General features: G+C 41.0%; 2 protein-coding genes across 2 annotated transcripts in view; both read right to left on the bottom strand.

Moving 5' to 3' along the window:
- Positions 1–3,374, bottom strand: part of gpr146 (G protein-coupled receptor 146) — a 7,741-nt gene extending 4,367 nt beyond the window's left edge. Inside the window, exon 1 of the mRNA XM_023413744.2 lies at positions 3,060–3,374. The gene's annotated coding sequence lies outside the window, so the exon portion shown is untranslated. The remainder of the gene's footprint in view (positions 1–3,059) is intronic.
- A 28,006-nt stretch (positions 3,375–31,380) lies between these two features.
- Positions 31,381–70,440, bottom strand: baiap3 (BAI1 associated protein 3). The gene is made up of 34 exons (XM_023413737.2): positions 70,246–70,440; positions 59,506–59,648; positions 52,126–52,213; positions 50,860–50,943; positions 50,551–50,658; positions 49,909–49,968; positions 48,147–48,213; positions 47,135–47,348; positions 46,950–46,994; positions 46,319–46,396; positions 45,160–45,265; positions 44,877–44,984; positions 44,703–44,795; positions 43,718–43,821; positions 43,511–43,628; positions 43,214–43,338; positions 41,906–41,996; positions 40,702–40,758; positions 40,497–40,594; positions 40,309–40,360; positions 40,030–40,181; positions 39,769–39,892; positions 39,090–39,230; positions 38,840–38,935; positions 38,361–38,576; positions 37,854–37,922; positions 37,677–37,756; positions 36,858–36,966; positions 36,258–36,329; positions 36,056–36,139; positions 35,640–35,760; positions 35,443–35,566; positions 35,151–35,356; positions 31,381–34,955 (listed from the first exon to the last, which is right to left on the bottom strand). The coding sequence occupies exons 2-34, from the start codon at positions 59,637–59,639 to the stop codon at positions 34,852–34,854; spliced, it is 3,528 nt and encodes a 1,175-aa protein (XP_023269505.1). The 5' UTR covers positions 59,640–59,648; positions 70,246–70,440; the 3' UTR covers positions 31,381–34,851.
- Positions 70,441–72,089: the final 1,649 nt, after the last annotated feature.

The following is a 72,089-nucleotide window of genomic DNA, read 5'->3' as shown; positions in this document are numbered from 1 at the left end:
ATCTCTAGTTTTCCACTCAGCTGAGGGAAAAACAGGGGAAGTGAAAGAAAACGTCTACTCCTGACTTACTGTAGAGGCGCCACACACACACACACACTACGGTACAGTATGAGCTAGGCTCTGTTTTCATTCAAGGTAATGGAGACCATTTCATTTTAAAAATCCATTTCAGATTCTGCCAAGACAACAGATGGTTGTTCGGGTTGAGTGAGGGTCAAAGATATTTTCAGTTGTTACTGTCTGATAAATACATAGTTGAGGTAGCTGTCTCTCTTTTTAAGCACAGAAATTAGTTTTTTTATTTTGTCAGTAATAATAATTATTTGCTGTAATAACTACATTAGTCAGTTACTCAAATTATAATCTATAATAATTTAGCAATAATGACAATCATCAGTATTTGCAGCCCCAGCAGCTACTTATAACATATTTGGTGATAAACTGAGAATGTACTGATACTATATTAGGTATCATTATTTTTCTCTTGTTGGATTGTTTTTGGTCGCGTTGCCCAGTTCTGTTACTCTTCATTAATTATGCACATACCTATAACCACAAGACAGATTGCTACTTCCATTATTGTGTCTTTTATACAGAATTTACACAATTCTTGTTGTTATTGAGCATATGTGACGATAAAACCAGGAGAAAGATGATGGCTGCTTCTCCTCCTCCAGCTAGGTGCTTCCCATAAAGGTGCCATACATTCAACTAAACTGCTGTAGTGAGTGAGTACAACCTCAGCTCTTGTCAACAACACGAGGAAGAACCTGTTGTATTCTTCTTGCCCGTGACTTTCACTGCAGTCGTAGACGAGGTTAAGCCCCATCTGAACTTTTTGCACCACTTCACGTCAGAAGTTGTTAAGTTAAATATTCCCAGAGGGAGGGGGAGGAGGAGGAAAGGGATGGGAGGGGGGCAGGCGGGCTGCTTCAGCATGCTTCAGCCCCACCAACCGTGATCTTGTAAGAGTGACGCCCACGTGCTTGACGTCTTAGTGTTTTGAAGCCAGATCTCACGGGCTGATGGGAGTAGTGTGACATAGTGGGCCCACACCCCTCATATATCCTTACTGGAATTTACAGGCCCTTCTCAGAAAGTAAAGTGATGTCACATGATTCGCTGCTCGTGTCTGCAGCAGTGTGCAGTGGAGCAGCAGGAAGAAAGGTACTACGGAGAGAAAATAATATAACAATAACTCACATTTACACATGCTGCGACTCTTTCGCAGTATCAAGTGGGAGAAAGTGACATTTGATGGATAGAATAAACTAAGATCATAATTCAGTGCAACTGCCTACAAAACTACCAAACTCTTTACAGCAGGAGAGGCCATTAATATGGAAACGATTAATTTAAAGAGGACTCTAAATCTCTCCTGGTTTTAGTGATCTTCTCATCTGCCTATTATTCTTGGAAAGCAGCCCACTATCTGAGAGTATTAATGAGGGATCTGGATTCAGGTGTATGCTAATGCTGCATAACATTTTGCAAATTAAAATGACTGAGCTCTTAGAGGTTATTAAAATACTTTGCCGCGACTCCATTCCTGTGTGGGAAGTTTTATATAATTCAGAATGTTTGCCACAAATCGTCCCAACAGGATTGAGACAAAGTGCTGGAGTTTGTTTGTGAGCTTGTTTTTGAATGGATTCCTTGCTACTGTTGAACTACTACACATAGATCAAACAATCTCGACGGACTAAAGACAGCAAAACCAAAACAAAAACAAAAAAAAGAAAAGAAAAAAAAAGTCTAAAATATCAATGATTTAATTCACTCACTGCTGCATAGAGATTGTGGAATAATGACGCATTTGCTTTGGAAAAAAATAGCATTTCCTCATATCAAGTTCTGTAGAACAAGACTGTGGTCAAGCACAAGTCACGTCCTCAGCTTCTTTTCCGGCAACACGTTTAACTGTCACCGGCATCAACAAAGTCAGAGTTCAATGGTCAGCACAAAGCAGGCTTACTGTCATTAAGCACACACACCCTTGTCCCCTATGGTCACATGGATGAAGTTAACAACAGCAAGTGCAAAGCCCAACTCAAGAAGCATTTAGTTCAGTCAGTGTTAAGACTCATCTCAGCTCTTATATAGCACACATTCAGCTCTCTGGTTAATGTGTAATAATATGGCCAGGTGGCTGTCATATATGAAGTATCACTAGCATATTAGCATCATCATCTTTATAAGCCAGAACGTGACTAATATCATTAGTACATGAATAGAATCTAAAAACATCTATCAAAATAAGGATGTCTGGTAGAATAAAAAGAAAACTGAACAAATCAGTTATTCATGTGCCTTTGAAGAATAAGAATCTAATGTTATGCTTTGAGCAGTTATGAGCTTATAGTTCATGAATGATTTATCATCACAAGAGTGTATGTAAAAAAAAACAGTACTTACTAATGACTTATTGATGGCCTGGCAGTTTACTAATGCAGTAAATCAGGCTGTCTTCATCTTGCAGCCTACCAGTTGTAAACATTACATATGGTTAAATAAACAAACTCACTGTGAAATCCCATTAGTTGTGGGTTTCAGTGGAAGATGAAATGGGCAAAAATAAAGACCAGCCTGCCACAACTTTAAACGTTCTTTTTTTTTTTTTATTTCTTTCTTTTTTTTGTTTGTTTTGTTTTTTTTTCTAACTTCAGAGGCCTCTGATTAAACTGATCCCAGCCCTAGAGAAAACTGATCCCGTGAGAAACATCTTCAGGTGTCGTTTCCCAAAATATAAAAAGCGTCGTTAAAGGGAACAGAGCAGCTTATCTGCAGCTCTGGTTGTTGTTACTGCGGACACTGGCTCTCTCCATCACACTTGACTGCGCAGATCAAAGCGTGGATAGCTGTCACGGCTTTACCATTATTCTGCCGTTTCTGCGACTATTGTTGGCACAACTGGAGCCGCTCACTCTTCGCATGGGCAAATCCTCAAGCCGGGGGGGGGGGGGGGGGTGGTTCACTTTTCTAAACACTGCAAGATGAAAATTCAGCGCAACACATCGCATGTGTGGATACAAACAGTAGAAAAGAGAGCACCAACTCACCAGAAACGTATAGCTTTGGCTCGGTGACAAACCTACGGAGGCATTAGGTTTGGATGTAGCATTTCGACTGGCATTTCTCACTCGCTTCATTAAATAAACACACATCCTAAAAATGCGCGCTCCGGCTCCCCTCGCGCTCCTGACGACTTAAAAAACTGCCAAAAGTCACCGTTTCACTGCATTTCGCTTCACTCGCTCTTCATCTATCAACTTTCCGGACGAGGCTCGTTCTGAAAAGGGGCCGTCCGTAGCAGACTTTACTACTGCTGGAGTGCTGCTGAGCCCTACACTGTGTACACACGTGACCCTCCCCCACAGTCTCCTCGCTCCGCTCTTTGCTGCCGCTGCTCCACGGTCGCGAGGCCCGAATGGCCGGTTCTCTGCTCTGATTGGACAGAGGGCAGGGAGGTGGGGACCGAGGGGGGAGAACGCTAGAACACAAACACACACACAGACACACGCACTCGAACCCTGCCTTCTTTAGAAATGGATGTTCCCAATAAACTGCTCATATGCAACAATTCATCAGAACAGTGCTTCTTCAGTTGTTACAAAGATATCACTATCATAGACAAATCCTCTCTTTGTTTTTGTATGCACCGCCCAGTATTGGATAAAATGTAATAATAATCTTATCATGCAAACAAAGACATAGCTGACTATTTTGGAAACCCTCTCCCCACACACCTTTCTGACGTGATATTAAGTTATGTCTTATGGTTTCTAAAAAAGTGCTGCAGGGATGATGTATTTTTGTAGGCTAACCTGGATGTTAGCATCACCCTGGTTCCCTCGACAAAAAGCCAACAGGATTTTTTCCATTGGCTTTTGAGTCATGCGGAAAATAAGATCTGTGACAAAGTTTATGATAGTGATTTCTTCAGCACGATAATCTTCACAAATGAGCACTACTTTTATGAGTTTTGAAGCCTAAAGAAGCTAAGTAAATTTCCAACTTGTAATTTAATTTAGCTTACCTCTTCTACATAAGACTTGCCTGTTACAAAGTTAGTAATAGTTTGCAGGTTTAGGACAAGGGAACTGAATGTGCTAAAATGCTGACTTATTTCACTATCCCTGTTTTTAAATGATGTCGAAACTCTCCCCTCCCTATGATGACTGGTGAATCAGGTATGGACACTTTTGATTCCCATCTTGGTCGGGTAACATGAACTCCTTCTTTTCTAGTGTACTCTGACCTTTAGGTGTTGAGATCAACTTTAGGCCTGCATTGAAAAAAAGCAGCCCTCTAGCTGCAGTGGCCAATGAAATACATGCAAGTGCACATTCCTGATGGATTACTTTGTAACACAGATGCTATAGTGCAACTTTTTAATTCAACTGTTAGAATGAAAGACAAAATAACTACCAGCATTTATGTCTCATGCAGAGGGCAGCATGTTGATGTCTGATATAACTTCAAACTCATGGATCTATTACTCAAACTGCCCTCCGCCCACCTAGGCTGTATTTCATTATCTCACCAGTACCTGAAACAACACACCACCCCCAGCAAAGCAAACCCGTTGTTTTAATACAGGGCTGTTTGGTCTGAACGCCTGCTGATCATTACCTAACCAAAGACTTTTCCCAAACCACAGAAGGGAGGGCTATAGGAAACACATTTGAAAACACATGGAAAAAGACCAACACAGGTACAAAATCACTTTGTCAGGGTGCAAGTCACTTGTTTTACATTTTCACCATGACAAACAAATGGGCTAGGGACAGAATAGCCATAGTGCAGATCTGAGTTTGTGCTCATGTAGATCAGGTGTGCAAATGCAACTCCACCCATTTTCAAGTTTAGTTGTAAGCGCTGCAATGAAATATTGTACATTAGAAAGCTGAAATGCCTTTGTGTTGTTCTGTTGAATGGAGGCGTTAATAAAGCAGCTGAAGTTTGCTAAGAAGATTAAGGATTATGATGTAAATTCTTCATAGTTTATGACACGTATCATAATCCTGACATAGAGAAGAGTGTGGTGCAGCACATGTTTCAAAGCCTCTTGTTTGAACAGAAGCCAATTTCACCATGGACCACTCGGATACGAGATAATGAGCCAAGTTAGTTCATAACTCAACTGGTTTTTATCACTGTGCCCAAAGGGCATCGTGCAAAGGCTGTGATCATATTGCATTTTAACAACCCAGATAAATCATAATAATTTTGGGGTCTCACAGCAATATATAATCCTTACCGTTCAGTATTACCATGTTTCAGTACGCAGCTTTATAGGTGCTGATGAGTCATACAGATATAGCGAGTAAATGTCACATTCAGTTTTATTTCAGTTGTCACTGGCAACCAATAAAACCTTATGTGATCATTGCTAAGCTTTATCCACGCGCCGGAGATAAGCGCTGCACATGCAGCATGGTAACATCAGGTCTTAATCAGTGCTTCACTGTGTACAGATCCGTCCCTTCATTTTCCTGCTCAGCACCTGATGGCGAAGGAGGGATGGAGCAACAAAGCCCTGAAGTGAAACCCTGAAGGTTCCACTGTGTTAAAAGAAACCTGGAGGCAGATATTTCATCAAACTCTCAAGAATTGTCTCCGTGCCACTTCAGCTCTCCATGCAAATAATGGATTAGTTCTAGGCCAGCAATAAAAATGAAAAACAGTACTGAAAGATTGTTGGAATGTGCAGTTTCAAAACAAAGTGGCTCGCCATGACTCAGTGAGCGCACTGGGGCTTTATAGTGAGTGCATAGGAGTGAAGAACATAAGTCACTTATGCCACTTTTGAAAGAAGTGAAGTAGAAATACTAGAATGGAATAATTCAAGGGCAGAATATTTCACTGATCTTAGTCTAATAGACCCTGCTGTTAGCATCTTCCTCAGTCAGAGATATCTGTAAACAGCAAACAGACACTGTTGAGAAAGTGCTTCTTGGTTGCAGCTATCGTTGAATCTAAAGAGGCAGCGTTGAGACATACACTCTTTCCTTTTGCACGTGCTATAGCCATCACTTATGCAAGAAGGAGTGTGTCTGCAGTAAGCCATAAATGTCAAGCGCAACACTACAGCTGCATCAGAAGCAAGCAATGGTTAATGAATAGTATTTGAGTATGTTGATGATGGTGAAGACATCTTTTACAATGCATGGGTGATGCATGATGGCACATGGTGTTTTAAATAAAACCTTTTAGTGACTAATAATCTGAGAAACCATCCAAGGCCAGTATGACAGGTTTGAGAGCATCAGATCTATGAGTCTGGTCAGCACACAATAAGAGGTTTAGAGATTACACTGTGGTCAGTGTGTAGCAGTTTAGCATTTGCTTGGCTCTAGTATTGTAGCTTTAATGCAAGATAAAAGCCAGAGAGCAGAGGAGGCAAGTCACACAAAATGGCAGCAATAGCAGTTTGATGACCAGATGGAAAATCACCGCAGAGTAAAATGAAGTGTCTCTTTGAGTCCCCATAAAATGAAGATTGTTCCTTGTTCATGGCCAGCTAGCCTTGATCTCTGTCTTTTATATCTCTTTTTCAGCTAATTGAGGCGCAGCAGCGGAACAGAGCACTCAGGTCTCTGCTCCTTATGGAAGCATCACCCTGGAGACCGAGATTAAAATTGCTCCTGTAATTTCATTGTTGACTGTGTTTACTTATCAGATAAGACATTTTAAATCCACCACCATTCAGAACTTGTCATGTGATGGTAGAATACAAAGTGCTTATTTATGCATAATGTGAGTCACTTCTGCCTGCTTTCGAAAATTAAAGTAATCGATTTTTTTAAAAATAAATCATTTCCGGTATTATAGCCATGTTGTCTTGTTTTTGTTATGAAACTACAGTATATGGTGCGTGACATATGTTTTCTTTTGACGTTAAAAAATCTTGCTTTTGTTTCATATTGGGAAAAAAAGTGAAGATGGTCTGAAATAAACACCCAAGCAAACAGCAAACGCTTAATCACTCAGTCTGAGTCACTTGTGTGCGAAGGCTGGGTGTTAATGCAATAATCCCTCGCATACAATCTTCAGAGTTCCACAACATTAGTCCGATTAATGCTGCATATGCTTAGGCATAGCTGAACGTTTCCTTCATCTTGTGTAACATGTACAAGCTTGTTTGCTGTTCTGCCTGAAGCTGCCTCCTCTTGGTGACACATTATATGAATCAAAGATAATATCAACATGAAATCCAGAAATATGTTCAGGTAGCCCCTGTGTGCAGTGGTATATTGTGTGGAGGCTTTGTTTAGAGTATATTTTGTTTGTAAGTGATAGATTGTTGTATGTCATATGATTTTAATTCATAATAGCATGTTTAAACAGGAATCAAGTGTTTATTAAGGCTGCAGTGCCTGTGAGGTGATTATTTACTGCAGCGGGGGAGAAAGCGAGTGAAGTGTCAGGGGCTGAGTGGACCATGGGTCTGAGGACTAAATCACAGTTTATCCCCAATCAAGCTCTGAAATCTGTTCCTATTCTTGGAAGCCTCAGCACCACTGTAAAGCTCTGGTCTGCATTTACTTTCCCCTACAGACTTTAGGGTGCATGACGACATATGGCTTGTTTACAAATGAAAGTCTATGCTCGGCCTCAGCCGGCCCCGGATGCATGTCAGCTGTTTGCACAGTCACTTTGGCACCAGATGGTCACACACACGTAATGTGAGTCTAATGATAATGATTAAACCAAAGTGTCTGTGGGCACACTGAAACTCTGAAATATTTCATCTGACTGCGACAGTTGTCACCATAACGTAAGATGATGTCAGAAAGTTATGACCAAACGCAGTAGCAGACACACCTCGGGTGCTTGTGTGTTTTTATTTGGAGAATTTACATGCACACACTCACACAGAGGCAGACACAGCAGTGAAGTGAATGCTGGTGCACATGCCTTTAAGCCCAGAGGCCTGGGAGTGCACATTAAGCTCATTAAGTCTGTGGTGGAGATTATAGTGTGTTGCAGACCAGGCACCAGCATCCAGTGGCTGGGACGTCTCCTCGTTTTCAGATGGCAGGGAAGAGGTGGATAGATGAGGGTGAAAGAGCTCATCTTATTCACTAGCAAAATGTATCCAAGTCAGACAAATGACTGACTCTTGCATGCCTCATTAATATTCTAATTTAAAACACAGACATGTTTTAGTGATGTGAAAGGCCACTTAAGAACAATGTATAATGCAATCGCACACACCAACGCGACTAAAAACGTGCACAGATATGTGTGAGGCTGATATGTACAGCAGGAGAGCAGTGCTCAGACACAGCGAGCTCCCATGGTAATCCATAACAAGTTCATAATATAAACATCAGTGCAAACCCTGCAGCTTGTTTTTGTTTTGCCGCTGACTCGGCACCACACTGAGGTCTGTCATCCTGTCAGACGCCTTCCTGGTTAAAGGCTTCCCATGTGGCAAAATGTGTTTGTGTCACCAGGCCTGGCGGGGGAGGCATTGTGTGTGTCTGTGTGTATGTGTGCGCTGGTTGTGTGTGTGTCATTCAGTAATCTAATATAAATGTGAACATAAGTAAATAAAAGTTGTTAAAATGTTTGAAAGGTGGACTGGGTAGGTGAATATATATAAATGATGGTGTTGCTGCAGAGAAGAATGGAATAGCAGTGGAGCCTGGATTATTATAACGCTACATAAGCCTAAGCTGGTGTCTGTGTGTGTTTCCCTGCTGGGACAAATGATGCTTTGGAAAGATTTTTGATGATGAATTTTGATATTCCCCTCCCATCTGTCTGTCTCCTACCATTTCCCCCCAGAGATTCATTAACCTTTGGGCTTTGCAAACCGAATAATGTCATGAGCAGTAGTGATTTTTTTGTTCTGGCCAAAAGCCCTCCTCTTTGTTTATGCTGAAATGAGCAGTATGACTTGGCAGAGGATGGCAAAGAGCACATCTGCTAAACTGGAGTAACTCCTTATAGTCTAGCTGGTGCTGAAAGAGAACTATAAAGGATAAATCTGGGAAACTTCCAAAACTCATACTGCTACTATGATTCATATAGAACCTGTTAAGTGCCTTGATGAAAGTAAGTGCATGCACACACACACACATGCACACACACACACACACACACACACACACACACACACACACACACACACAAATTATGTCAAAGTCCAAAAAAGGAATATATTGGCTTTAAGCATGTAGAATATATGTTGCACATAAATCAGAAATGCAGAAAATGCTTAATAATGCTCTTCTTCTCTGGGGCGAGCCTCAGGGTTCCATTCTGGGCCCCATTCATTCTGTCTTGGTCATACCTCCCCTAGAAAACATCATATCTATATCTATATCTACTTTGATTACTGCTGTGCAGATGATGTCAGTCCACACATTCAATATAGTTTTACTCATGAGAGTTTCCTGCAGCTTAATTCAGGTAACCTGAGGTCTCTACTTGTGCCACAAAGGCAAGTACATGCATTTATATGATGCTTTTATCTGAGGTGTTTTTACAATTTGCCCATTCATACACTGATGGCAGCAAGTTACCAATCCTGTTCTGGACTAACAATTGGGAACAGTTTAGGTGACTTTCCCAAGGACACTTCAGCACGTGGGCAGGAGGAGCTGGGGATGTTTACCAAAAAGTGCTATGTGAACAAACACAATTTTACTATGTTACTTTCTAACTCAGTGTGTTTTCTTTGGTGAGCCTCCCACAAACACAAGGTAACCCAAGTCTTATTATTGCGTAAATCAGGAGTGACCCTGACCCTGTACACACCAACATGCAGATAAAATGATATCCTGCAGGACATAGCTGCATAGCTTAGTAACATTCCTGGAGTAAGTGAAGAGGACAGGTAATGTTTTGGTAGTGGGTGAGTTTAAAAAGGGGTTGTAGGCTAACTGAGGAGGTGCTCAAGTGCAGGGAGAAAAAAACATGCAGACAGGTTTCCACCCAATTCTCTGCTATTAGCTTGTCCCTGGCAAAAGAATGAGCACTGACCTCAGGTCAACCTTGTAATGTATCTTTTTCAATAACATCCACCTCAGCCCTATGCTTAAACAGTAGTTTTATGGCACGTTCCCTGGATTTTCTTTGTATCTCAAGGGAAATTTATTCGTTGCCTTTTGTTACAGAATAGGAGTCCAAATCAGGTCAGCTTGAAGCATGAAGCTTTTAGTGTAAACACAATCCAGAACATTGGGGTGACCTCCATTAGGAATGTGAGTGATTTAGCCTCCAAATCATGTGCTCTGTCTCTCACTGGCAAATTGATGATTACTGTGATTTGGTGCATCATCTAGATGCACCCAGAAGCTTTGTCATCATCATTATTTGGAGTGTTGTGCACCTCACAGTTTCGGGTTGCTTGAACCCACTGGTTACAGGTAACTAAACATCTCTCTGACATTTCTTTTTTTTGTGTCCCTGTGAAAGGCTCATTTACAGAATTGCAGAGGTGTAACCTATTTGTTCAACTTGCAGGAAGGTTATACTGAGGAAACAAAAAAGAATGGATAAACATACAATAAGAGCTGTGTTTAATAGACATATCACTGTTTAACAGCACATATCACTGTTTGCACATAGCACAACAAAATCCAATGGATTATATCTTTTAAGAACATTTTCAAAACCTTTAACCTAAAGCACATTCCTCAAGAATACAATAATACAATGATTTCATTACTGTATGGATATAAACACAATCACACTGCCTAGTACATTTGGGTTAAGTCACATTAAACTCTGTAGTCCCTTTCAGCTGTATGCTTTTATTAGAGCTGCTGAGTCTGGGGAGACCATGCAAATCCTCTTGCACCTAATCTAGTTAAGAATTTATTGAGGAGTTTAAACACTTTTATTGTACAACAGCCCCGTTGTTGTTGTTGGTTTTTTTTTTTTTACATTCGAGAAAAAAAGTCCTCATGACATCTTTCCTTTAATTCATTGTTTTTTCGGGCAGCAGGGGATCCGGTGAGGGCCCCCCATTACTCCCACCTCATGGGCCCCCTGCTCCATTCTGCAGTGGCCGTAAGCCAAGATTATTCTGCTGTTTGGTTCTACCAGATGCAGCAGCGCCACTGGATGGGCACTGTCTGGCCCTGATGAGCAGATCTAAGGGGGATTAGTGGGCTGTTGTGGTGGATCGGCAAGAACAGTGGGAGGCTGTCCACACACAGCTGTGTGTTTGTGTGTTTCATAATGCTCTGGCCTCTGGCCTGTCTCTGGCTTTGGCTCCAACCCTGAACCACCTTTCCCTCCCACTGACCTCACAGTTCAGGGAGCTCTCGGACTGCAGACAGCAGGAACTCGGAAATTTCTGGAACGGCATGAAAGCTTTCAAAGAAACATGAGTCTCCCTGAAGGGCTGTGGGAGAGAAGTGCTCAGACAGACGCTGCATCATCTGAAAGTGTTTTTTAGTGTTTTTTTTTTTCAGTGGCCACAATTGTTTGGGATTTATACAGCAAACATTTCAAGCAGGTACAGATTCAGCCACTGTTGTATTAATACTATAATACAAGATATGTTTGCTGAACAACGGCTGAGTGTAATTTGTGGCTGTGATTAAATAATCCTTTCATACAGAGAGAAAATACTTGTGTGGGCCTGAGAAACTGCTTCTTGATGTGCTGGTACCCCTGCTGGCACAGACAATTGCTTCTGTGTAGGTGATGCTGCCAAGTTGTGTTTATGTCCTTTCAGTGACCAGTGTGGTCATATTTCAAGTCCCCATAGCAGCCATTGTTAAACTGGTGACAGTTTCTATTTACAGAAAACAATCCCCATGGACAAAGAGTTGGTCGAAAATGTCAGATGATAAATGTCTCATGGATAGAAATGTCTCAACATACCAGCATTTACAAAAAAAAAATAAATCAAAAATACAGCCCTGGAGAGATAAATAAAACACAGCGCTACGTTTATCATAAGATTTGCAAGTGTTGGAAACCAGCGTGCTACAAATAAGTCATGTCATCATAGAAAAGAAGTGAAAAGGTTTTTCATTTTTGTTGATAAAAACAGTGTTCTCACATTTGTGGTATGTGAAATGGATATATTTCTGTGGATTTTGTTGAGCAGACTCAACCTGACCTTAACTTTGAAACTTGACCAAATAAGGTTACTTTCTAAATAAAAAAATTAATTAAGGTCAGAATCTCTGTAGCTCTAATCAGAGCACTGCAAAAAGCTGGTTACCTACTGCTCCAGTATGTTTGATTTCACTCACTTGTTATCATGAGACTTGCACCAAGATAGGAGCGTTGATTAAAAAAACAAACAAACTGCAGAAACAGTTCAAACTTGTCTGATCCCTTCTCTTTGTTGACCCAGATTTTTGTTTTTGGCGTGGGCCGCGTTGTTTTCTTCACCCTTTCCTCTCAAAAACATTTTTCCTCAAAGGCTTTTCACAATAAATCGGAGAGCGGAGCGGTCAGGAGAAATTGCTGTCCTCCCAAACCTTTTTTTCTAGAAGGCCTTTAACACACAACATCGCTAACAACTGTTTGGATTCAGTGTCTCTTTCCTCTCACTCTCTGTGTGTGTCTGTGTGTTTGATGTCGTGGTTTGGCTGTCCTCTAAAGCATTCATTTCAGAGTGGTTACTTTGGGCCTCATTTTGACTCACTGGCTGTCTGCCTACACTCTGTGGTCTACCATCCACTACAACAACTGCCTGTGTGTGCATGTGTGTGTGTATGTGTGTGCATGTACAGTATTTCTTTTTGTGCACAAGTACTGTACATTCCATGATAAACTGTCTCTGCTATATACTGTATGTTGTTCTATCTGCAATATAGACTTATTTAGTCTGGAAAGGTGGAACCATGAAGAAGAGCTCCTGGCTGACAGCCAGTGCAACAACCAACCTCCAGTCAGCTGATGTTTTTCAGCTCCACTCATCATCCTCGCGCGTACAGTATATTGCAGTCATCTCGTAAGCCTATTAATGGGAGGATGAGGAGCGTACACAAAACATGCTCATTACTTTTTAATGGATTCCATCATCTTTAATCACAGTCAGAGTTGCATTCTGTGCAGACTGCTCGTTTAAGAGCAACGCTTATCTTGTTAAAATTGTCCTCGATTCACTCTGTCAGATAAAGTAACTTCTGCTGCACTTCCTCCATGCCTTCCAGGAACAGATAAACCTTCATTGTATCTGCAAAAGGAAAGCCTTGATACACAGGGTGAGAAATAATGACAGGAAAAAAAACTGTCAGTACTATACAGAACTTTACAGCTGTGGAGAAAATCTTACAAAAAATAGTTTGTAATGTTAATTTGCAAGTGCAGCAAATCCATCATCTTCTGTCCCTCATTTGATGTTTCACATCTGTATTCTATGCCATCTCTCAGATAGCATTTAACTATAGGCTTAGCTTAGAACAGTGAGGACTTTATCAGCATGCTATCATGATGCCAAATGATGTGATTCAAAAAACATACAACTATAGAAAAGATGGAGAACAGTTTTGGTTTGAAATGGTGCCATTATTTAACATGCATATGTTCGTCACAGAGGATTCTTCCAAGAAACATCAGAGACATGCATTGTTTAAAAAACTGTAGTGCTTTTATGTATTGTGCATGTGCAATGCCTGAGGGGAGCTCAGGCCTGTTGCCTCTGAAGCCATTTTTAGAACAACTGAACCAGAGACAGACAGGAACTGCACAGGGAATAATTGGAAAAGAGAAAGGAAGAGAACAAGTGTTAGGAGCTCTTTGAATCGAGGAAAAAAGCAGCCCAGGACTTTGGTGTTTATAACTCTTGGTCTGCACATGGAGTCTGTCTGAGATGTAAAGCTGTTTGAGCGACTCGCTGCGAATCAGGCCAGGCTCTCTGAATGTGGAGAACTGAATCGGTGTGGATGTTTGTACAAGGGAATGGAAGACAGCAGGGGAGGAAATGCTAATGATCTTTATGGGCAATAAACAGGACATATATCTTCAGGTTGATAGATGCACATGACCTTTGGGGTGATTTAGTTACACTTAAGAATCAGAGTGAGTGTCTGGGGAAGCCTGACATCAAAAGGTCCTTTGGAGTTCTAATGATGCAGAGATGAGAAAACACAGAAGTAGAAAAGCCCTTCCTCAGGATACACTATCTAGTCTTGATCTGTTCTTTTCTTCCAGGAACCAAAATGTCTCCGCTTCACCTCAGTCTAAAACCCCATGGCACAAAACGGAGTCTTAACTTCCACCTTCATTCAAGCTCAGTGACTTATATTTCCTAGTCAGCACACATCCAGGTCTCTGTGTCATTTGTTGTAATGTTATTGATCTTTCTGGAATATCCCGGTCATTGACCTGTGGGTATCTGTGTGTGTTGAAACATTTAAAGCTGTCTGTGTTCTACATTCTGATCAAAGAAGAGTCTTAAGGCGTGGGACGGTTAGTGGCACCTTCACGGTGGATATATGTACTTCCTGCTGCAGTTCTTAATTCAATGGAGCAGAACACCCCCACCTTTCTCGTTTTACTCCTTCACCTCGCATAAGTCCTCTCTTGCCTTTATGAAGCCTGAGGAGATGGGGCCCCTTCATCAGATAACACTGCGACTGATAAGGCTTGTCTCCTACGACTACTCTGATGGGGGCCTTTCTTCTATGGTAATGGATAACAAGTATTTATGTACACACACTAAAAAAGCTGTAGGTGTAAGTGAGGGACAACATATTTTGCCTCATACTTTGTCTTAAAGGAATCGTTTCAGATTTTTGAAAATGACACCGCTCTCATGTTAGCTTAGTTTATCACAAAAACCAGAAAGAGTAGGAAAACTAGCCTGGCTCTGTTCAAAGGTAACAAATCCACCTACATCACTTCTAAGACCCTCTGCTTAACACATCACATCTAGTTTGTTTAATCCCTACGAAAACCAAAATGTAAAAACAACTCGTGGTTTTATGAGGGATAATGTGCCAGGCTGCTTCTTGGTTGGGCCCAGTCACCTGGCAACTTGATACCCGTTTACCCCTGTTTCCAGTCTTTGTGCTAAGCTAAGCTAACTGGCTTTAGTTTCGTATTTACATCTTTTTCCTAACTGTTCAAAAACAACTTTACCCTTTGACTTATTTCATGAAGCTGGCAGAAAAAGATTTTCCACATGTTTTCCATGTTAGAAAATAGAGAATATATCTAAAGTGATCCTGTCTTTTCAGCCGCTGCGACAGAAATGTTTCTGACACCGGCTGATGTCAGTTTGTGTTAAAGTACAGCAGACTCCTCCCCTTTAATCACCAAGTGTGGATTTCTGAAAGCCAACGTTTTCTGCATTGTTGTACTGCATATGAGGACCACATGTATTGTAATCAAAAATGCTCTTTACCTTCTTGTTGTGGTTATGGCTTGCGTTGTAGCTTCACCACCAGATCAGGCAAGAGATTTATCTTTCAACAAACTTGTGGTGTACCAAATGGCAGCTAGCGGGGGGATCTAACACCAACCAGCCATTTGTAGGAAATAAAGCCGCAGAATAGGACCACATGTTTTACAGTCACGTGACCTATATGTTGGCTTGAAAGTGTTTGTACAGCGACAGCTCAAGTCATGATGTCTAGATGGGTGAAATATACTGTATTATATAAAACACATCAAAGAGACTTCCTCTCTGTTGGCAGGCACAAACGAGGGCTGAAATGACGTATTTATGTCACCTCGTTCCCTTCATCAACTTCTGCCAGCACCTGCAGGCATAAAACCTGTCAGATGAAAACACACCCATACTAATGTACTGTATACTATGCCATGCCCACAGTGTTAGCTCAGTACTTTTGCAGCTGCAACAGGTGAAACGTGTTGAGGGGGGGTCTTTGTAAGTTTCCTCTGCTGTGGTGGTGAAGAGCTTCAGCCATTGTTGCATTTACAAGACAAGAGGTTATAATATGCCCTCTGAGCAGTGTTATGTCTTCAGGGCAGACTAGAGGCTACAGTGAGTTGCTATTGGAAAGTGACAAGGTGAGAGATGCTAGCTGGTTGGCGTGCTAACTTCGGGAGAAGAAAAGAAAGGTGTTTCTTTCGACCACTGGTGATAGTTCTTGGTAGGTAAATGAGTGAAGTTTGATACTGAACTTGCAATATTTCTTCTAAACTGGTAAGTAAACAGCTGTGCGATGCTAACACTGGTTATAGCAAAACTCAAAATAGCTCCTTTAAATGTCAAGCAAAACATGATGGCTTCCTTTGGACATAGCTTCTCTTTTTGTCCTTGTATAAGTTGTAAAGGTATCACATGATGTGTCACAATATACTATATCAGATCACTTACCTTTACATGTGCGCTGTCCTTTTGCACAGAATAAAAGCAATACAATAACACAAAACACCTGATTGCATATTTAGTGTTTGTGGTAGGTGCTGCTTTTAATTTTGAATTTTCTTGAACTACTTTTCAAAGAACACCAAGCTCTCTCTAGCCAGACACCATACAGCACAGTGGCCCCTTTTTTTTTTATATAACCAGCTTCAAAGAGAGCCATCTCTCTCTTTGGGATTACCCTATGTATTACTGCAGAGCTCAGAGAATATGAAACTAGACCATTGATCTCGCTCTGATGCAAATTATATGGTCGACTGGCCACATGAAATCTCTCTGTGCAGTGGGAAGATGAAAGGCTGTATTAGTCCACAAAGAACACGCAAATTAAAACATCTGCTTGATGTGCATGATGTGTTGCTGGTGGCGGCACCTGTTCCAGCTTGTGACACACAACAGTGAAAGATGAGGGTACAGATTTCTGAGCATTGAAAAATGTATATAATTATTTCTGTGTTTTTCTGAACTTAGTCTTTTTCAACCAGGGAGTTGCGCTTTAAAAAGAGAAATATGGCAGCTTCAATTGAAGAGGGAAGACAAATAGTTGTGAAATGATATGAACAATAACAACTATACTATATTCATTAGAGACTAGGTGGGTTTCTGCTTAAATGGTTCCAGCAAGATTAATCACAAGTACACAATGCTGTTCTGACTCATGAGGATGAAAAAAGAAGGAAAAACAATATCAGCATCTCTGGCATAGTGAGATGTGCTACTAAATCAACATCTTGGCCACAGGGAAATCTTTGGTTACGCCTCCAGCAACAATGATGGAGGTCTAAACAAAGTTAGACACCCTAGCCGGGAGGAAATGGGCATTGATGCTGTGGGCTATTGTCATTATTCAAAGCTGTCACATTTCTCTATTGTGTGGTAACAAACATTTTACCATAGTTGAACAGAATTGGTGTCAAAATGCAAACAACACCAGATGACAAATGGCTCTAACTGTGTTGTTTTTGGTGCACATGCCAGAATCCGGTCTTAAACAAACCACAATCAGAGAGATTTGAAATGTGTTCTGGACCAGTTTTTGTTTGTTCCTCCATTCCTATCAGCTGTTATTTCAGATCTCACAGACAAACCTTTGATAAAACTTGAGGGAATCAGGCAGCTCATTGCTTTATTGTTGCAATACCAGAGGGCTCAGGGGAACACTATTAGGATGCAGCCAGTGCAAGTGTTCCTCCACAAATGAGCCGGACCAGCCTTTAAAACTGACTGTTCACTGAAAACAAGCTTGCTTCATTTTATGCGACCTCTTTTATTCTACTGAAGTAAGCATGCAAACCAGTTAGGTATCACTTTCAGATACCGAGTCACTGTAACATTCAGGCTGCCCTGAGAAAGTAATGCTGCTCAGATGGGGTTGAAACTCTCAGCAGGACTGGTAAGTAAACAGCTGTTAATTCTAATGCTAGCTACGTAGCAATGGCAAAACGTACAAATAGCTCCTTTAAACTAGAACATATGTTGTATGATACCTGAGTTTACAGTACGACTTTGGATGCTTCACTTGAACAAATGATGGACAAAAGGCAAATAGTGTCAGAATGTGATAATATCCATAATCCTTTTCTATTTTTCTGCAAATCCAGGTATGTTTCTACTCTCAATATTTAGGGAAAAGAGGGCTGCATTTTCAAGACCCGTTGGGAGGATACTTTAAAATTGGGTGTAGTTTACTTGTTATGACATATTCATTCTACACAAAGTGGTCCCAGCCCCTGACTGGGAACACAGCTACAGAAGAGCCCCTTGATACATGATGAAATTCTGGATGTGGCTCAAGCAAGACGTGTATGTATATGTCTGGGTGGTGCTCTGTGTAGTTTCTGTCTGATGGATCCAGAGATCCGGAGAACACACCGCCAACTGACGAAGCTGACATTTTTTTAAAGTTGATTTTATTAAATACTCCATAGGCATTAACCTCCCAAAAAGCAGTTTCTATCTTTTTTAAAATCTTTTTGATAGTAGCATTTCTAGGTTTCAGTGTTAGAATATGTCTGAATGAGAAAACATATCAGCTGATTGGTGAACTGGTGAAAGATGATGGCAAAACACATTTTGCTGTGCTTTTTTTCAGAGCGGTGCTGTCAGCATGGTGCTGTGTGCCTCCCTCTCTCTCTGTTCTGCTTCACTGTGGGCCTTTCAGCTGCCCCTCTCTGGGCCCCCTTCCTCTCCATAAGGCCTCCTACTCTCTATTGTTCTTCTGTTTGGTGCTTTGTTTGAGGCCTTCTCTTATCAGCTGTGCAGGCTCCAACTCTCCTATTTATAAACATCTCAAATATCTCCCTCTCTGACTTTCACTGCCCTGCTCCCTCAAAAACCAAACACGTAATATCAAATGTAACATTAAACAGAACTAATTGGCTGATAAATCCTGTCTGTCTATCACCATCCTCTCACTACTCCCTGAACACTCCCCACTCTTTGCCTGCTAGCAGCACCCGTTTATTGGCCTTTTTAATGCATTGTGGGAGGTTTGTGTGGAGGTAGGGCTGAGGTGGGCGCCCTTGTCTGGAAGGCTTGTTTTATGGGAGGTCTACATTCACCGCAAAGGATTTTCTAGAGAAATGCAGACTTTAACAGAGGACACTGTTGGACATGCCCGCCTCCACTTCCCTACATAGACCTGGAATCAAAACAGTGTTGGAACATAATCCATTGTCCTTATGTTCTTCATGTGCACATTATTTATGTATTTAAGGTGGTAGAGAGATGTGTCGTGAGAGCGTAGTGAGGTCATGTAGAGGTGGGACTCTATGTTTATAGCCAACACATGGAGGACCTTGGGTAGGATCAGTGAACCACAAGGGTGTCATTACACAGTTTTCCTTACATCAGCCACATTTCCTTCACACCCAAAAACACATGACTGCAGTGCAAACAAAGAGCATGCCTCAGCTCTGTCCAGTAACACAAAGACAGATTGAATGCTTGAAAACCCTCACCACAAAGTTCCCTAAACTCCTGGGACTGTCTGGATGACATTTTGAACTCAAGTCACTCTGTAGCAGCTGCGCAGGAGAACCAGACTTCAGGCTTAACCAGCTTGTATAAGAGTGAGCCTGAATGAAAACACGGGCCTCCCTGTGCTTTCAGTCAGATAAGAGTAAGTCCAGGGAGCAGGCATGGACTTCCCTGAGCATTCCTCTGACGCTACACACAAGACAGCTTTTATCGGCTATCCATTTTTTTTCCTGTGGCCCCCATTCCAGTGGCAGGGCATGATGCGTGTTGTTTCTTAGATATACCTGTGGAAGCCTTCAATCAGTTAGTACCTAACTGGATCACACAGATAGATGATGCGATTAGAGTCTACATTTACTGCACATAATGGGCCACCCAGCTAGCTTAAATGGCATGGAGACAGCAGAGTCAGCCACTACCTCTGCATATTAAAAAGGTAAATACCGAAAGTTTTGTTAACTTAATGTTTATCTTGTACATTACCTCACAATACATTTTGAGTTGTTGAGACATCACAACAGATCGTTCAACTGGAGCTTTAAAGGGTTAATCCTCTCCACTGGGGCACGGAGGAAGAAAGGATATCATTATATTTAAAACCCTCTGGGCGCATTCCTGAATTTCTACATCTAGATACATTAAATTCAAAGCATCTAAAAGCGCTAACAGAAAAAAAAGATTTACTTTGTAATAGATAGAAATCACCACTGATGCATCCAAAGAGCTAAACAGATACACCGTGGTATATGCCTTTCAAGTATAAACCAAAGGAAGAAATATGAGCTGGATCATATCACTGTGGTTAATGTCTCACATTATGAATAAGGATTTGAAAAATGACTTTAATTAATAAATAATTGGGTCAACCCTCTAACAAGTAGTGGCCTGCTAGTGTACAAATTCATGCTGTGCAGCCAAACATGGTTCCAACAAAACTTTATTTTACATTGAACTAGAGATCCCAAGGATATTGAAAATCAAAATGGACAAGCTGTATGTCAAAGGGTTAAATGTGTGAAATAATGGAACCATAGTAATACAAATAGGAGAAGTGTTTTGTGCTTTGAACATATGGATCGTGTGCAGCAACAGAGTCGCTCTCTCTCTCACTTCAGGAAGTAAACACCTTCTTCCTGCCTTTCAGTCAGAATGCAAATCAATTAACAGCATACATACTTGAAAGTAACAAAAATAGGCCATTGCTTTGTTCTAAACTGTCTAGTGGTAACTGCTTGCAGACACAAGGCACTCTCAGCTGATTTCCGTATGTTGGACCCAAACTTGCAAACCTTTCGTTTACTTTTCAAACTAAAAGTCACACATTTGTTGTTGTTTTTAAACACAAATGGCTTTAAACTAGTTCTCTTTATGTTGTTGCTCTTCTGGGATTTGGCTGATGGATTAAATTGTCACGAAAAGTGTTTCCATCCCATTAATATCTGATGTCATTATGTTGGCATTTCTTTTTTCCAGAATTAGACCTACCATAAATAATACTTCATTATGTCTAATGGCTTGTTTACTGGTTTTGGCTCGATGCAGAGTTTGATGTATGGCTGTCTTAACTGAACACACTACACTGTAATTCAGCCACTGCACCACATGGGCGGAGATTTATGATACAGATTATTTTATTAATAATATGTGATGCAAATACAAACCAAAAGAGCTGGTTGACCTTTGTAAAAGGTTTTCTTTATAGACTGTAACCAAGTGTTACTTGTGGCGTATATAAATGTTGAATCACTAAATACACTGATAACTGGGTGATCTATCCATCTGTGCATAAAACCAGAAAATATATTAAGCGGTGACATCTGGAGCGGGGTTGAATTAACCTCAGACATTTGTTATATTTATAACTGCAATGAAAACAATTACAAGATATAAGGAGAGGGGTTTTGGATTGATAGAAAGATGGAGGAAGATGGACGAACAGACGGACAGCTTGGTTTTACAGCAGGGGTTCTTCCCCAGATCCAATGAACCCATCACTCCTCACTTCAAAGAGAGCAGTGCATTCTGGGGCAAACTGCAGGATTTTGCTGTTGTGTAACAACCAAGGGGTGTTTCTAGGATTTGAGGCTATGTGTGCGTGTGTGTGTGTGTGTGTGTGTGTGGGTGGGTGAATGCACTTCATCTGATAAAGTACTCTGTCTGTTCGTGCACTGATTATCTGCGTTTGGGTGATATGCATGCAAACCATGATTGGTCAACGTCATTCTACATTACACGTCACATTGTGTTTTAGCACTGGAGCAGAGTGGAGCGATAGGTGGGCTCCTTATCTTCTTTACCGTCTAGCTGAGTTCCTGTAGAATCTGGAGGTTGTGGAAGTTGAAATACCAAAATTTCAAAGCATGAATTAATTAATTTAAGTTTAGCTAAAGGCAGAACACAGGCCTTAGGATTTTTAAACTTTTACTGACTGACATTATTTTGAAAGTACAGTATTTACACTACATATTAATGAGATATCCCTTTAGAACTCGGGCCTGATCTCTCGCAGCTCTATCTGTTTGTAGAGCCAACAGGAATCATGTTGAGGAAAGACTGTCAGATCATTTCAATGAACTTCAACATGACAACCCGCGCTGCTGCCATCACAAGAATCAGCCATGTTGTTAGTGGGAGCCAGTCACTGGGAGACAGTGCTGGTGTTGCCAAATAGCAGGCATCTGGATTGAGTTTCACTCTGCTCGGGCCGTATCCTCAGCAGATGGTCCTCGCCAAACAAGCAACACAACGCTGATTAGAACCATAGGGGCAGTCCTCGCGTTTACTGTACGTGCACTCATTTCATGCATGCTTGTCAAAAGGCCAGTTTTAATAACATGTACCTCAGGGAGAAAAGCACTTCCACACTGCTTTGTGGTTTGGGCCAGAGAAGCTTCATTTACTGTAAAAGCGAGTGACGACTGATCAGCAGTGTTTCTTTCTGTTTCTGTTAACTTCATGGAGAAACTGCAAGTGATTAGTAAAGCTTAATATTTAATTTAGGTTTTAATTCATTTCATTGTGGGTAGCATTTTTTGCTCAGAACAGAGGTGACCAATTTGTTTGCATGTGAGCAAATGGAATTTGGGGCATTTGGTGTTGTGTTTCAGTGGATCCAGCTTTGCAGTAAAACATCTTCATCAAGCTCGTCAGTGAGGACAAACAAGCAAAGGGAGACATAAGAGTGAGACGTCACCTCGTCGGTGCACGCTGGCACGCTGCCTCACAATATTCCCATTCTTTTCATCACGAATGAGTGTACCCTCGAATTACCGAGTATTAGCTCCTGGACCCATTGCAGGGGGAGGTGGGGGCACACTGAGCTACTGTTCGGCTGGAATACAGGATGGCAGGTTCTTTTGAAAAGCTCACCACATGATGCCCACATGATACAAAAACACACTGCAGCGCTAACCCACAATGGCCACAGAGTTTACTAGCTGTGTGGGAGCTGATGAGAGCAGACTGTGAGTGTTGGCAGCTGCCATGGTGGTCCTGGGGACTATACGACGACATCCATCATGCTTTGAGGAGACTACAGAGGCTGAATGTGGGATTTTGGCTAAAGCCTGGCTAGGTGTAGAGGATTTTGGCATGTTGGGGCCATATGGTTTGCTTTGTAGTAGATTGTCACCTTCAATTTGTTTGTCTGTCCCTGCAGTGGCATCTTTGTTCTTCTGACACACTTGGGTACAACAGAATTAAAGGCAAGGTCCACAACTCCAGAAACATTTACAACACTGAAAATGGATTCATTTTTATTTTAAATTTCTTACTATATTGAAGTGGCTAATTGGTCATGTGATCATGTTTAGCCGAGGTTATGTGTTTATACGCAAATGGCATAGCTGAAGGAATGTGCTGGAAACAACAGGACTATTTAAAGGACTACTTTGATGGCTCTCGATTTTCTTTTGGCTCATGTGGAATCAATTGTATATTTTAAAACGATTAATAAAAGTGGCCATCACAATGCAAAATGAACAAGAAAAGAATTCAAAATATGGCTTGGTCTATGCTTTTACATTTATTTGCTAAATTATGTTCACATACAAGCATATGTTTAGTATATTACAGTCTTCTTGTGTCCCAACCTTAGCAAGATCTAAATAGGTTGTCAGTGGTGAGGAAGAACTGTATGCAGAGACTCAGTTCACACCCGCTCTGATAATGTGTCATGTTCATTTCTGAAAGGGTAAATGGGCTCTCAAAGTTAGAGTCAAGATCACAGGCGACAGTGAAACAAAACATGGGACAGCTGACCCAGTTGTGAAACACTGTGTGCTTGGACAGAATGGTGGGATAACATTTTAACAGCTGCTCCTGTCCTGAAAAAACACAACTTGAAAGTGCCAGTACCCCTATCACCGACCCCACTCCACTATCGGTGTGTGCTGTGCACAGCACTGTTGGAGGACGGAGGGGTGGGGTGGGGGTGGGTTTTTGGCTTGGTCAGGGGAGAGACGAGGTGACTCATGTAGAGGTCTGGGGGCATGAGAGAGAGGCCGACATTATACACTGTTCCTCCGAATCACATACTGTACCCACAGGCCCTGTGACCACAGAGGCTGTCTTTAGACTTGCGTTGATCACTTATTCCCCTTTGGGAGGATTCCTTCAGTTCATTCCCACAGCCTCCCTGTGAGGGTCCGGTTAGGAGAAAGACGGAGACCGCTCCATATGGCTGCACCTCCCAACCAGTGAACTTTGACTGTGAGAGACCGTATGGCATTTTCAACTTTTCAGTGCTTTCACACATTTATCCGGTACACATGAATAAAAGTGTAATGTGTTATCCCATTTGAGTTCGTACTGAAGAAATGTAAATTTTCCTCTGCTTACTTTACACATGTTTAACTGTATCCTGTATGGGATCCTTCGTGTAAACTGTGTTTGGGACCAAACAAGGGAACCACAGTTGGTGTGCTTGCTGAACTGAGTGGATAAACAGAGGATTCATGTGGACAAAGTTTTATCTACCGCTGAAAGAGGTTTCATGCAGTGATGGTTGCTTGCCAAGAGCTTCAGCCATAGTTGCATTTACAACACAAGAGGTTATAATACCCCCTCTGAGCAGCTCTTCTTCTGCAGGGTTTCCTAGATGCTGCAGTGACTTGGTATCAGAAAGTGACAATACAGTCTGAGCGGACTGGGGCTAGCTGATAAGCGTGCTAACTTCAGTGGAAGAAAAGACTTGATAGAAATGATAGCAAAACAAAAGTGAACATTGGCGTTACTTTCCACCAATGAGACGGCTCTTGGCGAGTAAATTGATGCTGAACTCGCAACATTTCTTCTAGACTAGAAATTAAACAGCTGTTAATGCTAATTTTGGCTATGTAGCAATGGCAAAAACATACATAACTAACAAGTCCCAAAATGAACCTTCTTTGACATCAAACTATGGACAAAATGTCTTGCTGTCTTGGAGAGCAAACATTGATGAAACAATCAATAGTTTCAAATGGAATCGTGGAACATGCTCTGGGCTGTTGTTGGACATAAGGATATCAGCTGCTGTTCATGTGATAATCTCTTGGGTTATCATATGTCCATAAAGCTCTTATTGTTCTTCATTTGTCAGGGCGTACTATGTCTTGCTGTACTTAATCTAATTTGTACAACTGTCATAACTACTAATATAGAGCTCTTCACAGCTCACAGCACAATTACTGTGTGGACACCCTGAAGACATCTGAACAAGAGCATGGACATAAAGATGAAAAGAAGGATGGAAGCCAACATTTGCAAGAGCACCAGCAGGGGAGGAGTCTGCTTGATTAGTTTGTTCGTGAAACTCACTCCAACTGTCTCCAAGGAAGAAAGAGGAAAAAGTCAAATTATCGCAGTTTCCAAGAGCCATTTCATGTGATTCAACCTCGGACGTAGAACAAGACGACATAGAAAGGGGAGAGAAGAATTGTGTTTGATGGTGGGTGAATTTCTAGTTCACTCAACCATCCAATTAATGCATGGAATGTAAGGGGGCATGAGATCCTTCATATGAACTGGAAATCTTCCAAGGAAGCTGAATAGTTCGTGCTGAAAGGCTCTTTACAGCACTCACATACATGTTATGAAATATTTTCCAGCCAGTAGAAACACATAGAAAGAGCAAGAGAGGAAGCACATTGTGTTCAAGTCGGCTTCAGGGCCAGTGTTTCCTGTTTGAATCATAACAGGGGCTTGCTGCTGTGGTCTGCTACAGAATGGATGTGAAAAGTGTAAAAAGTTTGCTGACCTTGAAATGAACCAGGGAGATTTTTATCAGCAGCAACTGCTCACATTCTCCCTCTTTCACCACTGGTGGCCATGGATACAGTCGTCTTTGTTAGTTAGTGGCCATCAAAGACTTCAAAGACAGAGCTGTGAACACTTTGGCTTTGCGACTGACCACTTGACCCTCGGACGCCCCGCTTGTGGAGAGCTGTAATAGGAAATGAACTAAAGATTACTCTGACCACAATCAGTCAGGGAATAAAAAAAGGGCTTCACACCAGAGGATATTAGCCTTTTCAGCGCGAAGAGAGAAGAATACACGGGCCATTCAGAGATAAATGCTAGGGTGGTGGTCCTTCAGATTCAATTAATACTGACTTTGGGTGGCATGGCCGCTATACTTTGAAGGATTCAGACTTTGGTTGCGCCATTTCTTGCCTTTGAAAAGGGCAGCGGTGACACAGAATAAATAACAAGAGGACTAAACAGCTCTGGTCAAAATGTCATCTTTAATGTCACCCCCATCATTGATGCAATGGTGAGCATGCTTTGACTAGAAGTGGATACAAGTCTTTCCCCTCTGCAACAATCCTCACCTTTTGTGACCTTCAGACCTTCATACCCCGGGTGTAACTAGAGAGGGTTAGGATTTAAAAAGTTTTATTCGATCTATCACTGCAGTCAACATGTGCAGAAATCAGAGAAAGTTTACGTTTACTTGCGTACTAGTAGTGAAAATGTGTCACAATATATGACTGATAGACACAGTGCTGAGGGAAGATTATTCTGTTTTATCAGGGCAGATTACCGGCATGATCCCGAAGTCTCGTTTTCCTCAAAGTCTGCCATTTTTCCTTTCACAGTGTGTATAAAAGTAGAGGAACACAACACAAAAGATTAAGTAATACTCATATTTTACAGTGTTGAAATAGTGGTATTATTTCACTCAGACTATTTGTATTTTAAATTTGGAAAACAACAAAAAGTCCTCAGGATGAGATAAATCTTATTAACTTTAAATCATCTTGTATTCCAATGAAATGAGCAATTACAGTAGCTTTTTTTTTTCTGGCAGTTTCATGACCCACACTGAAGTTTGCTGCACACTGTAGTTATGTCATGCCGAGTTCCTCTTTCTTAATCTCACTCTTTCAGGGAAAGCTATTTAGAGTTTCACAGCTTCTACTTGGACCAAGTGTTGCCTGCTGCACATTAAATTTAAGTGACAACCTCCTGTTTTGCCCGAGGAAATCTTCAGCTTCAGAAACCATTGCATGTAAAGTAGACTGTCGCCATGTGGCAGCTGATTGTGTTTGGCCCCATGTTTTGTAAAGTTAGGAACAGCTAGTGTCGCCTTGCACACATTAAACAAACTGCCAAGAGGAAATAAAATCTGAAGGTGCATATGCTGTCGTTAGAACTAAAAGAAAGCAAAGTCTTGAATTTTTTCTCTTCATTGTGATTTGTGGGTGAGCTTTGAGTGAGAACGTACAGCTAAGGAGGTATAGAAGTAATTTGTGCTGTTGCAGAAATAACCGGGAATGGATGTGCGTGTTTGATACCAACCAAGGGAACCACAGAGGGTGTGCTCGCCGAACTGAGCGGATAAACAGAGGATTCATGTGGACATGCCGTGCCACGATAATGACTTCTTCACAGAGCCCTCTGTGAGGAAAGAAAATGGTTCTGTTTTCATTTAAGTCTCGAAATGAACGTCCTTCTCTGACATCAAACTATGGTGTTGGGTAGCCTCCCCTTTTCGCTCGTCTCTACTTTTCAGGCTCTGCTTTTGTAGAACCATCCTCTTTGTGATGACTCAGACATTTATCTACCAGGAGGAGAGTACATTCACAAACAAGATGTCCAGTTAGTCTTCAGGAGCTGACAATGACGAAATGGAATTGTAGAACCTCCTCTGGGCTGTTGTTGGACATGAAGGTCGGAGGGAAATCAGATGCTGTTCATGTGATAATCTCTTGGGTTTTCATATGTCCATAAAGTTCTTATTGTTCTTCATTTGTCGAGGCGTACTATGTCTTGCTGTATATACTCTGCTTTGTACAACTGTCATAACTACTTATAGAGAGCTCTTCACAGCTCACAGCACAATTACTGTGTGGACACCCTGAAGACATCTGAACAAGAGCATGGACATAAAGATGGAGTAAAGGCCGAGGGCCGAGTGCACTTGGTTAGTTTGTTCATGAAAGTAGCTTCATCCATCCATCCATCCATCCATCCAATTTATGTGACGCAACTGTGGATGAAGTACAAGACAACATGAAAAGAGAAGTAGAAAAAGGAGACGAAAACTGTGTTGGGTGGTGGGTGAGCTTTCTGTTTATGTGCATCAATTTCCATTGGATTGAGCTGCAACAAGCAGCATTCCTAAACTTGATATGTACAGTATGAAGCAGCAGGGTTGTACTAGTGACTCATTTTACATTATATGTCATTCAATCTGTTGTTTTTCTTTTTATTTCCCACATTTCTGCTATTCCTAAAACAGAGACAGTAGAGAATGACAGGAAATGAAGGGGAGAGAGAGGGGAATTCACACAGCGAAGGGCGCGGGTTGGATTCAAACCCAGGCCACAAAGGTAAGGACTCGCCCCCGGACGTCCCCTAACAAATATCGGTCAGAGCAGCTTTCATAGACTTTCCTCTCGGTGCCGGGATCTACAGGGTATTTGAAGGACTGACTGAAATGTCATTGCTAAATATAAATCTTTCATATTCGCCATGGTGGTTGTCACTTGTCACCCTTTCACCTAAGCGCTCAACTGTCAGACCTGCAAGCACAAGGTAATGTAAAGCAGCTCAAAATACCGTATGAGGCTCAGGACAACACTTTGTAGTGATCGATGCAAAAGCATTTCTGTGGTCAGTAATGTGAGGCTCATACTTTATATGTAGTTAAATACGAATGTTTGTTATTCAGCATATTATCAAAATCATGTTGTTGTTGGCTCAAATCATATGAAAACATTTGGAAATTGTTATTGTTGGAAGAACAAGTACTGTATGTGCAATGATTGCCAGTGAGCTAAGCACATGCAGGTCTAAACTTGTTCGTGCCAAATCTTTTCAGCGGGGGTCTCCCTTGTCATTCCATTCAATATTCTAACCATGCTATGAATTATGAGTAAACTTTTCACAAGGTCTGCAGGAGCTCAAAGTCTGCTAGAAAGCCCTGAAACACCTACTGATTTTCCATTGTGACAGAGCTTTGCCTATGTGGACTAATCAGAACATGCGAGGAAGTCTATGATTGTGGACACTGGGATTGGACTACTCACTCACTCACTCAGTCACTCAGTCACTCACTTACTGTATTGACATCAGTTGACGCAGCTCTGTGTGAAGCTGAAGGGATTGATTCTGTGATGGGTTCTGTTAAAAGGCTCAGCGGAGTCGCTGGCTTTAGCCCAAGCACATTTGCATTCCTGAGGGGCAAGCCGTCCAGTATTATCTCTGCTCGCTCCAACAGAGGCCCCTGAAACCACAAAGGACTTGCTGTGTTGGCCTCTCCTCACCCTGGCCCCCCATCATATTTGCTGGAGAGGAAAGGCGGACTTCAGAAGTGGCTAATTATGCTGACGCCACAAGCTAAGGATGCACCTGCAGACAACAGGTGTTTATCTCCTCAGCCTGTGAGGTATCGTCCTTTATTCTAAAAGGAAACATCTCAGGCTTTGGCAGCAGCAGACATTTATTATGTGCCACGTCTGATTGAATCATATTTCACTTTAGGTCATAAAGAATGACATTTCTCTGGAAGTGCTTCAGATGTATTCATTTCTTCCACTTCTGTAACTTCTTTGAAGACATATAATATAACTTAATGCATGTGTATGTACATACGTGCAGTGGCTTGGTTGGATTAAATGAATGATCTCCCCCTGGTCCTTGGAAATGTATCAGGTGAAGTGTCACGAGTAAAACTGTGGTGTCAGTCTTCAGCGGAAAGCCAAAGGAGTGCCACGTCAGGGAATCTGCAGGTGTGTAATCTAAAATCTTAGAAAAAAAAGAAAAGTGTCTGTGTGGGGGCTGCTACAGTGGGAGGGGACGGGCTGCACGGTGTAACATTTCTGTGTGGAGGATTAGGGTTGTTTGAGGGGAGATAAGACACCGCGGGATCACAGCGCTGTTAAATGCATCTGCCAGAGCCAGTGAGGGAGCAGCAGCAATGCAGAGACTCTGCCAACATTCCTGCGGATCAACACCAGCTGAAGGCTCCCACCTCTCTCCCTGACCTCTGCTGCAAAAACTAGAGAGAACACCTGATAAGGAAAGCTCACTGTAGCCTCTCACACTAAACCATCTACAAATTCACTTCTTTTTATTTAACGCAACTGCACTTATGTACAAATATGAGGTACTTGTACATTCCTAGAGTATTTCCATTGTATGCAACTTTACAGTTACTTCTATGTACCTTTTTTTAGAGATAGATAGATAGATAGATAGATAGATAGATAGATAGATGCTTTATTTATCCCCAAGGGGAAATTCATGTGTCCATTAGCTCATTGATGATAATAACAATAATAATAATAATAACAGTTGATAATAAATAAACAATAATAATTAGATTAGTCCACTTCCTTTGGCTGAGATGTTGTACAGTCTGATGGCAATGGAAACAAAGGATCTCCTGAACTCAAAGTGCACTATTGCAGTTTGTTCATGACAAGATCTCTGTGAGGGCTGAACTATTGTTCCACAATATGTTGTATCATCTTGATGACAGCTAAACAAATACAGTTACACATATATATTATTTCATTCACTAAAAGGTTTGGGAATGTTCTGCAGTAACTGATATGTCCGTTTGTCATTAGAGACCATCTCAACACAATCTGAACATGTGACTACTTCAATATCTCTAAAATCACAAAAAGGCACACCTGTGATGGAGGAGGATCATGAGCCTTAAGAAGCTTTCAGGTAAACAAGAGTCTTGTTTTCCTGCTCTGTGCTGCCATGAGTAGGTGAGGACTACATGCACCGGCCTGCAGGACTCAAGGAAACTTAAGAAAGGATTTGTAAAATTACGAGGACATCTAGTGGTTCAAATAGGTAATCCCAATTGAAAATTGTCTGTTGATCCTCTCCCTCTGACATATAAGCATTTAATCTGACCTGCACAAGCTTGTATTTTACAGAGCAGATGAGAAACACCATTAACTCATATATGAGGCTCCCAGCTGCACAGAGACATTATTGTATAGTGAGCTGTCAGATGGATGTAGTGTGTGCAGGCGCTGACTAGAGGGCATGATGTCCGCATTAGATGACAAGGTCCTCTCCACACCTGAGCCAGCACACAATTCAGTAACCTTCAGTCATCACTGGACTTGTAATTTAAAATGTATTGACTAGCATTCAGTAGAGTACAAGCACTCACAGACCCTCCATGTCCTCCAGCTGTCAGAAACCCTTGTCTAATCTACCATCAAAGAAACTCTTTGAGAAACATGGACAGTAAAGTGATTGTGTCAAGGTGAGTCCTCTGATCTTACACTGGACATAATGAACACTTCTGTTTCACAATGTTTGTGCATGGTTTTTCTCCAGGGCTGATGTGGTGTTACAGGATGTGTTTGATCGCCAGGTAGCTGCTGCAAAGGGTCGGAAACATATTAAAGGTCGAGGAAAGACGGAGAGACAGGACTGAGGGGAGATTGATCGTGAGGATGATGACATTGTGGGGAAGATAAAGTGTAGGCAAACAGCTCGGCGTCAGCCTGCGGCATTTCTTTACACTACATACCCCTGCTGAGTTTAAACAGCAGGTGCAGTTATCGCTTCACTTGTTCATTCTGTAATGTTTCAGCTACGCTCATGTTAGTGAAGGAACCAAGTTCAAATTTACATACAATCTTTATTCAAGGTCATAGACATCTCCCAAAGTTATAATCCAATAAACAGCAACACGGGCATTTACAATTCAAGGACAAATAATTCACTTTTACAATAACAAATTGAAGATGTTTGCCTCTTGAAGATACATTTCAACAGCTGTTGTGTTTAAATTTGGCCGGCAGACCACAAACCAAATACTCAGTTAACAATACTTCTATATTCATAAAACATGTCCATGTCAGCACAGACATTCATGAAACTAAGTTTTGATGATATTCTTTTAATTCACAGTCTGATGTCTTTTGCCACGTTTTCCAAACTAGATATTAAGACCTTTACCTTTTTTCATTATAGCCATTTTATGAAATGCATTTTGTAGGACATGGATACTACGATAATACAATTCACTGAACATTTGAAGACTGAAATACTTTCTTTGAATTTGAAAAATCACAAAAATAAATGAATTTACTCAACTAATACTGACCAGATTGCCTGTCTGTGTGCAACATAAGCACATCTAGAATACTGTGAGTGAACACATACAATCGCATTTAATGGGTGTGCTTTCCTTACATACAGAATCTGGAAAGTGACATTTAAAAGTGTCCCTGTTAAATATTATCTAACTCCCCACGCAGTTAGAAAGATGTAAATTACTTCCGTATTGTGACCTATTATAGATTGTATTACATAATGAGCTTTATCTGACTATATAATGATTGTTAACACTCAAAGTGAGGTTGCATTTTTCTTTGTAAACATCTGGCCAGAACATCTGGTTTTAAAATAATCTCAACACTGAAAATGAAGAAGAAGAAGTTCTGTCTTTCTATATGATAACTCGTATTATGTTGTTAACATAAAAAGGATGGAGGGTGATTTGTCAGTAACAATACTAACAAACAAATTCTGCCTTCAATATCTTAAAAACAATACTAAACATAAAGGCGGCTCAGATGGACTGAGAGGATTCCTCGCTCCTGTCTAGGTAAGGCAGGCTTCTCGAACACCTGAACAATCCCTGTAATGCAGCACACTCTCCAGGCATAGATATGGTTTTTTGCGTGGTTCACCCTCACAACTCCACAGGGTATAACGACAAAGCACTACACAAGCAGCTACTGTAAAGATACATCACTATCAAAATGCTGTCGGTGCGAAGATTTTGGTGCTAAGTTTTCAATACTTGCTACAGTGTTTTATCTCTATTGTTATCTCTACACATCTTTTACTACTTTGTGATCCTGTGTCTTTTAAAATAAATAAAACTGCCATTCTTCTTTTTTTTTTTTTTTTGTGAATGCTAGCAGAAACTCAAAAACTGACTGCACGTTTACCAATTGTAAACTTTAAGCTACATTTTCGACAGAAAGGGCCAGTTTCCTAGATAGGATTTAAGACTTATGTGGCATTTTAAACCAGGCTGCTGGCTCTCACAGACATGGTTTGGAATAATCCTGCATTTAACTCAGTCTATTAAGTGAACTGATTCCCTGAAGGAAGATTAAAGTTCCTCCAGGACTAAAGGGACTAAAACTTAAATCAAACCTCTTGCTTGGCAGGTCAGGTTAATGGTCAGTCAGTGTAGACACAAGAAAATGTGGGGGGTTTATATTATGGGAGTGTTGAGCTCCAACAACTAAGACAGGTGTTTGATATTAACCTCGTTATTGAGAGCTGTGTGCTGCTCACTGGAGGACTGACACAGGTGATTGAAATTCAGCTCGTTAGTCCGAGATTTCAAAATGTAAAATTGTTTCAAAAAGTCTTGTTTTTTAAACATAATACCTATTCTGGATTTAAGCCTCCTAGTTTAATTCAAACTCTCACTAGGAAACATGACCTATAGACTTGCTACAACAATATTAGCTTGCTAAGTTACTGCTACTATAAGATTTAAATATGGGGAACTCCATTAGACAGAATTTGTACTTTTTTGAGTTTTCATTTTTGTGTCCTCAACAAGATTCCCAGTTGTGTTTTTGTATTTAACACTAAAATCTTAACCTTTCAGTCACAGACACATAGCTTCAGAGGACTGGTGAGAGCCGGTATTGTGCCTGCAAGGCCAATGAGTGCTTCTGCAGGCAGGCTGATCTTGCCTGTCCCCGTGAGTATAATTATTCCACTGCACAGGTTCATTACACTTCCTTTCTCTTTACCTCAAGAGATTAAACCCCACACTGAGACACAATCTCAAATTTTTGCCTGCGATGAGCCTGCATCGATTTAAAATTGTATTAACAAAGGCTTTTGCCATCTTGGATGGCTGTTTCCAGAACTCTCTGAACGCTACATGAGCTCATTAGCTGCAATTAGCTGGGTTTCTCCGAATAAATGTTTTTGAAGCTCTACCATCTGGACGTGAGCCACAGTGCCACACACTGTGTTATCTTTTGGAGATGTCATGGTGTATTTTCTCCCTTTTAATTATCAGGCATCAGTGTCTCCTGGTGTATCCTCATAACCATTAAAATATAAATCATTTTTAATATTATGTTACCAGCAGAGTAGAAGCAAGAAACAAAATTAGTCATTTAACAAATTCAGTATTACTTAATCTTTATAAATAATCAATTTGTCAAATCAAAATTTCAAATCTGTTAATCCTCTTTAGTTTGGCTGTTGTTTAAAATATCATATTCAGCATATATATTATTAAAAAAATTATAATATATAGTAAGATTAAAACAAAAGAGCTAAATAGCTTTGCTGGCTACTTTTTAGAATAGTTTCAAATCAAAATAATTTTATTGTGTTGCTGCAACACAGGCTTCCCTGCTGCTGATCGGTCTGACTGGCCTTAAAACACCAAGTCTCAGAAAAGTGCAATTCCCCAAAGCTATGTGTTGTTTCTTCATGATTCCCTTACTTTTATTCCTAGCTGTTCATTGGTAAGCGACTACATGATTTGGAAAATCAACGTGAGCTCATGCTTTCACATCCTAAATAAGCTTTCATGCATCTCATCTCCACAATGTCGGTGAAGAATGTGAAAGTCTCGATACTAGTTAAACCCCCCCCCTGCAACTAATGAGCATATCTGAGGTATAGATTTAGACTTTGACTGAATACTACTGGATATGTAAGCTACTTCCACAAAATAGTTCTAAAATGTTAAATCTATCATATTAAAGATCATACAACAAAGATAACATTACCTCATTACAAAAAATATAGACTAGTAACATTTAGGATCAACTATCCATTAAGTTCTAAAATATAGTTTAACTGAGACAGCATAGGGTTGCACAGTGACAGGATGTTCATTTCCCAGTTGGAAAACAGTAATACGCTCTGCTTTTCCTTTTTTTTTTTTTCTTTTCATTTTGGTGTAATTACTGAACAATCATTAACATTGAAAAAAAAAAAAGAAAATTCAAATATTTGTAAACATCGTACCAGTACAAAAGCACATGTTGCGAGACGTGGTCAGAAAACACCGATACAGGCAGCGCTGACAGCTTTTACTCCTCCTCCATCGACTTCTCAATCTCCTTCAGCCTGCGGACAAACTCCTGAGCCTCCCTGTCTCCGATGCGAGCGTCCAGCATCCTCATGATTGGCTTCTCTGGAGGGGAGAGCAAACAGATGAGAGCAGTTCCCACACCTGACACAAATATCACTAGATTGAATGGCTTTTCATGTTCTATTGGAAAAGTAATTGGAAACCCAGGCCTACACCGTCTGCTCTCCAAAGAAGCCAATATTATGTTTGTGTAAAAAAAAAAAAAAAAACACTGATACAGCCTGGAGCTATATGTACCACTGGGTTTACTGCGAGACAGGTGCAGAATGACTGGCTGGACACTCTTGCCGGCCGCTGAGGCGTTCGGTCTCCCTGGCCAGCAGAAGTCGCTGAGAGGAGCTATGGCTTCACCGGCGAAGTCGTTGGTGGAAAGCCAGTCGTAGTCCATCACAGTGAAGGTCAAACAGGCAAACCTGTGTCTGTACTGTTCAGGGCTCACGTGGCTGGAAGAAACAGGAACCAGACAAATCCGGCTTAGGTTACCTACGTGTGAAACAGGAAGAGGACGACAGGGGAAAATCCTACTCACAAGTAAAAGAGTTCATCAAATACTGGGTGCAGGGTCTTAAGCTTCACTTGTGTGCGTTGGCTCTTGGCCATAGGGAAGAGGTGATGAGGACAGAGCTCTACTATGACAAATGGGTCACTGAGACCTGAAGAAGACCAGAAAAGTGAGTGAAAACATCAAAGCTCAAAACAACAACCTGCATTTAATTCAGGTTTTACCATTGGCATCCAGTGCAATGATATCTGCGGCGTGCAGAATCTCCACCGTCAGTCTCTGCTCTGGAGCGTCGTAGTAGCACTTCACGCTGATCCGACCGTAACGGGTGTGTTTGAGTGTTTTCTGCAACGTTGAGCACATGTTGTAATATGATGTGAAAGCACCACTCATTTCGATTTTTTAATCACTCCTCTGACATAAACATATTCATCACATTCATCACTACATGTTGCATCACTTGAAAGCATCCTGTTTTTCCACGGGTCCGGGATGAGACAGATTTTTAAACCGGAGGTGAAACAACAGAAGACAGAGAGAGAAAGAAGAGTGTTGTGCTGTCCCGCTCAATGCCTCTCTGTCCGCTCTGGGGCTACAACGATATGATGATGATTGTCAGCCAGGTAAGTTGAAAACGCACCTGGTGGGAAATCTTCTCCAGATAGTATTGTTCAATCAGCTCAAAGGAGGAACACTTATTCAGCCTGAGCTCCTCATCCAGGGCCTAAAGCAGCACGAGGACGGCCAGAAAGGGAAAGAGATAAATGACACTGTGGGTAGAAGGACATCAATCTCACCTTTCACCCACTCATAAAAGTTGATAGATTGCATGAAGTCCCTACCTTGTAGTCTCCACTCTTCATGTCTTCCAGGGAAAGACCCTCTCCCCCAGCATGGAAGAACTGCAGTACGGTCTAAAGCATTCAAGTTAAATAAATAAATAAATAAACTTGTAAGCTAGTATTCATTCCACTGATTCTGACGGAATGAAGTCTTAGTATAATAGAGAGACATGTTGTTCACACAAACAGCATGAAACCTGTGGTAGGAGGCAAACATGATATCTGTCTGCCAAACTCCACAAGCCCCATGCCATGACTTCTCATGCAAATCTGTCACGTCCTCTCCCAGCTGGTTAAACTGGCATTGGAATATACAGCAGCTCCCACATTGTCATTCATGAGGGGGACTCACTTTGGCACTGAACTACCACCTAGTGACTTTATAAATATCTGATATATGCTAATGATTGCACGACAGCAAGCATACAGAGCTAATTAAAGGCTGATGATAACGGCAGCGATGATAATCTTTACAGAGATGACAGATGTCTTTTCTTTTTTCTTTTTGTAAGCAAGACTTAAAAGGACATGTGACAAAGCTGGAGCTGGAAACAGCAACAAAAAAGAGTATTGTGAGATAAAAATTCACAGAGCGCTGACCTCCACCGTGTACTTGAAGCGGTTGTAAAACTCCACCTGAACGCCTCTGTTTTCTGTGACCGAGTCCAGGATCATCCGCAGAAGCAGCTCCCACATGCTTTGGAGAGCTCTACAAGGCAGCGGACACAATGAGACACCCACACGTTTGTGTTTACCAGCACGTCCAATTACACCCCTGTACCCTCACTCAGCCTCGTGTTATGTTTTCACAGATAATAGCTGAATAATGATAACTTGTCTAAGAGGGTGTTATCATCGTTACAGAGCTTACATTCATAGACAATCACAGCCTCTTCTTTTTTTCTTTTTTTTTTCTTTTTGCTGAGCTGTCACATTTTTCACCTAATACTTTCAAATGGATTCAGAGAAGAGTCAACAATGAGGAGGATTGTGTAACTCGGTTGAAGGATATGTCTCTAATGGAGCTGGAGTCAAACAAAAGGCACTTTTGCATATACGCTGTCCTTCCTCCAGTCAAGTGTATACTGATGATGCAGCCTTTTAAGTGCAGGCGAAACACCACGTCACACCGATCAAATCATTTACATCTTAAGTGTAATCTTTCTCAGAAATGTTCAAACTCTACACACTGTTTTTCACAGCTTGATTGCGATATGTAACGTGTGTGCATGTGATTTATGTGCTCTTTTTGTTTTGCTTCTGATTGAATGAATTTGCTCTGAATGTTCCTTTAAACTCTGTATCATCAGCTGCACAGGCTCACCAGATGGAAACCGGCAGTTAGTCAGAATGTGTCACGATTATAACTAAGAACAGCTCTCAGAAAAAATAAATGAAGTCATACTTTAGAGATATTACCTAGTCAGGTTCTCCTTTACGAGGTTTTCAGTGAGGATGACCATAGTGTCTTGTAAGTACTTCATGAGAGGGGACACAGCCTGGAAGAATGCGACATTAATAGACGTTACGTGTACTGCGGCTGCAAAACAGCTCTGTCACAAAGGATGAGTGCTGTGGAGAACCGCTGCCACTTACGTCGTCGTTGTTGATGGAGTCTGGAGACAGGCTGATGTGCTGGATGTACCTCCGCAGCTCGGGCAGCATCTGCACAGACGGAATCTCTCACACATGTGCATATGTGGACACGAGTACGTACAGGGACGGGGAGTATCACAACATGCAGCAATGGATCATGAAAAAGGACCAATATGCCTAAAACCCATTATTGGCGAATTGGGTGCAAGTGTCACAATAATTCATGTGTAGTGCATTATTAAATAAGATCAAATGTACAGCTGTGGGTGGGTGAAAAAACCCCACAGCTCCAAAAATAGTCCTGCATTTAGTGATGGACAATTATTGTGTGTTTCTTTTCTCTAATTTGTACAATGTTTTATGCACATTTCAGAAAATCACTGCTTGTAGAAACCTCACATCGTCAAGGTGAATCCTTTCTCTTAAGGCATAAAAATTAAAAACATACTGCATACATGTCCCTGAAGGTATCATTCATTCAGGCGTGGCTAGACGGCAGGTGTCCACCTTGTCAGTGAGCAGCGCGATGAGACGTTTGGCTTCTCTCTGCAGGTCCAGGTCCATGTTGAACAGCTGGCCGTTGAGAGCCTTGTAAACCTGCTCCTTCCCCTCCACCCCGCAGGACTCCGCCATGGCCCGCTCCACGCCTTGCCAGTCCAGGTCATGTGGCAGGTGACCCAGGAAAACGCGCACGTGCTCTGCGTTGTTCAGGGCGATGCACAGCTAGCAGAAAGCAAGGAGGAGCCCAAGAGGAGAAACACAGGGTGGAGGTGGAGAAACAAAGAAGGAAAAGAAGCAGGGCTACAGAGAAGTGGAGGGATGGGGTGTGTGTGTAAATGACTAGAGGTAGCTGCTTTTTTTTTGGACTGTAAACATATCTGTTCTCCTGTTGAACCCTTTGTGTTGCCAGGGAGCACACTCACTGACATTTACCTCCCACGTCATTGTACGCCCTCCCCCCTGTTCTGTCTTGCTACAGGCGTTACCTGCACTGTGAAGCTCTTGTGGTCTCGGCCCAGCTGGTTCCTCTCAATCTTGCGTGTTATCATCTCTGAGTAGCACACAGCCTCGCTGCAGAAATTCTATGAGAGATAAAAACCCCGGTCTGTTATTACAGGGAAATTCTTGGTTACTAATGGCACTAAAATCTTCCATTAATCCTGATTATGTGTGTGCTATGTCGTGTTTGTGTGTGTGCGAGTATGTGAGTGTGGCGACACTGGAAGTGGCACTCACGTCTGTCAAACGAGTGACGAAGATGAAGGCTCCCGCAGAGTCTGGCCAGGCCAGCTGCAGCCAGATCTCGCGTACCTGGGTGAAGCACGTTGTCACTTCCACCGCCGAGGAGCTGTGTTTGGCCAGCTGCACCGGCTCCAGCTGTTCACAAAACACACCCACCAAACAGGCAACATGTTTTCAAGACCGTGTCATGGGAGAAGAAAACACTGTTGACTTTTCTTTTTAAAAGTTCTGTGATACTTTATTCCAACCCCTTATTTATTATGTACGAGGAGTACATAAACAATTGAATAAATTATAACACATAAAACACTTTATAATTAGTGTTAAGAAGCTATTAAGACATTTGTGAGTGTTTATTATTAATGCATTCGTCAACTCCTCAGATCAACTGGTGTATGAACAGTTAATGAACGTTTGAGTATAACACACGTTTAATCATATATAATGATATGTTGTAGTTTTAGTAGGTTTAAACACATGTACAGAAACAGTTTTAATCTTCCTGTGAAACATTTGCACATGTGTAAAATAGATAATAAATACTCAATAACATGCGTGTATAAAAAAAAAAACTTTTATCTGGATGCTAAAAATAATGCCTATAATATACTGTATCTGACCTCCATTATTTTCATTTTCATTTTCCAACATTTCAGGGGCAGGCGCCTCTCACCTTGTCTGTCTCCACTGCTTTACGGATCCGGTCACATGATCTGTCGTGCACGATCTGCAGCCACTTATGAATGGAGGACTTGAACCAGTTATGAAAGCCTGTTAAGGCCAACATTTTAGCATCCCTGTCAGAGAAGAGCACATATTACATACACTCAAGGACCAAGAATAGGTTGAATTCTCATCTTCTTGCTGACATTTCAAACAGATATCCAGCAGTCAGACACTTTACGCTGCTACGTAAAACGAACTGATAACCAACTTGAGTGGAAGAAACTCTCGAAAGCCTTTGAGGATTTTCAATGACATGAAGAGTTCAAAGATGGTCTCCCCCATTGTCTGAGTCAGTCTGGAGCTCTCCTGCTCCAGAGTGCCGCACACCCGCTCCATCGCTACATTCACATCATCAGCTACCTGGAGGATGAAATAATTCGACTCTGTTCAGGCACAAGGTGTCAAAGTTAGCAACAACAATACAAAAAGGCTCAAAAAGACTTTTGATACATTCTTACAATGACTCTTCACATTTTCAATGACATACCTGCTTCTCCAGCTGCCTGTATGATATGCTGAAGAAATCCACTTTCACAGCACTGTGAGAACAGACAAACACACAAACACAAAGGATGAAATGGAACTGGTCCAACAATGCAAACCAATGTTTTCTGTGGCAGGCAGCAGAAGATTTCCTCTAAGGTATGTTGCATGTGTTTCAGTATTGATATTGACCTGTAGAAGAGCTTGTTGTAGATGTTCTGGGCTCTCTGTACGTCTGCACACACGGCATCCACCACCTGAACCAGCTTCTTCAGCTGCTCCTCTAGAGTCTACATACACAGCGAGCATCCTGATCATCTCTCACTTCTTAAGGCACAGTCAGTGCAATTATACGATGTGATGATTTCTATCACCATATTCATTAGTATACACTTACCCCCTCCTCTGGTTTATATCGTGCAATTAAGCTCTCATACCACTCTGCTGATCCTTTCTGTCAAAATAATTACACAAATAAAAGAGAGTGAAAGGGTTAATTATGTATGTCTGTATCCTCAGCGCCTACAAATGCCTTCATTTACAATGATGTCGAGCAGATACAAAATACTAAACATAGGCTACATGATAAAAAAAGAAATTAAAACAAACACATAAATACAATTAAAAAATAATGTAATAAAAACAGGTACAAACAGGGGTTAAAAGGTTAGAGATTATGGATTTAAAATGACCAAAGAATTCATTTTTAAAGAGTTTTGTAGTGAGTTCCAGGCGGACCAAGCCAAAATCAGTTCTTCCAAGCTCAGCGTGAACTTGAGGGACATGCAGTCATTTAGTCCTGGGGTAATGTAAACTAGCATGGAAGTAATATATGATGGCAGCTTTCCAATAAGGGCCTTAAACATAAACAAATATGTATGCAAATCACACCTCTTTGAGAGAGAGAGAGAGAGAGAGAGAGAGAGAGAGAGAGGATGACGCAGCCTCTTTGTGCAGGGTGTAATGGTTGAGTGTTAAAGACATCACCAGTAATGAACCTGAGAGCAGAGTGGTAGACAGCACCAAGGGCCTTTAGATGTCAAGATGTCACCATAATCTTATAAAACAATGCAATGAGAGGCAGGAATTATTCCTAAAGAAAAATATTTTTGAAGGACATCTTCTCATCAGTCCAAATGAAGTATTTGTAGAGCACAACTCCTTCAGTATTGGTGCCACTCTTTGTGGTTATTTATCCAAATTAATATTTTTGTCTCTGGAGAAAAACATAAATTTAGTTTTGTCTGAGTTTAAAATGAACGTATATTTATTGAGTGATTGTAAATCAGAAAGGCAGTGTTGCACTGTACAGTATCCACAATGCAAAAAGCTTCATTCACCACTGGTCTTCTTTTCCTCTTTACTTGGTTGTTTGCTGCTTTAACAGAAACACCAGCAGCTATACAGCACATCACTGCAGAGATATGCGTCATGTCACCCCTGTGTATGTGTGTGTGCATGTGGGCGTGTGCTGATTTCATGCAATACAAAGTATACGTACAGTACGGCCCCTCTATCCGTCCAAATCGGACCCGGACACCTTTAAGTGAACTTACACTAACAAACAAAAGTTCATTCTTTTATTGATCTTTGATTGTTACCTTGACAGCAGTAGTGATGTCCAGATGCAGTTCATTTCGAAGAGGACATACAGTCTTAAAGGCCCGCATGTTTTGCATGTAGCCAATCCCCCTGGCATACACAGACAGGAAAAAAGCCAGTTACAATACAAGACTGCTTTCAGGTCCCGTAAATGCTCGTTTCACACTCACATACCATTCTCTAAATTCTGTCCACTTTATTTGTACGCAGGATCCTGCATTATCTATGCAGAAGGGGAGAGATTTAACTTTAACTATGAGGTGAGTCACTCAGTGTGTGTGTGTGTGTGTGTTTCTGAGGGGTGTAGATAATCTCCCTCGAGGTGTCGATCACTGGGCAGAGCCTGATTTCTTACGGGGGAAGTTTCTATAAAAAAAACCCGCCAAAAAAAACAGCCTCCAAAAGAGTCCTACACAGCAACGTGAACTTCAGTAATTAGCTGGTTTTACTGGCTGGCACTGGTGTGAAATAGACAAACAAATATGGTGCATTTAATGCTCTTCTTAACTTCCTTGTTATGTTTGATGGTAACTGGAAGATGTTCTGTTAAAGACTCTGATCCAGAGCAGCATATCTCTACAAATACCAACCAACTGGCAACATCAAACTTTGTACAGACAGTTTCTCACGATCTCATGGACACCTGCCCTTCCTGCTTTTAAATTTTCCCTTGGCCAACACATTGCCGCTGACAATGTGTCCAGAAAATTAATGCATGGATTTCCATGAAATTCACTGTGGATATTCATGTCCTCCGAAAGGATGAATGCTTATGATTTTGGTGATTTCCTTTTCCAGCTTAAAGTTCCACACTTACACTAGGAAGCTATATCTGTATCTAAACCTGTTATCTTCATACTGGTGCTCGGGAAGAGCGGTAATCCTGTCAGATTTTCAGGACTGCGTGGCCCCAATACCAGCGTGTATGACAGGATTTGGTCGCTGATTTTACTGGTGGAATGAAAGCATAATATGATATAGAGAATAATACATGTTACCCAAGGTGAAAATAATAAATATATACAGTACGTTGTTGCTTATGACTGCAATATGTTGGGGCAACTAACCCTTATGTTTCAGCAAAATTTGTGGCCAGGACAAATTTTAATATCTTTTTTTGATATGAGTAATGACAAATGATTAAGATATTGCTGTTTGAGTAAAAAGCCCAACACTGCTTCCTCCACAGAGTGTAACTGACTGGTTGTAGTCTCTCTCTGTGTCCGCTGGGGGGAGAGGTCGAGCGTGTTCCCGGTATGGCAGCACGGGCGAGTGAGTGGCGTGATGTGATGGCAGTGTGACTTTACCTCAGCATGAGCTCGTAGCGTGTAATGGCAGCGGCGCTGGTGCAGGGGAAAACCTGACGCATGTTCTTCATCAGGCACAGGCAGTGCTCTGTGTACAGCCTGAAGCTGTCTGACAGCTGCCTCTCCTGGACACAGGAAGGGCCTTCAGTTATAGCTTCAAGTACACTGGCTGTGAGACATTTTTGGCTGAACCAAAAACCTTGATGAATGTCAGTGAGGAGCTGAGCTAATGAGGTGACTGTTTCCAGATGATGAAAAGGTTCTTTCCTACTGGGTGGCCAACGGCGGAGAACCTACCAGGTCTCCCCTCACGGCGGGGGGGTCCCACTCTGCATCGATGGTCCTCAGGAGGCGCATCAGCAGGGAGTAGCACACCCTCTGGGTCCGATGGTGGCTGCTGTAGCACTGCCAGCGACTGCGTCAAAAAAAAACACAACATGCACCTTTTACCTGACGCCAAAAGCGTTCATATTTGATTTGATCCATTCGTCCGTTAATACTCACAGAATGGCCTGTTGGAGAGGGGAGAGATCGGTTTGCACAGCATGGTGAGTTAACACTGTCCACGCCGGAGGACAAACCTGCCCGTTCCAGTTGTAGGGCTCTCGCTAGAATCATATGTGGAAGATAAACAGGTCATTTCAATCCCACTTAGACAGATGAATCGGTTTGTACTCATCAAAAACATCAAAATAGCATAAAATCTACCACTGCTAATAAACTACGTAAACATAACTATAATTACAATATCTTAAAATGATCAAATCATTTTTTTTTTTTGTACAAATCCAGACTGGAATCAGATCAGAATACAATTTTCAAACCCACATGACTTCACCCACATGAACTGGTGTCTCTGTCTAGAAGCTGACTAATGAAATGTTCTCTCTGTCCTTTCCAAACACTCAAGTCAAATCCAGAGAGCAGCGACTGTCACGGCAACACTAAACAGACTTAAACCGCCTCAGCAGCAACTGTCGTCCGGTGCAGCAAAGGAGCACATACGAGACAGTGTGCGCTGCGCCGTTCACAGCCTTCTATCCTGCGGTGTACTTTCTTTTAATTCCATTGTTTCTTGGATTTCAATTATTATTGTTTTGAATTATGATGTAATGTTTACTTGAGCGGATCCGTTGAGTGGCAGTGGCTAATGTGGATCCAAATAAATAAATCATTTTACTGTTTTGTTTCATGGAAATTCTTAACTCAAAAATGAATAAAACACAAAATGAATGTCCCTGCTGTCAGAACAAAGCCTCATGATTCACTGGCCCTTAGAGGTCGTGCTGTTTGTGGTTTGACTGACAGGCTAATCAAGCAGCTAATCAGCTTAGGCCCCATCCTTAAAGCTCTGTGCTTTTACTATGGAGCTAAACACAAAAACAACACTTTAAAGTGATTGAACGATTAAACGATAATCACAAAAATCACATCACAAATATGATAATTATGATGATTATTTCGACTAAATAATGTGGTGGAGACTCACCTTAACATGAGCGTGCTCATACTCCACAATCTGACTCAGCAGTTTCTTGTGAATGGAGACATTTGAGTCCTTCCTGGACAATGGTGTGTCTCTCTGGAGGAAAAATATGAACATAGTGATTCGCTGTGTCGTCTTTGGTGTAGATTATGAAGAAGTGAAACCTGTTACACACACCTGGCTGGTGAAGAGCTTCAGTATCAGGTGACATTCTCCCTGAACTTTAGACGCACTGGATCGAGGCTCCAGCTTGAACCAGGTGTCGTAGCCGGCGACAGGAATCTCCTGCAGAAAGGAAAGCAGCCTGACTACCCGAGTACCTTCTGGGAAATCCCTCACGTTGTATCCTTCAGTCTACTTGTGCTCGTGTGTGATTTGTCACAGTAAGCTTGGCACCTCTGGCTGGTGAGACTTTTTTTTTTTTTTTTTTTTTTTGAACATTTCCCCTTTGAACACTCACGTTCAGAGGGATGTTGATGCATCCGAGGAAGTCATCAGCGTTCTCCTCGGAGCCTGATGATGCAGATCCGTTGGAGCGCACTGACTTCGCTATCTGCTTGAAATACCTGACAAGAGAGAGAGCAGTGCGTAATAAGGAAGATAACATTTCTAGACTCTTTCTTGCTCGTCACAGTTTGAGTTCCTCTTTAATCCCTCAAATCTAATATGAGATATATGAGTTCATTTCTCATTAATTTCAATCTTTCATTCATACATAAACATACATATTTGTATGGACTAAACATAGGCTATATGTCAATATATGAAATTGTTTCAATTTCTAATAGGTTTTAAATATAATTTTTACATATATGTTTTTATTTCATATATGGAATTTCAATATATGTACATATATTTCATTTGTATACGGGATTGTACTGTGAGAATGACAGTCCAACAGTTTTCATTTTTAGGCATTTAGCTAATGCTTTTATCTGCTTTATATTAGAGCAGCGGCAAAGTGAGTTTCATTTCATAATGGAAGATGGATATTAGTCAGTTTTGTTTTTTTTAAATAGAAATTGCACATTGCACAATTCTCCACCATCAAACTGATCCTTTTGTCCCTGGGGTATGATCGGCATTCTCAGGTTTTCATTAGACACGTCTGCCATTTATTAGTCTCTCTGTGATCCCACTGAACTCTGTGTGTGTGCGCAGCTTTATTGGCACTGAGCTTTCCTGTATGTCACTCGCTGTCTTTAAGGTGAAAGGACAAAAAGTAAGTGATCCCTTAATTAACAAGCAGGATGTGGTCTTTTTTTTTTTTTTTCCAGCAAATGTAGAGAGGCCCGGCCTCTTCATTCATGTGCAAGTGCACATGCATTCAAGTGCAACTTCTGGCTTAATTTAGATGGAAATTACCCTTTGACATGACAAGTTGGATGATTCATCTATCACTGCCACAATACCAACTGGATGAATGAATTCATTACCAACTTATATAATTGTGCACAAAATCAGAACTTGTGAACCAGTTGCATGTCAGCACTTCAAATCAAAACCAGCAAAGAACTGAACAGAATTTCTTATAAGAGATGAATCTGAGACATTTACATCATTAAACTTACATCTTACATCGTTAACATTAAAGGATTACATAATGGAGTTTCTTCTACCTGCCCATTCCTCGTAGTCCACTGACTTCATTGAGCTTCTTGCAGGCCTCAGCAACAGACACATCATCGTCATGATCCCTGGAGAGAAGAGGATAAGTCAGAGGTTGTTACTGGCTCTCATTTCCTGTGAGAACATTTCATTTCATTATCTTTGCACAATAATAAACGGAAACCGAGAGCTGACGATCTTCTGGATAATGACTCTCTAACTAGTCTGTTACGCGACATGATGCAGTTTTTAATAAGCTGGGAGGGAAAATGTTTCAGTTTAGAGCTGAGACATCAAGAGCAAAAATCTATATTATATCTAAATCTATATAAAAGGTATCTGAAGGACATAACGGAGAAAACTGTCAACAATAACCACAACCAAAACCAATATTGTTTTCATCCAACTTAAAAAAACAACACCTCTTCTCTTTGCTTTGAAATCGAATGTTACTGTAAGAAAAAAAGGGACAAAAGTTAAATAAGATTTTGTAAAATACTTGTGACTGTAAAAGGAGACAGAGACAGAGCCTCAGCTAAAAACTAAAGTATTTTATGCTACCTGTCATGCAAGAAAAAAAAATGTAATAATATGATAGTAAAGCAAGTTTAGCCTATAATCTAATCAATGCACTCATCTTACCATATGTCCAGATGTAAGAGGTCGTTGTGGACGTCATCGATTTCACTGTGAAAAACAACAACAACAACAACCAAAAAGCAGGAAAATCATGAATGAAATCATTTCCATGAGTAAACATTAACAATAAACACTGAGATGATAACCCATGTCCAATACTGTGCATAAGGTTAAAGTGCCGCACTCACAACACAAAGTGCTCGTCCCACACCGGGTTGAGAGTCTCCGGTTTGACCTCGGTCACCTGGATGCACCGGGCGGGTAACACCTCCTTGGTGCTGGAGCGTTTCTCCAGCTTCTCCTTCCTCTTCCTGAAGCTGAACTTTCTCTCCTTCTTCTCCTCCATCTCCCGGGGGCTCTGTCCCACCAGGATTCCCAGCATGCAGTAGGGGTCGCTGTACCCTGGTGGGCAGCAGGGTAAAGTAGAGAAGAGAGGTTATCCTGTGCGTGAAACTGTTTATATCTCCCTGATTATTAGTTACAGCAGCAAGAAGAGGGAAGCCATGACAGTTAGAATTAGTGTTTGTGTTGTGGTTGTCAGTGGTTGGTTGTGGTCGGGGGAAGTCAGCTTGGACAGTTTGATGCAAGAATAACATGGCAGTCTAATATTATATTATTAGAATTGATCAGCTCATTAATCAAGCACCAGTTATTGTTGTAGTACTGATGTGGTTAATGTGTGGCAGGCCATACAAGACGGTATATATTATATACATATACTGTACATATTCATGATGTCTGCGTTTATCATTCAACCCGCAGGTTTACCACTATCAGACAAATGTCAGCCGACTACATGCACAGATGTACACAGATGGAGAGATGAAAAGAAGACGTGCATAGGGGATATTCTCTATGTCGGGAATCTGAGGCTTATCATTTGCCAACGCAGATTTAAAACATCCTCTGATTTTATTACGAAATATTTCACTATTGTTCCATTTTATCTTTCTGCAAAAGCGATGAAACGTGTTGTACATGTGTCTGAAATATAACACTTGACGGTAATTTCTTCAGCCTCTGAGGAGGTGACACACAATCGCAACCCGAGAGTCTGAAAACTGATTTTTGTGAAATTACAATTGGAGGTGAATCACGTGAAGATGTATTGAGTGACTTGCTGCTGGATAAGGCATATTTCACAGAACCATTCCGTTTTCCATTCGAGAAAAGTGTAACTTAATGCTTGTTATATCTCACCATTTGCATCCTTGGCCATCAGACTCTTTGCTTTCATTACAGAAACTCTCAAGGAAAAACTGGCTCGCTGCGGGAAAAAGGAATTTACAGCGTGTTCAGTGAGAAACTGCACATGCAACAAATCATTGTCATGCACTGAGCACATTACAATGCACTTCCATAAGCTGAGTCTCTTGAGACTCCATTCAAGTAAAATAGCATGCATTGTGTAGTAAGTGAGTAAGAATGTAATATATATATATATATATATATATATATATATATATATATATATATATATTCCTCTACGCTTCATCAGTCAGATTGGCTTTGCGAGTCACAATGCAGAAAAGGTCAATGCACCAGTGAAGGCAGCATAAGAATATTTCCATGGTCAAATATTGTCACTCTGGTCGCAACATTTCACAGCAGTCTATCGAACAGTTCTAAGCTTTCAAGTAAAAGACACAAAGTCATATAAAAATGTGGCTTTCAGGTATTACACGTCTTACATCTCAAAACTCTCCGAGGGCACCGGTGCTCTCCGACTGTGGCTCTGCAGACCCCTGAGTTCACCTTATTACCGCTGCACTGTTCAGACCATCGCCATGAGGAAATATTAGCTAATGCGTTGAAACACCCACCTGCAGCTGCACGACTGTGATGTTTCTTATTCTGCACTTTATTAACTCAAGATAATGATCTTCGGAAAGGACTGTCACTGTGGTTTTACCATGAGTCACATACCGCATACTGTAAAATCCCAGCTAGCTGCAGTTTTATATAAATAATGACGTTGTGTTTTCAGAAATCTGACAGTACAGTATTTTTCTATTGTTCCAGGCACCAGTTGCTTTCCACTCAGCTCTCTATTACAATCTATCAGAAGTTCCCTTGAGTCCCGTTAATCCATCCCAGTCTGCGTTAACTTCTGTCACAGTTAAAATTAAATTTAAAGTTTCAAACGTAACTAATGCAGAATTATAAGAGCTTCCTGAAGTATTCCCATATTAAAACTACTTTTTTTTCTCTTTTTTTCCGAAACACTGTGTTGCTTTCAGAGCACGCAGCACATCATTCTTCAACTGAGCAGCGCAAATTGTTTTGCAAAACGCCATCACTCACTTAACACCTTCAACATATGTGCCAAAAGCAAAACAAACCCGTCAGCGAGTGCTTCCCCGCCACCGACGTGACATTTCCCTTCGTCACTGCTTCAGACTGCACTATGTTACATGTCTGAGGAGGTGTGAGAGCGCGACAGAGGACACTGCTGTTGTGAGTCTTTGTGTCGGTCTCGCTCAAGTGTTCCTCTCCCAGCCAGCTGAACCACCTCAGCGTAAAAACCATCAGTTACTACAGCGTGTTCACGGGTTTCTCATTCTCACTCGGTGTTCGCCTCTGAGGTACGTGCCCTATTCACAGTAAGTACTTTATATACAGTATAGCGTATATTGTACGGTAATGGAACCGAAGGCTGAACAGCAAGAACATTACAGCGTTCAGTTTGCATTTAAAAACACTTTAAATGAACTTAAATCGAGGACCTTCCCGCTCTAAACCTGCGGGACACAAAATAAGAAGTATTTTACATTGCAAGTATACTGCGAATTCAAACTTCAACATTGAACAATATGACACCTTACATAACTTTATTATGTCTTAAACATCAGCACAGTAGTTGTACCCAAACCCCCCCCCCCCAGCTTAGAAAATTGATGACTGCCAGATTTACTGTTACGTGAACATATGAAGACACTGAGTCATGTACGTTGTGTCTCACCTTGGATTCCTGAACCTTTTGTAGAATGATGTCATGCTCCTCTTCGCCCATGTCAAACACCTTGGAGAGAGAGAGAGAGAGAGAGAGAGAGACAGAGACAGACATAAAAAAAAAGCTGGTACAACAGTAACCTGTATTAACATCATGGAAACACTTTTCTTTCTTCATACGAGTCAAACTAAGAACCAGAGAGATCAAAACATGTATTTCCCAAAGAGACAAAAAAAAAAAAAAAGATAACAAATTCCACTATATCATCACTGAAATTCCTTTATAAAAATCTTTGGTTGAGCCCCTGCCAGCACCTGAGCTGCTGGGAACACACACCTGCAAATCTTGGAGAAAAAAAAAGACGCCCACGCCAGACATAAAAGAGGTTAAGATCCTTAGCATGACATCATCTGAATGAATATAATATCACAGCTGAAGTGTGAGTGGGTTTTGATGTTTAATCAGGTTTGAGCCGAGAGCATCTGCTCAGATTTTTACAGCCTGCACAACAAATAACAACGAGAGGCTCAGCGTCAGTGTTACTGACAGAGATTTAATGGAGCTCAGGAAATAGTGTGGTTTTCTGATGTTCATTGATCATTGATGGATGGATGGATGGATGGATGGATGGTTGGATGGATGTATAGATACCTTTAGCAGGTATGCAAACAGCTCTTCGTCACTTTTCACTTGCTCCGGTGAAGGCACTCCGACCCTGTTGACCACCGTGTACACAGCTTCCTCATAAAGCAGGTCCAGCTACATGAAAACACACTCCACTTAATAACAACCTTTCAAAAATAAAAGCTCATGTTCCTTTGACTTCATGCTTTCTGCTCTGCTGCACATCAAAAGCAGGGATGAAAAAAAAAAAAAAACTTGACTGCCTTCTGTTATTGTGACTTAAAATTTAATCCCCTGCTGAAATGCGATGAAAACAGACAAGCTGTGGCGACGCACCTCTGTCCTGCTGATTCTGTCGGGGATAAAGGCCTGGTCCACATGCTCTTGGGGCGGCGGCACTGTGCAGGCCCCTCGTTGGCACTGTGATGGGACAAAGCCATTTAGACATGACAAAACCAGCCTTTCTAAAGGGTGTGTGGAGTAAGAACTGGAGAGAGGAGAAGCTAAGGTCACAGGAAGGCACATTATCACTGACAGCTGATCCTCAGTCATCACTAAGAAGGAGAAACCTCTTAGTCTGCCTGCCTGTGATGGGAGAAGTGTTCAGATCTTTTACTACAGTAACAAACAATGAAAAACCACTAAATGAAACCACTGGGTTTAGAGGTGGAAACCACTCTTTCGATGGGACTGCTAAAAACTCAGACATCTAAAATGTGACAAAGGTACGGTGGCCCCGAGAGCTCAATGCACTGCAACTTAAGAAAACACATGCAAATACACAAAACATGAGCAAATTAAAAAAAACATCTTCACCAACGTGAGCTGCAAATTCTCACAACACATCCAACAAACAGTATTTGCATGTGTTTTCTAAAGCTGCAGTGTGTTGAGCTCTCAGGTTCCACCGTACAAAGGGCCCCAACTAAACAGTGCATTGCTGTTTGGAGCCATGGACCATAAAAGGATACCGCTGCTTCCTGCCTTCCTGCCTTCCTAATATGGTTTTTAATGGAAAATTTTAATCTGATGCACCAACCCAAAAAACTGAAGACTCATTCCAAACTCAAAAATCCACAAATAGAAGTTCAACTTTGATCTTAAACTTTTTAACTTCAATCTGTCTTTCTGAGAAGAGGTTCGGTTAACTATAATGTGTTGCCAAATACGACATGTGGTGTAGATGTTCCTTATGTTTTGATGAACAACACTTGATTATCATTATTATTATTATTATTATTATTATTTATTGTTTTACTTTGCTGAACATTTGGAAATGAAGTCATCAACCTCCCTCAGCAAACATGATCATAAAGCATCATTGCCTTGTTAACACTGGCAGCAGGAGGAGCTGAACACAGCCATTGACAGCAGCTTGTCACAGCTGAGCTTCCAGTCTTCTGAGCCCCCTACTCAACCCGGCCCTTCTGTCTGCAGACGTCACACTGGCCGCGGCGGTGGGCTGAGTGACAGCGCCGCTACATGTATGTGCTCGCTACATGTATGTGCTACTAGTGTGTAACAGACGGCAAAGAAGGAAACTGGGTGGGGTGGGGTGTGTGTGTGTGTGTGTGTGTGTGTGGGTGGGGGGTGGGGGGTTACCTCAGCTTGAGCGGCCCGCAGCATGTTCTCCTGTTTCTGAAGGATGGCATTCATACGCTCAAAGAACTCCACGCTCTCCTCGGAAATCCTGCCAAGAAGAGGGAGCCGATTGACAATTCATCTCTAAAAATAGAGATGAAACACTAGCACAAGATGTTAATTTACAAGAAAAAAAAAAAAGAAGTGAGGTGAAATGCGTGTCGTACTCATCAGAGTATTTCTGGATGGTAATTAATAACACAGTGGGATTCAGTGACAGTGGTGAAATCACACTGCATCCTGTTTGCAGACACTTTGGAGGAGCGTCTGTCAATAAAGACGATCTGTTTCCTTTTCATGAGGAAATACTGGACTCCATCACCTGCAGCTCAGCTCTTTAGTATCTGTCAAACACCGTTTGAAAAGCAAAGCTGCTCTGGACCAAAGCTCTCAGTGATGCAACATGTCTGCACCCTGCATGAACCAAGTTAATCTACGATGATGAGCAGAGCTGTGTGCTAAATGCAAACGATGTTTTCTGTTTCCTCCAGGTGTGAGTGAATCCCCGGACTCCCGCTGGCCCCAGTTGTCATGGTGATACAGGCACATTCAGGGAGGGGAGTAGCTGCCTGAACTCCTTGGGAATCCCCCCTCCACCACCACCACCACCACCACCACCACCACCTTAACCCTCACCTCTCCCTCCCCTCCCAAATCTCTCACCGGGCATCTTTCTCCCAGCCTGTAAGGAAATCACTGGGGCAGGCAGCAGCTCTGACGTGAGCTGCAGCAGAACCGTCGGGATCAGCCATGTCATCCGCCTACAACTCCTCACCCCCAGCACCTCCACCACCGTCCCTACCCCCACCCCAGCTTCTGTCTCCTTCCTCATCTCTCAGCCATCCACACAATATTATGCAGAGGAGCCGTCCACAGAGGCCTTTCACGCTCCTTCATTAGCATCATCGCATGACAGCAGGCGTGTGGCAGCCCATCCCAGCACCCACTGACTCTCGCCATGGTGGGGGAGCGGATGGCAAAACCCCGAGTTATTGATGAAGACTAATGGCAGCCATGCTGGGAGAGCTGGTCAGGTTTCCACTGGCGTCAAACCCAGAAAAAAACGTGATGTTTTCGTTTAAAACTGCTAAAATCTTTCATCATACACACAGAAAAACACCAAAACTTTATGATTCATAAAGTAACACTGGTAGTGGTATGTCTGCAACTAATTTATTATTTTCATTATCCATTAATCTGTGGATTATTCTCGACTGATCGATTGATTGTAATTGTCCAAAATGCTCATCACCACTTTGCAAAGCCATGAGTTGGCATCATTCAGATTGATTGTTTTGTCAGACACCAAGACATTTTGTTTAATGTCACAGAAGAACGAGACAACCAGCAAATATTCATATCAAAGAAGCTTGAACCTATGACTTTTGGACATTTTTATTTTTTTAAAACTATTTTGCAACAAAGACGGGCCTTTCACTTTTCAGTCTCGCTGGTGTGTTTGTTGATTTTTGCTAAACACCGAAAACAAAACCAAAACTGAGTTGCTATTTTCTAAAACAACTTGGTCCGTGTTTGAAATCTTGAAACCACAATCTGTGAATAACTCCACAAACAAAGCCTGTTCCACTGAGAAAGAGATCGGAGGCTTTGCTTTTTTTGGAGCTTGTATTTATTTTTTATTTCTTATTTTTTTGCATTTGCACACATTTACTACAAATTAGCTCTGTTTGATTGTAATACTTGCATTATGAGACACTCAATTCTCTCCACATCCATCTTCAATCAGCCAGGGCATTCGTCCATCCACAAATCTGTCCCAGCTTCTGTCAGTCAAGCAGCTTGAGGATTTGTCCAGACAGTCTGGGATCTTTTGTTTCCAGCTTTGGGACGACGTGTTTATGAGCAGGAATAAAAACCCAAATCATGCAAATCCAGTTAATATTGATTTGATCTAAACAAAAAAAAAAAAAAATGCTGATATCTTTTAACCTTTCTCTCTCACTCACACAGACACACACAGACACACACAGACACACACACACACACACACACACACACACACAAGCACACACACGCCACCAGAATAACAAACTGATTTGATGTTGCTAGGAAACAGCCCCCCTTTTTTTCATCTACTCATTTTATTCTAATTCATTTTCTGAATTCATTCAAACACTCCAATTACGTTTTGCTGTCTGCATAGTAAATCAGGAGGAAAACGTAAATAAAAACACGAACAGTGTGAACTCCCTCTTCTATCTGACCGATAATGTGTTTAAACATGACTAACTGGGAGTGTGAAGGTGACAGCGGCCCCTCACTTCAATATAAGATGGCAGTGCATACGTGGTAATTAATAGTGCAGACGTCGCTGTCGTGTGCAGCATGAAAGACAATGTGACGTCTGTATGCGTCTGACAAAATAAGATGATTTTTAAAAAAAAATCTGATTCATCACGGTTGTCGGTGCATGATATCAGCCTGCAGCTCCTGTCACAATCGAGGGTGTCCTTGACAAGACCCCCCCCCCTTCAATAATACACGCACGACAGTTTGTTTTACTATAATTACACATTTGATTAAGCAACAGAACACTGCAGATGAAAAAGCTTCAGTGTGGAGATATGATCGCAACAGCTCTGATAGAATCTCTCCATTCAATAACTAGTGAAAGGAACACCGGTCTCTCAGCCACAAGCGCTGACACTCTGGCCTGGTGTGAAATTATTTCCAACTTGGGTCCTCATGGGTGCCTCACACTCGTCTCTCCCAGCTTACACTCCCTCCCCGTGTGGGTCAGTGGCTGACTGATGATTTAGCCCCATTTTAAAACAGGAAAAGGGAAGTTTTAACGCAAATGTCTTACACAACTCTTCGAGAAGGAAATGTATGAGCCTTGAGAAGCTGATAAATGTTCATTGTCCTTTATTCAACAGTGCAGTAGGATAACACAGTGCTTTCTCTCAGTATTTGGTCTTATAGTGAATGTTAAGCTGTTATAGTGGCTATTACTCCCTCAAGGTTTAATGTGTATTAGATTTTTTTTTTTAGAATGGATAAGGCTCTTGATATTCTATATTTTCCTTATTGTCAACAAATCCTTTACCGAATCCAAAATCCAACAATGAACTGATCCTCCCAACAAGTATTGTATACTGTATGTACTGTATATCCAGAGCCAGATAGATGTTCAAATGTCCATCTTCCTGCTCCCTTTAAGCTGAGGAAGAAAACACGTGACATGCATGTTGCACAGTAAGTGTTGTATTTTCCACTTATGAAAGAAGTATTCACATCCGTCACTTAAGTAGCAATCATAGACCGTGGCCTGAGGTAGCGATAAAACAGTGTGGAATATTCTATTCAACTTAAAGTCATTTATTCAAACTCTTGAGTAAAATTATTTTCAAACTACTATCAACAAAATATCTTTGAATATTCATATATCATATCATTGTATTACTAGTTTCAGTGCTTGTGTATGTACTATTTTAATGCTTGGTATTTTGGTATAGCTAGATATCCTCAATATGCACTGGAACATGTGCATCACATTTTATAAGGTCCTAATGTGTTTCACCTGTAACATATGAATCATAGAAGTACAGATAGTCAGATAAAAGTGTACAATATTTAACTCTGAAATGTAGTAGAGGTATAAAGTAGCATCAATTGGAAATACTCAAGCATATTACAAGTAGCTGAGAACTGTAATGAAGAACAGTATTTGAGTAAATAAACTTCTTTCTATGACTGGTAGTTTATTGAGAGTAAATACCACATACACTGCTCTTGTATCCATAATACTCACTAAAGTACCAAAAATGAAAAATCCGCCACTGAAAATAGTCCCGAACAAATGCACAATTTACTACTGTTTGAGAAACGTCTGCTAAAAACCTGCAGTGCCCAGCTGTTTCAGGAAGTTACTGAGCCTGTTTTAACAAAAAAAAAAAAAAATCACATCATATATTCGTGAGCAATTTTTTAAGATTTTCACCTTCAGTAGGAATGAATGGGCTTGGGGCTGAGAGCAACAGACAGGGTAGCTAAATCAGGAAAATGCTAAAAGATGGACACACACGTTGGTTTTAGTCTTCTCAATGGAGGAAAAATACAGAATAACACCAGCCTTATCTTTATACCACTAATGACTGTAATTGCATGTGCATTTGGGATTTCCATTTAATGTCATTCCAAATTGATTGTTTTTCTGCATTAATTAAAAAATGAGAGCTTCACTACAGTGACACTGAGGAGTCAAATCCATTACTGATACTGCAGCGAGCTCATGATTCAACCCCCAGTGAAGTCAAGTGTGAAATATGAAGTCCACTGTTGTTGACAAAGATGGAATATAACACACTCTGACAGTTGTCTTGTGTATTTTCCACAGACTTAACACCCGACTCACATCGAGGTAAAAACATAATTTGCTCAAACGAGTTCAAGAGTTCACCTCCAGTGTGCCAGTCTCTGCTCAGGGAGCTCAGCTCTGACAGCCGACTGTACTACTGGGTCAACAACTGTGGACGGAGCAGCCCAAGTCTACACGGCCTCATTTGCAAATTCTCAATTAAAGTGAGAGTGCAGGCGGGTGAGCAGCAGTCTGAATGGATAACAAAGATCAACAGCCTGCCTCTAATGATGAGCGCTCTGGGTATGTGCACGACTGAGGCTCAGTGTGAGGGCTGTAGCACCAGGGAGCTGGCATGGGAAATGAGAAAGAGGTGCGATACTGACAGTTCAAATCACTCTTTAATGAAAAACAAAGACAGGGTCCTACTGGAGCAACTGCATTAAAAAAAATACAATTAAAATGATAAATCAATAAATCATACTGAGACAGCATTAATAACATGCATTAAATAAACATATACTGTATGAAAAATGTCCCCACAGGTGCTCTGCAGGTCTAGCATTGGCCTTTCAAATCCCAAACTGATCAGTGTTCAACACAGCATCGGAGGTTATCTTCCACGTTAAAAATAGACATGGTCGTCATTACAAGTATAAGTACACATTGTGGCAGCGGCCTGTGTTTATGTTGCTATAGAAACCTCAGGTTCATACTATTACTTTTGGCTTCAGATGAAGCTTCAAAACAAGACTGAAAAAAAAAACAAAAAAAAAAACATATGATTGATTTTACCTGCGTCTGGAAAAACTCCAACAAAACCTTTAACAGAAAAAAAAAGGTGTAAACCTTGGGAAAGATCCAGACCAGGCTACAAAACCCACTGTCCACAAGTCCTGTTTATTCTCCCACGCTCAAGAGCAGAGTGCTGTCGAGCAAAGACCATGACATTAACCAGGACATTACACAAAAACAAAAAAGTGTAACAGAAAATAAAAAGAATAGAAGAACAAAAACTACTAATAAAATACATACAGTACATACAGCATACGATACACAATACATATGTACAGTACATATACACACATACATGTGTAGATACAAACATACATACATACATACAGGTCATATAGCATATGAGACATGAATACAAATACAAATACATACAGGCATACAGTATGTATGCTTCATATGCACAAGAATTTACATGAACATAAAATAATCAAAAACAAATCAACAGAATTAATCAGTTGATTGTGGCAAAAGAGATTAACACTTAGTTTAAGAAGCATTGATTTACTGTGATATTTTCTCATTCTTAAAACATCAGTATGTCAACGTAAGTGATGTCTGATGTCTGAAAGTAACATCTGGAGAACTGTGAACATTTATTCATTTACAAATGCAGTCTGAAGATTTATTATTCATACAATTTATCTAAGAGGAGTAAATCTTTATATGCACAGCTGTCTGGACGGCACGTCTGGAAGATGACAACTAGGTTTGTCACAGCTAGAGCTGCAGATAATTATTTTCATTAGAAGTGAGTCTTTCAGTTATTTTCTTCATTATTTGATTAATCGTTTCATAAAATATTTCCCCATGGGTTTGTCTGTACAAGCAGCGTATTACGACCCATAGTTACGTTTTATTGCTAGGCGACCTCTAGTGGCCGAAGTAATTATGACAGGAGCAAAGGAGAAAGTCAGGTGCTGTTATAATAAGAACATGTGTGTCATTACTTTATTACTTTATAAATAACTGAAACGATTTATCAGTCACATTATCGAACCAGCTGCAGATTCATTTTCTTTCATTTCATCAAGTTAGCATGGTAGCTACTCGGAGAAACTTAAGGTTTGTCTTTTATGGTGAGTCAGCCTGTATGAGGTTTGACTCTTTGGTTCTTCCTGCTTTACATCTTCTTTTTGCTTTGCAAGTTACTGGAAGACGTCTTGCTGTATTTTTGATTTTGACACATATTACATATAATACACACACACACACACATACACACACACACTCAACTGAAGCCCTGTAACCGTAACTTTGATGCATATTTCCATTCGCACGCTGAAACACATATAACCGTGTGTGAGGTGATTTGCTCTTCTGATGTGTGATGCAGGAAGACGTCTCTATCATTCAAGCAGCAGCGTGCTGCACCATGGTGCACTCATATGTTCAAGGAGACATGTGGACATGAGAACCATGCGGTGTAAACTGATATACAAGAAAGCAGCATTTACGATCCCCTCAGATCCTGACTGTGCATGTAATAGTGAGGTTGATGTGTCCTTTGGGGGTGGGGGTGGGGCAGCTTGTGCATGGCCTCCTCACAGCAAGTCACAACTTTGGAATAAATGCCAACCACATTAAAACACTCTGTTGACAAGAAATGATGACCTGTGGCTTCAGCGGGACGGCCAGTGAAAAGTAAATGAATAACAGGCAAGAATTATTGCTTGTGGGCTCGAGCTTCCCTTTTTCGAAAGGCTGTCATTATATTTCTGAGCTGCGCCGACTGCAATTTAATTTCCTAATAAAAAAGACCCTCATTATTGAAGGTATTACTTGTCCTAAACGGCAACATATTCAATTAATATTAACTGTAGCTAGAGACTGTGTTTTTACAAATAGTAACATATTAACAAACAGGCTGCAAGGCTTTAATTTGAGCCTGACTAATTCAGTAGGTAATTTAAAAGTAAAAGCAGAAAGTACATCACAAACCTAGCTCTAATGTCAAAAGACACAAAGTTCAGGCTACACACTTCATCAGGCAAACAGTGAGCGGCAGCAAAGTATTTACAGACATGACTTAAACATGTTCATTTATATCAAATGAAACAGCACCAGGGACCAAATGTCCACACAATTCCATGAAAAGCCTTCATAATAACTGGAAACCAGTTGCACCAGTTACTTGTGTCTGAATGTGCTCTTTGACCCCATGAAGAGTAGCCATTCGCATTGTGACAACTAATGTGCATCCTATAATAAACAATAAAGCAGTGACTCACCTGCGTGGTAAGGGGTCGGGACAGTGTGTGAGGGGGCTGCTGGCGGTGGGAGGCGGTTCCCTCCGGCTCCGCAACGACTGGCTCCTCTGCACCTGCCGCAGCACACTGCTCTTCAGGTCCAGCAGCGTCGTCATGATGTTTCACTGCCGGAGCAAAGACACAAAGAGCAAACAATCAAGGCTCCACCGTGAGACACTGATTGTCAGCGTTTGTGTGAAGTAGCAATTCACAAAGTTCTATTCTAGGAATGTGAATCAAAATACATTTAATTTCAGCTGCGGGATCATATTTCTATTACTGGCCGTTACAGTTGGTTAGGGGGATTTCTTTTGCTCTAATCAGCTGCCTAATCACCCCCACCCCCTCTCTTTTAAAATAATTATAGGTGTGTTCTATTTCTGCCTGAATCTGACTGATGCCGCGGGGTGTGCAATTTATCTTCCACCTTTTGAGTTCGGTCAGTTCACAGTCACTTGACCTTTATTTTTGGGGCCACACTGTACAATATATGCAAATCAAGACGCCTTGCCAAGCTGAGAGCCGTAAGAGCTGCATAATAGCAATGTCACAGAAAACAGTTGTATCACTACAATAAAATGGCAAGAAAATGTTTCCTGAATGTCTTAATCACAGACCTGGAACCTATAAACAAAACTACGAGGACTATGTTGCGAAAACAGATCAGAGCAGGGAATATTAAGATGTAAAGAAGTCTGTAGGAAAAGTGTAGTGGAGTCTAGAAAAGAGTCTAATAGTGAAGAAAGATACTGGTGGTTTGTAAAAAGCACGTTCAGTAATACTTTCTGTATCTACTTGTACAAGAAAAGCAACATCATAAGCTATAATGAAACTTTTTATTAACTGTTAATTATGTAATTTACACTTTCATCCTCTGATCGCAAACAATAAAGTTGTAACTGGTATTAATTGCAAAGCTGCAATGTTTCATTGAATAATTAGGATCATTTAGTGGCACAGAGACACAGAGAAGCCGGTGATGCACAAGAGTTCATAACAGTGGATTTGGAAACTGTGGTTACTGGCTTTTAATCGTGGCTGGACATAAATATTCTTATTCAACAGATGATACAATGCACACTCCACATATGACGTCAACCTGGAAGCGGCGGAGAGCCTTCTGTGGTTCTCCATTACTGTTCGCCACCTCTAATGTTATTTTAAAACAACAACCGGAATGTTTTATCCAGACATTGAATCTGACAAAAAAAAGTAAAGTCAAACTGGCTGGCCTGACACAGGTAATGTAGAAATCTACTTTAAGAAATGCTTCATCGTTTTTTGAACTATGCTTTTTCGCTTTCTTGCCTAGAGTTATTTCAATTTATCATGAAAAAACGTATTATTATTATATTATTTCTGAAAATAAGAACTTTTTGATGATGCTGGTTTTACTGATTCACCTGTGCCTAAAAGTGTGACAAATAAATGTCTCAAATAATAAATTATATATTTTCATCTCAGAAATATTAAAGCAATTCAGAGAGATATGGGAATACAGGCATTAAATTTAAGAAATATTACATAAAATCATTGCTTTCTTGCAGATGTTAACATGGGCCAGCTTTTCACTTTGATAAGGTTTAGCAGAATATTATCTGAGCATTTGCAGAGGAAGGTACACTTTGCTTAGCGTGACTGTGAAATATGAATTTAGAAAAATGAGCCCATCTGACGACCTCAGAGAGATTGGCAATGTGTTGCTAAGCGATTCGCTGAGACCAAGGAGGTCTTTCTCGGAGCCACTTGCCCATGAAGTGAGCTCTCATTTTGGCTTCATGGTGTCTTTAAAGTATAACTGAATGATATGACCTCATACCAATATTGTGCTCCGTCAGTGCTCCCCACAGAAAAGGGGAGAATGAAATGACCCAAAGATATTTAATGAAACTGCAGTTTCCCCAACGTAAAAAAGATAAAAAGAAAAAAGAAAAGCAAACTTTACAATTTACCAGGAGTAACAACATCAAATATGATTTTACATCAGCTCATTTTTGCCCATTAACCATAACCAGTCTCTAGGCACAGGAAGCCAAAATATAAACTGTCATTTAAAAGGTTTAATGGGAACACACTGTATTCAATGTGACAAATTTAAGTGCCACATAATTTGTGTGAATGTTATTTTTAAGTCTAATGGCCCTTTATGACTATTTTGTCAAAAGCCAGACACTGAACTTTATCATGTATCTGCAGTAGATACCCTTTATTAGAGTTAATCCTTTTAATCTCAACAGAAGGTTGGACGTCCATAAATATCTGTGCTTCAATATTGAAGTCAGTCACTAAACCCTCACAGGAACACTATACATTTATTAGCTGCAACAGTTTTAACATGACATTTTGAGCTGCGGTTGCAGCAAGAGTGTTTGGTTTCACTTCACATTCATTTCAAGTAAAAAAAAAATAAAAAATAAAAATCTGATTGCAAGGTCATTAATCGCATAAATGACAGTAGATTCTACAGGAAAACACTCAAGGATGCTCACACGTCTGCCTAGCAACCGAGGAAGAGAGTGAAGCTTATTGTCAAATCAAAGAATCTTCCTAACAGCATCCAATCACTTTTGTCCCTGCTTGTCCAGTTTACTGCATTTTAACTGTGAAGTTCTCATAAATGGGTCTGTGATGCTGGCTCCACCTGAATGACTGAGAGTCTTTGTGTGTCGACAGTGACGGAGGAAGAGACAGAGCAGTCAAAAAAAAGAAAAAAAAAGGACTGACAAGGACACAAGAGGGAGGGTTTGATTGATGGAGAAGTTGTTTCTGAGGACAGTCAGACAGACTCAGACAGTCAGACACTCCTTTCAAGAGTTGACAGCCAACGTCTGTACATCTGGGTGAAAAAAAAAAAAAAAGCGATGAACCGTGGGCTGGGAGCTCGTCTGACTTTTCAACCAATAAAAGACACAATAGTCACTGTTATTAACAAACTGTAATAGAGGACAATTAGCTCCGTCTACTTGTGGAAAGAGATTCTGAGCTGATTTTACAAGCAATGTTGATTTATTTATTTATTTATTCTTATCATTTTTTTTAAAAATAACGTTCCTTAAGGTTGCCCATTTTAAATGACAGCGCTAACACCAAATAGATCCAGAAAATTGAAACATATTGGCTGCTGTCATTCGGCCAATTGAACTGGGAGCAGCAAGCAGTCGGACTTTCCAGCTCGGAGTAAGCCAGGAACTCATGGTACGAGTTTGCCTCACCGGCTGAGCCAAAGAACAGTATGCTATCGATCCAGGAGGCTGACATCTGTTATCTACTTGGAGTATCCACACTTTACTCATTTAGACTCAAGTGTCGATACTCCTTCCCTGTCAGATATCATCAAAGTGTCATTTCCAACACGCCCCCAGTGAGGAACTGTAGGAATTTCTATTTCTACCTCACAGTGATTTCCTATACTTCCCAAAATGACAGTGATAACAGATGACAGGTGTCACTTTACTATTTTCGATCAAAGGAGGTGGAGGTGCATATAAATATTCAGCTATAGCCATATATACTGGTTTCTAATAATGTTCATGTACTAGGTTTAACTGAGACTCACATGAATCCATCAGTTTATTTAAAAAAAAAAAGATTTATCTATTGAAATAAATATGAAGGGGGTGTGACACTTCATATTCAAAATCCCATTCCTGCATCGCATCACCAGCGCTTAAATGATGTACAGATCTGTATTGAAATTTGATCCTGTGCTAATAAGCTGCTGTTACAGTAATCCAGATGTGTTGCATTTTGACTCTGTGAGTTTTTCAAAAGTATATCTGTGAAAGCTGTAACTAATGCCCTTAGTTTCACTGAGGTTGTGACCCTGTCTCATCATACTAAGACCACTGCAGTGGGCCTTCATACATCCACATGTATTGATCATGTACTCACTTACACCCCTGACCTATGTTCAAAAGCCGTCTCTGTACCCTTAGGATGAAGAGTCCATCATCTTATGCCTTTACAAAAGGAATTCTAGGATAAAGCAGCCCAGATCATTTCAGTCATACGCACATCTCAATCTTCATACTTTTATTAATGATAAGCATTAAGATCAACGGTCCAAGGGTTGCAAAGAATGAACTGTTCTAGCATCACGAACATAACGAGCAAAGTGGTTGAAAGTCTAGAGCTAGGAAAAATTATGCTCCATCGCTGGATGATGAGTTAAAATCTTTAATGGCTAAGCGTGACAATGCTGAACACATCAAATCAAATAATCCATCTGACAGGCCCACGCATCATAAACTGAGGAACACTGTCTCCAAAATGAGTAGATACAAAAATAAACTGTACTATCAACATAAACTGAGAAAGGCTTGTAACGAGAGCAAGAACACATGAGGGATTCTGATGAGAGAAAGCACTGATCCGCGTATACCGTGCATTTTATCTGAAGGGTGCATTGAAATTGACAATTATTTCAACAAATTCTGAGCAGAATTTAAACTGAAGAATGAACGGTGGCTGATCCATCACTGTCACGGCCTCTAATCAAAAGGACACCTATTGTAGATAAACAGTTTTCTTGGAAACACATCTGTCTGTGAAGACTCGGCTCCTGGCCTCAGACCATTTAGATGCTAAATTACCTGAGAACTGCAGCAACATGTATAACTCCTCCGGTAAGTCACATTTTCAACAGATGCCAGTCGACTGGCACATTTCCCTGTCAGTGGAAGAAATCTAAAGTCATTCCCATCCCAAAAGACAGGAAAGAAAGCTGTAATGGGCTGCTCTCCGCTACAGATCTATAACAGCTTTTCACTTAATTGACCATAGAGTGTTATTCAAGTTATGTTTTTTCAACATCTGCGCTCTCTTGGATAAAATAAGTTATTAATTCAAAAGGCCTCAACGATTTTATTACAATGGTTGTTTTTTCCCCCCCATCTCTGCCTCAGTCTTTTTTACAAGCCACCTTCCATTTATCTCGGATCAAGGAACCATGGTTATGTATTCTGGTGATTGTACACTGCGCTACTCTGCTGGCTCCACTGATGATATAACTGAAATCTTAAATAAGGAGATGAAAAAAAGTGGTAGGATTGGATGTGTAAAAACAACTTAAGGCTGAATTTATCCCAATCCAAATCCATGCTTTTTACAGATCCAGAGCCAGAGCCACTAAAGCTGTCACTGCAGGGTGTCCAACTGCAGCAAGTTAAAGAAAACAGGCTGCTGGATATCACTTTGGACAGCAGTCTCTCTTGGTCTCAGCATATCGATGTCTTCTGATCTTATGAACATCATCAGTGGTTCTAAAGTATTGTGTTGTTTATCAGGAGAACCATTATCTCTGGTAAACCTGGATGCTCCTGGGCTCAGCTTAAATGTACCGACCACAAACATGAACATTACACTAGGAATGCTGAGAGGTCGATTATGTCGTCCCTAACACAAATTACACAAAGAAAACTAAAGACACATCGTATACAGAGCTTCTTCAGAATGTTTCCTTTTTTACTAACCTACACTAAACACATCTCTAATCCAAACTGTTTCAAACTGCAAAATTCAGATATATATGATGTCATGACACCTCTCTCTCTCTCTCTCTCTCTCTCTCTCTCTCTCCCTTGTCCTCAAACCAACTGGTCGAGGCAGAAGGTCGCCCACCATTTGGCCGCTTCTGTTCAAGGTTTCTAGCTGTTCAAAGGGAGGTTTTCTTGCCACTGTTGCTAAGTGCTTGCTCATGGGGGAATCCTGTGTCCTCTGGAACTAATAGTGTAAAGAGCGCGGTGTAGACCTGCTCTATATGAAACGTGTCCTGAGATAACTTCTGTTATAATTTGGCGCTATAAAAAGAAAACTTGTATTGATCAGATTTGATTTGATCGATTTGAATTGGAACAATTTTTATATTCCTCTTGTAACCTTTGTTCTTTAATAACTGTTAATGTATAGAATTTGTTGGAACCTGAGAAGACTAGCAACTGCGTCACTGGATGGCAGTGGCTCAGATTTATTCTTGTATGCTTTTTGACTCCGTCACTGCTCGAGCTTTTGCTCTGAGTGTCAGACTGAGTGTCAGAGTTGTTGATACTTCCTGCTGTCAATCTCCATTGGACCTGCACTGGAAATATGTCATAAACATGAAGGTATAATGGCTAAGTTTAGATACTCCACAGGAATAAAAAACAGCAGGGTAAACTGCAAAGAATGACTGTTTTTACCTGTGCCACTAAAAGACAGGGTCAGGTTTGTCCTCCTCATCGGACTCATTGTATGTTTGCTGATTTGCAAAAGATGTCAGACTTATCCCTAAATCTCTTTAACAGCAGAAACAAAAGTTTAAAGTACAAGACGTCTCCTAATTTTATGAGAATTGCTTATTAACATGTTTTGTACTTATGACATGTTCAGAAGTCCAATATAGTCTGTTCCAGCTGAGATGTTTTACAGGTGGAGTCTCAGAGAACTCACCTGTAAAACCAACCGGTAGCCATGTAGGCTGGAGGACTTTCTCATGTTACAGTGTTTCACTTGGATATATTGTATAAATATAGTTTATATGCTCTATTGGTGAAATAGCCTTGCATTAATCACTATGAAGAGGGGTGGCTGACTTTTTGGCCTAAAACATGAATTATATTCGTTCATGCAAAGCGCATATAAAATATGAAACATATAGTGGTTCCTTACTTGGTGTAATAACGATGCTATTGTGGTAATTTCTGTATTTTGTCACTTTTATCAAATGTGCAGATGCAGTTAGCCGCAGAAAAGGAAAGGGTCACCACTTCAATACGTTTCTACATATTTTGTTTTAATGAGACCTGAAGAAGAAAAAATGTGTGAAGGAAAAAATTGTTTATTTCTAAATGTATTATTATTATTATTATCATTATCATTATTATTATTATTATTATTATTATTATTATTATCATTATCATTTTTATCAGTGTTTAGTGGTTTGGTAGAGTTTTGAATCAGATATTTCCACCATTAGTCAGTTTTATTTTGGATCTGTTCTTTAGATGTGATGTCAGTACTGGAAAGTACAAATCCCCAGGTTTTCTGGTTGCCTGCTGAAACTGCACTGATGTGCATTTTGTCACTGAGCATCAGAGGCTACAGCTTTGTGAGGTGAGTTTGTTCACGGTTTATGCTCTGCTGGGCGACTTCTGTTTAACAGTGTTATGCTCCCTTCATGACATCGTTAAACGGCCGAGCTTCTAAAACACCTGAGGCAAAAACAGGACAACTGTTTTTAAACTTCAAACTATGGTGAAAAAAAAACAAAAAACCTGCTCAGGCATTAAATCATACCCACTACAGGCAGGCTGGTAAGTATGAAATGTTGACAGCCAACAGGCACCGCAGAGCAGCTGTCTCCCAGGTGAACTCATTTCAATTACAGGAGTGGTTGTCTCCCAACTGGATTTCGCTCTGTCTCAGCCGTCAAACGCATAGTGACAAAACGGGTCGATGTGCCACCGTCGGTGGGGCGCCGGCTGCCAAGGAAACACTGTCAAAGCCAGGCAAATGCCTTTTTCGCTACATTGGTGCCGAAGTCGTGCCAGGGAAACACTTGCTCACCAGTGTCTCTCTCCTGTGAGAGCCAATGAGCCCGGCAGCCAAAGGCGCCTTGCTGATAGGGATGGAGTGTCTCTATGGTAACAGCAGAGGAAAAGGAGCTGGTAAATACAGGTAAATGGAATTCTACAAAGGCTGAAAAAAGACCCTTGATGTTACGATGTGTGCACCTTAACGCAGCCAAACGTGGAGCGCATTAAACATACACACAGTTCATAGCAACAAATATAACCATCACAGCAGGTCAATCTGATCACTTCATCCCCTTTCACAACTGTGACAGAGACTATCTATAAAACAGCTGTAATCCAGGTGCATATAAAACAATTCCTCACCTATGCAGCCCCTCAATCTGCCAATGTCAGTCACAGTGTCAATCAGGTCAGTGTGACTGAAAAATCTTGACTAGTTCTCATTCCTTTCCTGTCTCCAAAGTACACATAAGGCAAAACACAGCTACAGATACAAGAGCCGATCTATAAAGCAACAGGGTTTACAATGTGTTCCACAGCCGTCGGTCATTAGCTGCTCCAAACACACTCAAAGATTAGTGTTTGTGCGCTCTTCAGTAACACACCTTTCTAAGTCATTAGTCTTTTTTGTTGCAGCGTTCTTCGCCAGGTGTCTGTTTGAGCGTGAAAGCTTCATCCTTTAGAGTGTTGACTGTTTCAAAGGGGTTGGGACAGACAGAGAGAGAAAGAGAGAGAGAAAGAGAGAGAGAAAGAGGGGTGGGGAGATTATAATTTTCCACATTTCCTTGTCTTACAATCAACGTAATTGGCAGGACGCATTTAATTCATTACATTCCTCCCGAGTCTCCAAAATGAAAGGGGAATATTAACCTTTAATGATGACACTGACAGTTTACGTAATTGAATCAAATGCACATTCTGACCTCCACATTCACCCGAACTTAATTTAACCACGTCAGCCTGAGGACATACGCATTCATATCATAACTCAAAGTAGATTATTCTGTGGCGTTACTGATGATACAAAACCACTGCCTTTAAGACCAAGAACCAAAAGCCTCATCAGTGGTCATCAGTGTTATTATGTGACTGGCCCTTAGGGGCACGTGGGCTAAATGGATCACACCACTGCCACTTCTTTGTCAAATCTTTAACAAGCTTTCCAATGGATTGGGTGTGAAAAAGTGAAGACATCACTGTGACCTATACTCTATGCACCTGTAGATAACGCATAATCTATAATCCAGCAAAGGAAAGTGCATCTAGTCGTCTGCTCCCAGAAGCTCCCAGGGTCCGTGTTGCCAAGGCACATAACAAGCACTCCGGCTTGGAAATTGATTGCCAGAGAAAAATCCCAGGAATTGACGGTTTGTGAGCTTTTGTCGAGGGGTGTCTCAGCCAAAGCCAAGCGGCAGGAAATCACTGACAGCCACGCACAAAATATAAAACTTAAACAATGGCACAAATCCATTGCTTATTATGCCACAGATAATACATCCTTTGTCACCCTGAAAACACTCACTCCAGCAGCAACACTACTGTCAAAAATAGCAGCCATTGAGTCTTTATGCAGAAGCCGTAATGCCACCTCCATAGTTTACGCAACAACATCACTCGGAATTTAGAAGACACTGTGCTACAATACAAGTGATGCTCTGAAGTCATACAACTGCTCACACATGCTATAATTAATGGCGTACTTCCGAACGGAAAAACTAAACACTATATTTGTGCAGCATTACCACAACCTTTTTATGATGCCTCTCTGACTGTACGGCAAGAGGAAAACACTGGGGGAGCTGTTTTTTTTTTTTTTTTTTTTTTATAAACAGGTTTTTGAGTAATGACCCCTGATTCGCTGTATTATAATAATAAGAAATGATTAATGACCTATGGATTCATAATGATAAGTCTAAAGTGGAGTTATGACCTCCACCAGGCAGCTTCTTAAGGAAAGTAGAGGAAGACACACAGAGCCACAAACTGTGAACACAACAAGCAAAGATGCTTTCTGTTTTGTTCTGCACACGTCAACCACAGCGTCTTTTCTAGTAGGCTGCAGTTTTATGCAGTTGATTAATAATGAAACATAATCCTTTTTATTTCCCTTTTAATCTGCCGCACATGTAATCATTGTCAATATTAAAGCGCAGGTAAATTACAGGCTTGCGGTCACTGGTGTGTGTGTGTGTGTGAGAGAGAGAGAGAGAGAGAGAGAGAGAGAGAGAGAGAGAGAGAGAGAGAACCACAAGCATCTCCACAGCACAAGATTGATTTATACAGTATGAAGCTCGGCACATATTGTGTATGTGTACAACCACATCAAGATCAAGAGATCCTAAACCTTCCTTTATTTTCATGAGAGATGCAACTTATTTTGGGAAACCTGTAGATCAGAATAAAACACTGCCTCTAATTCAAGTCCAGAGGTTGGCATTCAAGACCTTTGTGTCCAGGCTCATGAGTAAAATCGCACATCTTCAGTGGCAACTTCATGTTTTATCTTTATCCGATGTGATGCTGCTGCTGCTGCTGCTGCTGTGTGTTTTGATTCTTGATGGGTGTGGGGCGTTGCTAGCTTTTGAAATAAGCAGAGTAATTTGCTATGTGACAAGGGCATTGAGAAAAAAACAAAAAACACACACAAATGATAAAACAATGAGTCAACTTCTTCAGAAAAACCACACAACCTTGTCCATTGTCAGAGTTTTAGTGAAAACCTACATTATGTAACATTCCTCTGAAAAGGATTTCCAGAATGTGTGTCAGCCTGGTCTGCCTACATGCTGGTTTCACTCAACCTGCTGAATATCACGTTTAAGGTGTATATGATGAACACAAGGGGAACTTGTGTTCATATGGCAGACAGATAGTAGGTTACATCGTTTATGATATTTCTTCTCACAAAAAGTGGAACAGGTCTGATTAAACCCTCACGAGATTCATCACGTCAACCACATAGTCTACTCATTCCTACACTGATATTACCTGAGTATCAACAGAACTTTAAACTCCGCCACAAAAAAAGAGGCTAAATTCAAATGATTTCTAACTATTGTGAATTCTGATCAACAGGTGCCAATTAACCAGCCTTAATAGTGGCAGCATGAGTCAGTGCAGCTGTTGCATATTTTTGCTTTCAATATTCTCAACTACAGAGGTGATTTTTTTTTTTTTCTGTGATGTTAAATGATGAAGAAACCCAGCTCACCTGTGTCTGCTGACAGTTTTCCAGTGTGAAATGTTTTTGCTGCTGCGTGTGTCAGAGTTCCTGTGGATTAGAGCCTCGGTCGCTGCAGCAGGAAGCTGTTCTCTTCTGGAAACGTGACGCAGTCAACTTATGTGAAAACAACGTTTGGGTAATTTTCTTGTGATACACGGCAGACAAAAGCTCATTTTAGTCCTTCGAAATGCTTTTCCTGAGCTCACGCTCAACCAATGCTCACCCAAATATGGTCATAGGAAGTGCAGCGATACTTCAGCGCCCTCGACTACTGTGGGAAATATCGCAATTACGAGTTGACAGCGCGATCCGACAAAAGGTGCAGCCTACTGGGGGTGTGAAATGGTGTAACTGGGAAAATTGTCATTTTTATAAAGAAAAGTTCTGAAGTGAAGAGGTTGAGCTGTGTGGACAACTGATAATTAAAGGTTTACCTTCTTGTTCCTGAAATACACTTGTGATTATATGAACCCATTAGCTTATTTCATAGTAAGTACGCTAAAAGGCTAATAGTAATAGTAGCCTATTGATAACAGAGGCTATGCAAATGTGATTTTTAAATATTACAAAGTGATAATAAATACAAAGTAAAGTGTTGATACCATAATTGAAATTGGTATATGTATAAGAAACAAGACTTTTTGGTACCTGCAATTTTTTGGGAGTGCATACTTTGTTGGTGGCTTTGCTTTTGTGAAGTTAAAGTTTATGAAACCAAACTGTATTTCTTATGGAGCACAGAGCCATGCAAGAGGACAGAGGCTTTTTATTTTTCAGCGGTAAAAGACACCTTATATTTGTAAAAAGAAAAAAAAAAAGAAGTTAAATTAGCGACATAGCAATTACATTTCAGTTGACTGTTCATCAAATTTACGCTATCAGTATTTCTCTTCCCTTAAGTTCGGGTTGCTTCATAGGCTACACATGATTGCTTCCGATTAAGGGCACTTGACTGACATTAAAAGCAGGGAGTTTACGGTTTGCACCTGAAGGCATCATTTGACTGTTGCTGAGGGACGTCGCCGAGAAAAATCCTCTCATCAGTGAAGGGGGGGAGCAGGTCCAGCTGTTACTCAGACTGAGTTACATGTACTTTACTTTGTTCTGCTTGATTAGCTCAAACAGTGATTTAACTATGTCATCCAAGAAGGGCTGATTCAAGGGTAACTGGACTCGGTTGGTTGTGGACTTAACCAAGTCCATTTGCCCTAAATCAAATGTGTGACTTGACTCAAAATCCTCCTCATAATGACACTGGCCAGTGAAGATATGCAATAGGCCTATTTCATCTGATCCATTATTTCCCACTGATTAATAGGGGAACTAATTACTCCTAAATTGACTCCAAGGCATTGACAATATGTTCTGTTTCAGTACTCTGCTGAATGACACTCTTGCACTAATATTTACACCACATGCAAATAAGGTTGAACAGATGATGCACAGCACTTTAAAGCCCTGTATCATAGGACACGTCAAGCACTTCCTCACTCATCTGTTTGCACATTATAGGACACATGAGAGGAAGGCCATGTGCACAAACGCTTTAAATAGGAACAGGAACATTAATTATATGCTTGCAGGGGGAGAGGTGTCTCTCGAAGCACAGAAATTATTTCACACATGGCCATTATAGCAGGAGCTGCAGCCATCTCATAGTGCAGCACTGATAACACACAAATGGAACCCTTCATCACCAACAGCAATGTGGAAGCTTGTCTGCATCCTGCGATTAGGGAGTTTCCTTATCACTGTTTACCTACAATAATCAGAAAGAGTCAATCCTGAAGCACTCATTATCCGCTGTGGAATGACTGAAATCAGTTGCTAGG

Source organism: Seriola lalandi, unplaced genomic scaffold (genome assembly GCF_002814215.2).
Source record: "Seriola lalandi dorsalis isolate HSWRI2012SDOR001 ecotype SW California unplaced genomic scaffold, Sedor1 jcf7180002054519, whole genome shotgun sequence".
Lineage (NCBI taxonomy): Eukaryota > Metazoa > Chordata > Actinopteri > Carangiformes > Carangidae > Seriola > Seriola lalandi.
Note: the sequence above shows the minus strand (reverse complement) of the source record. Positions and strands in the feature narration are given on the sequence as shown.

Bases quoted from the DNA above. Each gene is read 5' to 3' on its own strand.
- baiap3 (XM_023413737.2), bottom strand. From the start codon at position 59,639: ATGACGACGCTGCTGGACCTGAAGAGCAGTGTGCTGCGGCAGGTGCAG. The intron at 44,796-44,876 runs GTGTGTGTAACA...TTTTTCCTCCAG, and splicing joins TGAAGCTCTTCACCAGCCAG to AGAGACACACCATTGTCCAG. The intron at 36,967-37,676 runs GTAATATCTCTA...GCTGCCTTGTAG, and splicing joins GTAAAGGAGAACCTGACTAG to AGCTCTCCAAAGCATGTGGG.